The sequence below is a fragment of the Staurois parvus genome, unplaced genomic scaffold (assembly GCF_062004578.1).
Source record: "Staurois parvus isolate SC_StPar_1 unplaced genomic scaffold, SC_StPar_1.0 ptg000017l, whole genome shotgun sequence".
In the NCBI taxonomy this organism is placed as follows: Eukaryota; Metazoa; Chordata; class Amphibia; order Anura; family Ranidae; genus Staurois; species Staurois parvus.
The window spans coordinates 14,007,074-14,079,162 of NW_028317813.1; the positions used below are offsets into that span (position 1 = coordinate 14,007,074).

At 43.7% G+C, this 72,089-nt stretch overlaps 2 protein-coding genes across 2 annotated transcripts in view; one reads left to right on the forward strand and one right to left on the reverse strand.

Annotated features, from left to right (window-relative positions):
* Positions 1-328: 328 nt before the first annotated feature.
* CDK2 (cyclin dependent kinase 2) lies at positions 329-38,169 on the reverse strand. Its single transcript, XM_089680169.1, has 7 exons — positions 37,930-38,169; positions 31,222-31,299; positions 28,480-28,600; positions 17,973-18,143; positions 16,084-16,185; positions 6,402-6,605; positions 329-2,854 (listed from the first exon to the last, which is right to left on the reverse strand). Exons 1-7 carry the CDS (start codon positions 38,043-38,045, stop codon positions 2,753-2,755), a joined length of 894 nt encoding a protein of 297 aa, XP_089536295.1. The 5' UTR covers positions 38,046-38,169; the 3' UTR covers positions 329-2,752.
* A 29,202-nt stretch (positions 38,170-67,371) lies between these two features.
* The window catches only part of PMEL (premelanosome protein), an 18,043-nt gene continuing 13,325 nt past the window's right edge, over positions 67,372-72,089 (forward strand). The window contains exons 1-3 of the mRNA XM_089680178.1: positions 67,372-67,525; positions 70,907-71,038; positions 71,256-71,402. Of these exons, the coding sequence (XP_089536304.1) occupies positions 67,444-67,525; positions 70,907-71,038; positions 71,256-71,402 (361 nt within the window). The 5' untranslated portion in view covers positions 67,372-67,443. The remainder of the gene's footprint in view (positions 67,526-70,906; positions 71,039-71,255; positions 71,403-72,089) is intronic.

The following is a 72,089-nucleotide window of genomic DNA, read 5'->3' on the forward strand; positions in this document are numbered from 1 at the left end:
CCCGCGCCGCCAATGTGAATGTATAATATTAATATGTAAAACACTGTGTAAAGTTATTATGCTATATAAATAATAATAATGGACCTGTGACTTAACACAGCCTGCCAACAAAAAGATCTAAACACCATTACTGCTAAAAGTGACACCACAAGGCAAAGAATGTTCATTCAGTACCACAGAGCTGCTGCAGCACCCGGTCAGCTTTCAAAAACAGCAGGATGGGGCAGCTGGGTGAACCTCCCTGGAGAGCACAAAGATATAGGATCATTTATCAGTTCATACGAAGATGTTATATTTACAACATATTCTGTAGAAATTAGGTACTATGAATTTTTAAAAGATTTTAATAATTGACTCAACATACTTACAAATACATACTAAAACCATACACTACATAAAAAAAATCCATCACATAAAATATGTCAATTTATAAACAAGGTGCAGAATAGATTCTGTATATTTTTGTTTTTTTAGGTATGTGCAATTATTCAAAAAACATCATTCTTCCTCAAGTTGACCAGTCATTTTGTAGTATTTGTCATGTTTAAAACATTTTGATGGGGACACCAGTAACTGCCAATGCTGGTCTTAGTTGTAGTGCTGTGGTGTGTATTTTTTGGGGTGTTGAGAGTTTTTAGGACAAAGAAAGCCCAGTTTATATGGATAAGTTTTATTTTTATCAATTTAGTGTAAACCCTTCCACTATAGAGCATTCCGTTCAGCAAGTACTCACGAAGCACTTGAAGTGTTTCCAGCACACCTATTAAGATTGGAATTCAGCACTTCCATAATGAAGCTGAAGGGTGCTTTTAAAGAAAAAAAACAAAACAAAAAAGGCTGTGAACGAGGATGTCAAATCTAGAGAGCATGTCACAAAACTGTCTGCAGCTCAATCTCACTCTCCATTTACTGCTCATAATATCTGACAAAACTACAGGCCATGCAAATGAATAGTGATTGTTTAAACCTGTAAGTGTATGTACCTACTGCATAGACAAAACCTTATAATACCTGCCATGTAGTGGGTAGGCTTAGTTTTTTTCCTACTACAGGGCCACTAATAGTTTTGGACAGATTAGGTAATTGTGCAGGGTTGGGGGGAGTTTCTCCTTCACTTTCTTTTCCAGAGAAAAAGAAAAGAAACCACACACACACACACACACACACACACACACACACACACACACACACACACACACACACACTCACACACACACACACACACACACACACACACACACACACACTAAGTGTCTTGGTTGGTGAAATTTAGCCTCACTATTCCCCATTCCATCCAAAACTGAAAAACAAAAAAAGTTTCAGATATACAGTGTTTGCAAGAGTCACAAATGTTGTGTCTGCTGTTTACCCCTTCTTTGCAGAATGTACTGCAAAATGAAAGGTCAACTTCAAGAAGAAAAGCTGCACATACACAATCTCTTCTGAGTATCATTGGACTGAACAGCAGGAGGATACTAACTGCAGGAAATGAGTCACATAGAAAAGCAAACAGCCATTGTCCCAGAATCTGACGAACATGCAATAGCCTTAGACAAGTGAAACTCACTTAGACTTCAATTTAATAAAAAGGAACCCTCACTTTGTCTAACATGAAAATTCAAAATTGTAAGCAAAAATTAAAATGGAATGGTGGGTATACCTTGTGATTTATATACAATGCTGGCCCAAAAAAATACACAAATATAAAACGGGGACAGATCCCACAATGGGATGGGACCAAATCGAATGTATGTCAGGTAAATACACCCAGAAACAGTAAAAATTACTGTTGACAAAGCACCAAGTTGGAAAACTAATTCTGAGAAATATTATACAGGTGTGGATAAGAGCATTTTGCCGGATTTTCTTTTCTTTTTTTTGCAGATTTAGACCAAAGGTGACTTATCAAAAACAAGGTGCTGTATAAGGACCACAAACGGAACTTTTCCATGTGCTCAATATCTTATTCGATCCCACTTGTAAACAGATGAATAAACACGTCTACAACAGAAAGATAATGTGGGCAGATTATTACTGGTGTGTATTTATAAAACATTTGCATCGCAATTCACCCAGTGAGAGTGCTTATACATTTGTGTGCAAATGAGGCAAAAGCAGAGTGGTATTAGACTATTTCCTGTGCCCCTCGAATGTTTTCATTGATTTAAAATGGAAAATACCACATTTGGCCACTAGATGATACTTTGTGCCATCTGGTGGGCAAAAGCGGTATTTTTTGTTTTGAATCCATGAAAAACAAACATTCGACTCTCACAGGCAATAGCCTAACAATTTTTTTTTTCTTTCCCCATTCACACAGAACAATTGACTACACATGCACTGTAACTGGGCAAATTGTTATGCAAATGTTTTTTAATAAATATGCCCCAAAAGTGTATAGGCAATGAGGGTTTAGGTACATGACATTTTTACAGTGCAGCACTGTTACAAGTTAGTTTATACAAATATAATGCACAAAGTTTTATGAATAAAAAGTCTGTATTGCTCATACATTGGAAAAAATTTGAAAAACAGTTGGAAGGGGGCATACCAGCGGTGTCTAAAATACCTTGTCAGTCTTCTGTACAATAATCAGTCCTTCCAATTGCTGTTTGTATGGACACTGCGGTATAGGGTAATAAATAGAATGGCATGACACACACTGTATCATATTCAAATTAAGTCCTATTTTACATGTCGAAGCAACCATTGCCTTGCCATTACATGTTACGTTTCTTTATATGGCATTAGTCTAAATAAGATGTGGAGCAGGCCTGCTGACATCACGGAAGAAAGAATGCGTTAGGGCAACCTTAGCAGAGATCCGCTTGTTGGAATCATATTGAAGCATTTGCTAGAAGGAAAAAAAAAAAAAAAGTGCCATTTAGAAAACAGGCTTTACACTCCTTATTAGTTAAGTCTGCATAAAATATTGTGTCTCTAACCTTGACCTACAGTACCATTTAGCCTGCATGTTTTCCCAAGCAATAAATTAAGGGGTCTCCAAACTTTCTAAACAAAAAGGGCCAGTTTACTGGCTTTCAGACTTTAGGGGGGCCTGACTGTGGCCAGTAGGAGTAGATATTGTCCTGCATCATTGGGAGTAAACAATGCATCTTTGGCATTTGGGGGAGGACTAGTGCCCTATTCTTGGTGTAAGTTGGAGAAATAGTGTCCCATTGTTGGTGTCAGTGGGAAGTCTAGCGCCCCATTGTTAAGGTCAGTGGGAGGAACTGCCCAATTGTTTGTGTAAATATAAGGAATAGTGCCCCACGGTAGGTGTTAGTGGCAGCAATAGTGCCTGCTGTTGATGTCAGTAGCAGGAACTATGCCCCCTTGTTGGTGTCCATGAGAGGAATAGTGTCCTGTATCAGTGGGAGAAAAAAAGTGTCCCAAGGGCTAAGGGCAAGTAAAGGGCCGCATCCATCCCCTGGGCTGTAGTTTGGAGACCACTGCTTTAGGATAATATCAGATCGGAAAATGAAAAAGCCTTACCGCTACATAGCAGGCAGTGTAAAATGCATAAACATTGCTGCGCTGCCTCTCCCACAATTGACTTTAAATAATTACCGTATTTTTCGCTCCATAAGATGCACTTTTCCCCCCCCCCAAACAGGGGGGGAAATGTCAGTGCGTCTTATGGAGCGAATATTGAGGGGCCAGTCCGGTATTCCCACCGCCGCGTCAGAATACCAGGCCGGCCGCTTGTCTCTTCTCTGCAATAGAACCTTACCTGTTCCTCGATCCAGCGCTGTACAGTCTTCCCACAACGGTACCTTTAGTGTGGGCTCTCGGCTGTGACAGCTGGGTGCCCACTGCGCATGGGCAAGAAGCGCTGCGCTTTGTGAATGGTACAGCGTCTTCTGGGACACATGACAGGTCCTAGAAGACGCCGGACCTATCACAAAGCGCAGCACTTCTCGCGCATGCACAGTGGGCACCCGACTATCAGCCGGGTGCCCACACTAAAGGGAGGACAACTGTCAAATTCAGGTACCCGCTCCCCATCCCTCCCCAAAGGTCCGCAGTCTCTTGGTCATCCCCTGTACTGTCCCCGCAGTCTCTTGGTCATCCCCTGTACTGTCCCCGCAGTCTCTTGGTCATCCCCTGTACTGTCCCCGCAGTCTCTTGGTCATCCCCTGTACTGTCCCCGCAGTCTCTTGGTCATCCCCTGTACTGTGTCCGCAGTCTCTGGTCATCTCCTGTAATACGTCCGCAGTCTCTGGTCATCCCCTGTACTATGTCTGCAGTCCATTGGTTCAGAATGCTTTTTTTCCTGTTTTCTGCCTCTAAAACCTAGGTGCGTCTTATGGTCAGGTGCGTCTTATGGAGCGAAAAACACGGTAAATAAATGAATGAACTCCATACTACACAAAGGGTCCCCACAAATGTGCGTGTGCTATAATGCACGCTCCTGATGACATCATACGACCAAACACGTAGAGCAGGGCTTGATAGCACTACACTTGTCCTCTAAGAAGGAATAGCTTTTTGCTGGGATTTAAAGTGTCATACACATGGTTTTTATGTAAGTGCAATTTTAAATGTTTTTTACCTAATAAATACGGTGTTACGCTATGGAAGTTTCCCTTTGATATTTTTACGGTGGTGGAGTACTGTTGAAATTCTGGAGGCATTTTGTCGCAAACGATTGATCTAGAGGTGTTTCCACTCTGGAGTCGGTCATCAGCGTATAGAGGTGTCAAGATCACACAGACGGCCAACTTTCCTGCAGGAGAGCGCTGCAACATCTTATGCGATATTTGACCTACCATTCCAGGTGGTCAATTATCTGTGGTGAGTGGGGCACTGGAGGGGGAGTACTACGCACAGAGAATTGCTATGGATAAGAAGATCTACTACTGTCACTTAATATTCACACCGGATGCAGATTTCTTTGGAACTTTCAATTTTTTATTTTTTTTTTTAACTCTTAGATGTTTGCACAATTATTTCTCTCACACTCACACACACACACACACACACACACACACACACACACACACACACACACACACACACACACACACACACACACACACACACACACACACACACACACACACACACACACACACACACACACACACACACACACACACAGAGTTTTATACAATTTCACTGTAAACACAGTTTCATGACATTGTACATGCGCCATTTTTAGCACAATTGCTGTTTAAGCACCTTGTATTTACTTATTGGTTTATTTGGGATTTAGTCACTGGGGAGGCGGGATATAATTGCCAGCCGATGGGGCATTATAGCACATGCACATTTGTGGGGACCCTTTGTGAAGTATGGCGTTCATTCGTTTAATTAATTATTTAAAGTAGTTTTTGGGAGAGGCAGCGCAGCATTTTTTATGTTTGCGCTCACACATTTGTTCAACGGTACACATTTGTGATTTTGCTAGCAGCAGCCAGTCTAATTGATCAGTCCTCTGTGCAGGTTATACTCACAAACAATGTAAAATCCATGCTCTTACGTCTGCTTCACTCCATCATCTGCCCATCTCTCTGCCTCAGCCAGAGGAAGCTTTGTTTTCATTCAGAGAATACAAAGATCCCTGTGAAATGGCTGAGCAACGCTCAGCCCGACTATTTTGTTCCAGGAGTGGGACAAGAAGTCCCAGTCCCAATGTCAGAACACAGCATTGTATATGGTATGTAGCAAAGGCTACATTCACTTCATACATTGCCCAGAGGCACTAAATCTTACTGAAGTAAATAATTTGTTTGGACCACCTTATTAACTACTTGAAGACCTACTCACAGTAAATATACAACCCCCTGCTGACCTGGCTGATCAGCTGTCTCTAATCACAGCACAGAGTTCTGGGTTTACAAACACACAGAACAGCAATCTGGCTGTTTCTTCTCCCTGAAAAGCAGGGAAGGAAAAAAAAAAATAAAAAAAAAAGCCTGATCTGTGAGTAAAAGCAGCACACAATACACTTGTTAGGCACACAGCTAACACCTTGATGTTAACCCTCTCAAGCCAGTGTTATTAGTACAAAATTATATCTGATCATTGTATTAGTGTCACTAGCTATGTCACTATCAGTGTTCCTCCCAGCCAGTGTCTATTAGTGCCAGATTAGTCACAGTAAATTCCAGTATACATACACATCATAGCATGTAGATGTTCTAACTTTCACACAAACCAGTTAATATACAAACCCTTTGAGCAAACCTATTGGTGCTATATAAATACTGTATAATAATAAAATATATATATTTTTTTTTTTTTATAAAAGGAATGACATGTAGCAGAATACATTTTGGCTTGAATTTATGAAGAAATGGGATTTAATACTTTAGAAACAGACAGTAAATTGGCACTCACATTAGAAAAGTAACTATTGCATTTTGTAGAATATGATAAAGGCTTATGGCACTTACAGCTAAAAGATCTCTGCCATCTTCATCCAACGGTGGAACCACTTTGCTAAAGTCTTGCCGAGCCCACTTGGGGAAAGTGGATTTATAATCTGGCATGGAAGTAACACCTGGCCAAGAGGCCTCATCTGGAGTTCCCAGTGTGCGAAATATACGGAAAAGCTGGTCAATTTCCGAGTCCCCTGGGAACAAAGCTCTTCTGGTGATCTACAAACACAAAAGAAGATCTACTCAATCTTGAGTTGGTACCACTGTCTTCCAAACAAAGGTCAATTTACCAAAGCATTAATTTCAACTGTTAACAGTGCTGAAAAGTTAAGCCACCGTACAGATTTTTTTTTCGTCTAAGGAATTCTGGTGGTGAGATCCCCTGCATATCAGTTCTCAGGTTTGCATACTTGCTGTGACTCATGTCAGTCAAACACTGGCTGTAGAATTTTTAACTTAAAGCAGAACTCCAGACAAAAAACTAAAAGGAGAGCTACTTATGCTGTAATATTCATTTTCAATCCAGAGCTGTCTCCCACAGTACTTCTGTTATCCAAGATAGATAGCAACAGAGGCAGAACTATGATCTTAGCCCATTACAGTACACTTAGCCAATCACAGAAAAAAAAAATGAAGTGGGAGACTGACAGCTCTTGCAGCTAATTGAACCCACTCGCATGTAATTACACTCAGGCAGTTGGGAGGTTAATAATCTGCAGTTTGTCCTCATTTGGACCCCCTTTTAGCCTCTGGGTCCTTTACCCCCTGGTCTTTTTTCTTTATTTTCCCAGGTTAATAATCTCCGTCATGTTTTTTTCCTCATCTATGTCCCATTGGGGAGATTTACCTTCATTTCCTGTCCCTGAAAAAGGAAGCAGGAAAAAAATTCCATCCAATGTGAGGGAACCCCTGCTTGTCATCAAAAGGTAGTGTCCCCACTAGAAGATTTCCACACATATTACTTTTTAGGGGACAACCAAAAGTTGAGATTTTCTTTTAGCTCCACTTTTTATGAGAACAGTAAGCAGGACAAATAAATAGAGAGGGTGAATATCCATAACGGGGTCACAGACAGCAATAAGAACCTGACAGGTGTTCTAATCACTCTTCACTCTATTCACAACTAAAAAAAAAAAAAAAAAAAAAAAAAAAAGTTCTGCCGTTATATTGTGAGCTACACAATGCATTATAAAAGTTAATCCAACTAAGCTTGTGACTATGAAACAAAAAAAACCCAATTAAACTGAAGGAGGACCATGCAAGGTCAGAACGCTGTAAACTAATTTTCTTGGGAAGGGGGAAAGGGGATGTTAAGGAGTGCTTCATAATGTTAGCAACTTTCTCTGTGAGAATGTTTTGACTGCAGCAGAGCACACAAGGACACCATCATAACCCTAACCTTACCCCTTATTTACATGTAATAAAACATACCACTTGATGCCCTGAGCTCAAAGAATGTGGATTGAATGACTCCGGCTATTATTCAACCCAGAAGTAACACTTTAAGGCAATCATGCCTTCTGTGTGAAACAGCAACGAAAGCTAGTTACACATGACCCAATTTCCCAATAGGAAATGTTTTTTTGTTACAGTGAAGAATCATGATACATTCAGGCATTTATTAAGGGCAAGAACAACAGACTTCTTGTTGAAGCGGAGGATACAACTGCTAATTTATGGCCTACTTATCTACAAATTCCGGCCATCTTAACACTTTGTTAAATATTTAGTATGCTATTTCAATAGCAGCCACAAGACTGCCTATTAAAATGATTTCACAAAATCATAAGGCACTTCAGCATATCCTTAAAGGAGCATCACAACTGCTTGCTTTAGGCACATTCCTTTGTCAGCAGAGCTTAGTACGAAAGCTGGATCACAGTCGGGTGAGCCCTCCCAACCCCTAGGCAAAAAGGAAGCACTGGGTCACTGCTATCATAGAAAAGTCACATTCAAGTCATACTATGTGGAACAGACAAGGCCTTCATTCTGTACTAACATCTTTCAAACCTCAGCAGATTGCAGTCCTGCATTTTTTCCATCCATGGTGATCAACTATTTGCCTCATTTTAGATCTATCAGCTGCCCATCTATAAAGAGTTGTGATTAAAACAGAGTTTCACTCTTTCTATTTCAATGGTTTTTATTAAATTTTAAACAGTATAAACAGAGGCAATAAAACACGCCCACGCAGGGGCTATCAATTGCACAGATAAACAATATGCAAAATAAAAAAAAAAGGAAAAACAATGCTCTAATGCCAACAGGGCAAAAGGTACGCCCACGCAGGGGCTATCAATGGCACATAAGTTACAAAACAGTAATGTAACTGGTTATAACAACTAAATGCAGCTGCCCAGTCACACCAAAAACAGAGAGAGAGAGAAAAAAGAAAAGAGAGAAAGAAAAGAAAGGAAAAAAGAAAAAAAAAAAAAAAAAAAAAAAAAAAGGGGTGGGGGCAAAGAGCAGGGATTCAAGAGCGCCAACACCGAACGCCATTACATCCCCAGACTAGCCGGGGGGAGTGAGGGAAGGGCATATTGCAACCACGGCTCCCATATTTTCAAAAATTTACGTTGGGAGTCGTTGCGGATACTCGACATCTGTTCGTTGAGCATCATAGTGGTCATACGATCCCGCACCCCCTGAAGAGGGACAGACGGACTCTTCCAGGCCTGAGCAATTGTTCTAGTGGCGGATAAAAACAGATAGGAAGCCAACTTCTGCTGGTGAGCTAAGAGGCCCGGTATGGGGCAATGAAGCAAGGCATACCGAGCATCCCGGCGTATGGAGAGATGGAACAAGGTGAAAAGGAGGCCAAATACACGAGACCAAAAACGAAACAGTCTCGGGCATGACCACCAGATATGTAATACATCACCACGATGACCACAACCCCGAAAACATTGATCACTACAGGCAGGGTTAGCCCGGGCCAGCCGAGCCGGAACCCAGTACCAACGAAACAATACCTTATAGGCTGCCTCCAGTGTGGTCGTATTAAATGAGCATTTAGCTATGAGTGACCAGGCCTTATTCCAGTCCTCCGGATCCACAGCCACTCCCAGGTCACGCTCCCACTGAACAACATATGAAAGTGAAGTATGCGACGAGCGTCTGTTCAGAGCTGCATAAAGAAGGGATATAAGGCCGGAGCGCCCGGACGCAGTTGGCAGAGCTGTTCAAAGGCAGATTTCTGGTACGGGAACGCAGAAGTACCCCGCAGCGAGAGCAGCCAGTGTCGCAATTGAAGATATCGAAAAAATTCCGCCGGGGGGATATTCCGGGATTCCCGAAGAGAGTCCCAGGTGGGAAAGGACCGAAAAATCAAAAAGTGTCGCACCTGCGAAAAACCATTAGTCACCCACCAAGAAAACGCCCCTGGGTGATCCAAACCCGGCGGGAAAAGAGGGTTGTTAATAATTAGGAGCAAAGGCAGAAAAGGTGACATCAGACCACCAGAGTAACGCACCGAGTCCCAAACTTGTAGGCCATGAAGTAACATCGGACTCAGTGCCATAGGGCGCAGGGCAGGGGGAAGCCATAGAAGCGTCGATAGTGCGATAGGGGCACAATTAGGTAGTTCCAACAGGACCCAGAGGGGGACGTCGGAAGAGGCGTGCAACATAGACAGCGGGGCAATCTGGCTTGCTTGATAATACTTAGTCACATTAGGCACCCCAAGACCACCCTGAAGTCTATGGGCAAAAAGCGTACTTTTGGATACTCTGGGGTGCTTATCGGCCCAGATAAAACGCATTAACTTCGCCTGAAGCAACCGAAGAAAATGAGGGGGAACCCGCACCGGGAGTGTGCGAAAATAATACAACAATTTCGGCAAGATGGTCATTTTCACCGAATTAACCCGTCCTATCCAAGACAGGTGCGGAAATTGCCAAGAATGCATAAGAGAGGATAGAGAGCTAAGCAATGGATAGTAATTCGCAGCAAACAAGGAGTCATAAGTGGGGGTCAAGCGAATGCCTAAGTATTCAAGAGAAGAGGAAGCCCATTTGTAAGGGAAGTGGGATTGTAGGCGCGAAACCAAATCTGAAGCCAAAGTAATATTGAGGGCGACAGTCTTATCCAAGTTGATACGGAGACCCGAAATCAAGGAGAAGCGCTCAAGAACCTGTTGCAAATTAGGAAGCGTTGTCAGGGGGTTAGTAAGAGTCAGGAGGGCATCATCCGCAAAAAGGTTCAGTTTGAATTCCTGTCCCGCGTAAGGAACCCCCGATACATTGCAATCGGTCCGAAGCGCCAAAGCCAGCGGCTCAAGCGCCAGGACAAAGAGCGCTGGGGACAGGGGGCAACCCTGTCTCGTCCCTCGCCCAATAGGAAAGGGATCTGAAAAATACCCAGCGTATTTGACGGAGGCCGAAGGAGAAGAATACAAGGCCTGAATCCAAGAAAGAATAGAATCCCCAAAACCCCAACGAGACAGCACAAACCGCAGATATTCCCAGGATAGAGAATCAAAGGCTTTATATATGTCTAAAGACAGTAAGAATCCCGGGATTTTCCGCTGTTGCAGAAAATGTATAAGATGGACCACCTTACGAACGTTATCACCCGCCTGCCTCCCGGGGACGAACCCTACCTGGTCCCTGTGGACCAGGCTACGCAAATATTTATTAATGCGGAAACTAAGGATCTTGCCCAATATCTTCAGGTCTTCATTAAGAAGAGAAATAGGCCGGAAGGCTTGCGGTTCCTGTACATCATCGGTCGTCTTAGGAATCATGGCGATATGCGCTCTAAGCGCATCTGGGGAGGGCGAGGAGCCCTGTCGTAACGCATTAAAATACTCAGCCAAAAAGGGCGCCAACAAGGCTGAGAATTTCTTATAATAAAGACCGGAAAAGCCGTCGGGACCTGGGGCCGCGGTGGACCGTAAAGATTTGATAGCTTGGAGCACTTCTGGTACAGTGACACCGGCGTTGAGTGCCACCTGTGCTGCCTCGGATAACCCAGGAAGTCGGAGATCTTGAAAGAATGCCTCTGCTTGAGCCACGGGGAAGGGATCTGGTTTAGCGTAGAGGCGTGCAAGGAAGTCTGAGAAACGGGAAACAATCTGCTGGGGATTAGAAGTACAGCCACCTGTAGGAAGTCGCAGTCGAATCGGTTTATGGGGTTTCCCCACAGAATTGAGTTTCCTGGCCAGCATCGGGCCTGGCTTATTAGCACAGGAATAAAATTTGTGTTTGGTCCAACGCAGGGCCCGTTCCGCCCCTGAAGAGGCAAGTAGGTCTAACTCTGCCGCCAGAGCGTCCCGAGCGCGTTTATGGGCCGCAGATGGAGAGGACTTCCAACGCGCATCCGCAGAGGCCAGGAGAGAATGAAGCTCCAAAAGTCGGCGCTCCCGCTTCCGGACCGCCGCCAGCTGTATAACATGACCCCGCACCGTGGCCTTATGCGCCTCCCATAGGGGCACTGCCAAGGAGACCGATCCCGCGTTTTCCGTGAAGTATGTTCGTAAAAAAAATTCTATTTGTTGGCAGGTAGCCTGAGTGGTCAATAAAGAATCATTGATGCGCCAATGAAAAGGGCACCGTTCTGACCCAGAGAGGGCAAGGAGAAGTACCAAGGGATCGTGATCCGACCAAGGCGAGGAGGGAATAGTTATCCGCCTGACCAAGGGAAGCTGCTGAACCTGCATAAGTATATGATCAATTCTACAAAAACTATCATGAGGACTGGAATAGAATGTAAAGTCGCGTTCCGTTGGGTGAAGCTCCCTCCAGACGTCCGCCAGCCCTGCTGTCCGCAGGAGAGAGCGCATACGTTCCTCCAGCACCAAGTCATGAGAAGGGGCCGCCCCCCGTGCGCAGCGCCTATCCAATGCGGAATCCAAAGTAACATTTGAATCCCCCAAAACAACAAGAAGACCCTTGGAGTGTCGGGAAACAATGGTGCAAAGATGTGAAAAGAATTTATCCTGAAAACGATTAGGCGCGTAGTAAGAGACAAAAGTAACCTCCTGATCCCAGAGGGTGCCTTGCAGAAGCAGATACCTGCCCGTGGGGTCCGCTATATTCCTAGCACAGACAAAGGGGAGATTGCGTTGAAAAGCGATCAGGACACCCCGACGCTTCTCAGGGGCCGAGGCCGTGTAAAAGGTGGGATAGTGAGGTGAAAGATAACGCGGAGCGGAGGACTGAGAAAACCTGCTCTCTTGTAAACATACCACGTCAATTTGTTGTGATTTGAGGTGATGAAAAACTTTAGCCCGCTTCTGAGGCGAATTAAAGCCTTGAACATTTTGCGAATGAATTTTCAAAAGGGGCGAGGCCATGGCGGCATCAGGGCAACACGCTCAGCAGAAGAAACCATAAAGCAGCTAGCAATTTCCGCTCCCAATGGCGATCGGACCGTGGCGTCCCGGAACCCTGCAGAAAACAAAAACAAAAAAAAAACAAAGGAGAAAAAAAAAACAAAGAAAGAAAGAAGGAAAAGGACACAAAAAGAATATACAATAGTGCAATCGTGTCACGCCAATGGTGACGTGCATCCTACAAAGGAAGGATACCAGTTAGGGGTGGCTCTACCACCGGACACATGGCTGCAAATGGAAACATCAGAAACATAAGTCCCCAGGGGGCAAAAGGGCAATAAGGCACTAAACACAATAGAACGGGGTACCAAAGCAATAAAACTAAAGGAGCTAGGCCACCGTGATGACCTCCCCATAGCAACCCAGAGAACCATGGGGCTAACCCCCTCCCACCCAACCGGGCCTACCAGATCAACCTCCCACCCCGAAACCAGAGGGAACCCTCACTCCGTGCTACCAACAAAAACCGGAATACCATCACCCAGGCCCAAAATAGGCTGCGGCAGCAGAAAGTCATAATTCTCGAATCCATGAGGAGACCCCCCCAACCAGGGAAGGAACCCAAGGGGGCACACTGGAGCAGTCCCAACCCGTAATGCTGACAAACTGGGGGAGCCCTAAGGGCCAAACTCACGGTCCCGTCAAGGAAGTCCATCGGTGAGATGATACATGGGAAGTCCAAGACACATCTTCAGCCCGGAGAAGAACAGGAAGGACTTGATCGTGAAGAGGTCTGAGGGAGGGCCCTCTTCCTATTGGATGACCGCTCCCAGATGCGGCTTGGAAGAAGCGGCCTTGCCGGGGATCCAGATGAATGAGCTGGGCTCCGATCCGCAGCCGCAGGCGAAAGAAGGTGTAAAGATTCCAGAAGAGAATGGGCCTCCTCCGGCATAGCCACAGAATGACTGCGGCCCTGGTAGGTGAAGGTAAGGCGAAACGGGAAGCCCCAAGCGTATTTGATACTGTGTTTCACCAGGACCGAAGTGAAGGGCTTCAATTGGCGACGCTTCTGAAGAGTGGTCTGAGAGAGGTCCGCAAAGAGCTGGTAGCGATGCCCCTGGAAGCTGAGGTCAGGGTTGTTTCTGGCCGCCAAGAGGATAGTTTCCTTAGTGCGGTAATACGTAAACTTGATGATAATGTCCCTCGGGGGCCCATCCGGTCGTCTGGGGCCCAACGCACGATGTATGCGGTCAAATTCAAGCCGGTCAATGGGAACAGCGGGTGTCAGCTCCTGAAACAGAGCTGTAGCAGTGGAAGTAAGATCCGCGACCGTTTCCGGGATACCCCTTAACCGCAGATTGCCACGGCGGGAACGATTTTCGAAATCCTCAAGCCTTAGCAGCGCGTCCGCCAATTCTTTCTTGAGGTCGCACAAATCCTGTTCGTGATTTTCCATGACCGTGGCCGCAGCGTCCATCTTATCTTCGAGGTCGTTCGTCCGGTTGCCCAACTCGCGAATCTCCTGCGAAAGACGGTCGGCCAGCTTGGAGGTAGCGGAGGACAACTCGGACTGCAGCATACATTGGAATCGGCGCAGGAGCTCAGCATCCCGCAGAGATGGGATGGGAGACTGCAGGGATGGCTCTGGTGCCGGGTCCTCTACACTGCCAGGGTCCGACCCACCTATGGATGGTGACAGCGAGGGACCCAAAATCGCGGCTGGGGCTCCATCTGAGGTCCCGGGCGGGAGCCGCGAACCCGTGGCCGGGGTCCTGGAAGTCCGCGGCGGCCGGCCCAAAATCGAGGCCCCGGCTTCAGCCGCGATCTCCGGCGGGTAGGCCGCAAACTCCGGAGCAGCCTGCCGGGAGCTGGAGGCACGGGCGGCCGGCATTTTTTTGCCCATCAGGGCACCAGAGAGACAGGCGGCCAGGGAGGAAACAGGGGGACCCCCCCTGAGGAGAGAAAATTGGCCGATGTGTCCGGCGGCCGAGGAGTTAATTTACAAAGCAGCCATCTTGGTTGCTGCTCACGAGCGCCCCCCCGAGTTTCACTCTTTCAATCAAAATTCACTGTTAATAATCCTTATGATCTACTTTCATATCTATTTACTTATGCTAGCAGCATATTTACTTGTTTTAAACTTTTTTTATTAAACATATTTTCAGTTACTTCCTGGTTTCCAGGCCTAGGCAGATGATGCCATATATCCCAAGAGTCTTCAGTGAGAGGAAAGGAGGGATTCTCTCAGCTAAGCCTATCCTCCTGCCTGAACTAAGGGCAGATGGATTCCAGGAAGTAAATGTTACATAAATCATCTGCCCTTACTCAAAATGGCCATGGCTAGAAATGCTAGGGAGGCGTTTTACAATGTGATTTCTCAGCAAAAAAAAAACAAAACACAAAAAACCAAAAAGCCATGAGACATGGAAGGATGGGTGGGTGAGTGTGCTCTGAATATTAAAAAATGAATTAAAACAGCATTTTTGGTTTGTGGTGCTCAGATGCAGTGTAGTTCTGCTTTAAAGTGTCACTAAACCCACAACAGTAAAATCAGTCTGTATATGCAGTAAAGCATGCTTGTGGAACCTAAGGGGTTAATCCTCTGCATTGTGTAAAAAGGCTGTTTGATCCTTTCTTCTTTGCCCCTCCTCTTGTTGAAATGACCACCTGATACAGACTGAATCTGTAGTCACATACACATGCTCAGTGTGGTGTGTATTGCTAGAGAGGTTTTTTTTTCTTTAGAGGGTGCATGTGATCAGCACAGGGCCAATCAGCACTGTCTAGACAGAGGTCAGGGGTTTTACATCCTCCTAGAGCATAAAGAAAGCTCCCCTTTTAAGCTTTAACCAGTGCTCTGCTGAAGTCACAAGACTGTTTTAACTTCTGCTGAGAAAAGGCATTTAGCAGTTTATATTTACTAAAATAATTGCATTTCCATGTTGTGTGTACTGTGGGAGACCAGATATAGTGAATGCAGGGTCCTGGGTTTAGTTTGTAAAGTACAAAAGCCATCAAGCACATACTGCTATATTTTATTGCAGAAATCAATTCACCTGACTTTTGGGAGTGACAGATCACTTGCAGCCATATAACGTAAAACATGCACAAAACGTTTGCCAAATAATATAGACCACACCTTTTAAAATACAATTTGTACTTTTATATGAAGTCAGACTATATCTATCAAAGAGGAGCACAATCACATCAAAACAGTACACTGTAGTACAGCAATGAAGCTGTGGCCTAATCAACCAAACACGATGCAGCTACTACATTGCTTTAATACAGGGTTACATTCTATAAAGAGGCATTAGCACACAGAAAGTCACCTATAGAGAATGAAGAATCTAATAGGATTTAAAGCACTGAAGAAACAACTTTTCAATTGAATGGGGATGTTTTATTTGTAAATGTACATACCATTTCTGCAAATATACATCCCAGACTCCATATATCTACAGCTGTTGAGTAGTACTTGCAGCCAAGAAGAATTTCCGGAGCTCTGTACCAGAGCGTCACCACCTAATAAAAGGACAATTGACAGTCATTTCCACAATTACAATTTCACAGCATTGACAAAGTGAACAGGCAGGCTTTTTAACACAGAAGCGACACACTGGGGTTGATGTACTAAAACTGTAGAGTGAAAAATCTGGTGCGGCTGTGAATGGTATCCAATCAACCACTAACTTCAGCTTGTTCAATTAAGCTTTGACAAAAAATCCTGGAAGCGGATTGGTTTCTTTGCAGAGCTGCACCAGATATTGCACTCTCCAGTTTTAGTAAATCAACCCCACTGTGTTTCTTCTGTTTTAAAAAGTGTTCTTACCTGCCTGTTGGACTGTACACTGCCCACACTCATTGCAGTGGTAATTTTTCTCTAGTGACCAGAATTATGCTTGAAAGCCTTATCCCAGAAAAAAAAAAAGGGGGGTGGGGTGGTGGGGGGCTGTAGAAATGTTACAAACAAATTAAAGCCCATGTAAAGTTCAAAGTTCATCATCTCTCCACAGATTGACAAAACTGCTGTCCAAAAGACAAGATCATAAATTGAAAAGGACGGGGGGGGGGGTGCATTTTGAAGCCTATTAACCACTAGCCTACAGGGCACTTATACCCCCTTCCTGCCCATGCCAATTTCCAGCTTTCAGCACTGTCACACTTTGAATGACAATTGCGCGGTCATGCAACACTGTACCCATATGAAATTTTTATGATTGTTTTTGTGACAGATAGAGCTTTATTTTGGTGGCATTTAATCACCTCTGGGTTTGTTATTTTTTCTTAAACAAACTAAAAACCACTGAAAATTTTGAAAAAAACAACTGTTTTTTTCTTAGTTTTTGTTATAAAATTTTGTAAATAAGTGATTTTTCTCCTTCACTGATGTGCGCTAATGAGGCTGCAGTGATGGGCACTGATAGCCTGCACTGATGGACACTGATAACTGATGGGCATTGACAGGCATCACTGATGGGCACTGAAAGGCAGCACTCATATATGGCACTGACTGGCATTGTTAGGCGGCACTGACAGGCAGCACTGACAGGCAATGATGCACACTGATAGACGGCACTGATTGACAGCATTGATAGGTGGCACTCACTGGCATTGATAGGTGGCACTGACTGGCACTGATGGGTGACACTGAAAGGCAGCTCAGATGGGCACTGATGGACACTGGCAGGTGGCATGGATGAGCACTGAGAGCTGGCACTGATGGACACTGACAGGTGTCACTGCTGGGGCTACACAGATCATCAGGGCACACTGATCATCAGTGCTCTGATGATCTGTGTACATGTCACCTCCGAGGAATACCGGTTACCGGCATTTCCCTGTTTACATGTGATCACCTGTGATTGGACACAGCTGATCACATGTCCGAGCCGACATCTTCAGCTCTTTCCGTGGATCGGTGATCCGCTGTGTCCGAGGGACACAGCGCACCGTCGATCGCCGCGCTGCGCGCTCCGGGGGAATGAGAGAACCACCTTGCGTCCGTCATATTACTATATGGCAGGCGGGAGGTTGTTAAAAAAAAATATTAAAACAAAAAGGGAACATAATGCAACCAATACATTACATTTCTTATCTTGTTGCTACTAGGTCACAAACTACTCCATTGAGAACATGAGCAAAAACAACTAAAGCTGGTGTAACACTTCTTAGGGATAATAAAATATTTTTTTTCTCTATATGACACTGTGGTCATCTAAGTGAATAATATCTGACCATCAGAGGTGGTGTTGGATCAATTCTCAAATCTTCTGATAAGCCCTCTTAGACAAATGATAAACAGGACTTGCCTCATGTGTGTAGGTTCTCACAGGCACCCCAAAGGCCCGGGCAAGGCCAAAGTCTGCAAGCTTTACAGCTCCATCTGAATTGATGAGTAAGTTTTGCGGCTTCAAGTCTCTGTGCAGAACACGGTGTGAATGGCAGAATGCCAAGCCTTGCAATAACTGGAACAGGTAACTCTGAAAACATAAAAAAGGGTAACATTTCAGGATAGAATGCAAAAACAAACATAGGGAATCGACTGTAACCAGAATGCAAAAACAAACATAGGGAATCGATTGTAACCTGAATTAAAGAAACCTTCCGGCAGTACAATAAAAGCAGACCTAAACCTGGTCATGGCTAGCTGTTTAACCACTTGCCCTCTGGAATATTTACCCCCCCCCCATCCCCCCTGCCTTCATGACCAGGCCATTTTTGCTATATGACGCTGCGCTAATATAACTGACAATTGCGTGGTTATGAAACACTGTACACAAAATTAAATATATATATTTTTTGCCACACAAACAGAGCTTTGTTTTGGTGGTATTTGATTATCAACGAATTTTTTTTTTTGCGCTATAAAATGAAAAAAAAAATAAAAAAAAAAAAAAAAAACACCTTTTGCTATAAAACATGTCCAATAAAAAAAAATTAAAAAAAAAAAAAGGTCTTCAGAACTGTTGGCCAAACTGTATTCTGCTACATGTCTTTGGTGAACCCTTATACTGTACATTCCCTAAAAATATATACAGATTGTTGCTTTCAGTTTTCAATTAAAGTGGAATGTCACTCTCTCAATCAACATGGACTACAGTATTTTTAATCCTTATACTGCTAGCATTTGTAAATACATAGTAAAGTATATTATATTTACTGGTTTTAAACTTATTTTTACATTTCTTCAGTTACTTCCCGATTTCCATGCCTAGGCAAATTATGTCATACATCCCATCAGTCTTCAGGAGAAGAGAGGAGGAAGGGTTCTCAGCTCAGCCTATATCGGAGCTAAGGGCAGATGGATTACAGGAAGTAAATGATACATGAGCCATCTGCCCTTACTCAAGATGGCCACTGCCAGAAATGCTAGGGGGGCGTTTTTCAAAATAATTTCTCAGCAAAATAAGGCATGGAGACACAAATGGATGGGGAGTTTGCTTTTGAATATTCAAAATGAATTAAATAGCATTTTTGGTTTGTGGTGTTCAGATGCAGTGCAGTTCCACTTGAACTTTTTTTATGTTGCGCATGCACACAAAAAATACTATGGAGCTCATTTATAATGGAGAATACCACCATTTGCTGGACACTGCAGTCTTTACTGCTGTCAGGGATGTGCAAATTATATCGCCCGACGCCTGGGACATGCAGTTCAGGGTGCTGGGCAGGTGGTTTTCTTTTACCATTAGCCCTGCTGCAGGCAAGCAGCTAGGTTTCTTTTTTTTTTGCCCAGACAATTCCTGCAGATTCCTATTCTAAGCAGTAGTGATCAAGTCACTTTTGCAGGCAGCGGCCCCCAAGTCCTGCTGTGGGTCCTTCGGGAGGATGTCTGCGCCTCGCCGGCCCAGGGAGAGTTCCATAATGCAGGCTGGACTGAGGAGATCAGAGCGGCAGGGGGCCAGGCAGGAAGAGGGTCGGGGGGAGGAGGAGGGGAGAGACAGCGCCATCCACTCGACACACCTCCACCAGGACAACATGGCCTCTCCTCCACCTAAGGGACCAACACCTGGATCAGATCTCACGTCAGCCAGCGGTTGACCCTCCTCCCAACACACATCTATCTCTTACTCAATATATCACTTATGCTGCAGAGGACGATGACGTCTGCCTGATACCCCTTATAGAACTCCTGAATTTTTTTTTCTTCTTAACATTTAGCCTTTAATTCCCCCCCGATTATTCCCCTCTAAGCACTAAACAGCCAATTGATCACTTCTGCGGGGCGGCAGAAGGGGATCCCCCTTCTCCCGCCACCTCCTTACTCGGGTTCTCCCGTCCAATTGCAGAGTCTGAGAGTGCACTGCGAGCGGCGGTACTACACAAGAGACAGGTGAACCAATGTGGTTCCTCCCTCTCTGTTCGCCTGGAAATCTTTGTTTACATGGCCATTAGCAACCAGGAAAGCAGCCAATCAGACCAATCTGTGTTTGATCAGCTGCACTGAAGCCCAGAGGAGCAATCACTCTATAAAGAAGACCTGTCACGGCCCATGGTATCACAGGAGATGCTGTTCATCCCTTGCGATAGCTTACCCACCTCCTGCCCACCATACAAGGAAATGACAGATGGGCAGTGGTTCTCTCATTCTGGGAGGACGCCATATGACATCCTCCCACTCTAGGGGCGTGCGGAAATTGGTGGGGTGCTGGGTCCCTGGGACACAGCGGATCATCGATCACAGTAAAGAGCCGATGATGTAAGCTCTATCACGTGATCAGCTGTGTCCATCCAATCACAGCTGATCGCATCTAAATAGGAAATGCCAGTTATCGGCAGTCCCCTACTCACGCTGACAGTGTGTGAGGAGAGCTGGTAATCAGCATTCCTCAGGAGAGGACATGTACACTGATCATCAGTGCCCCGATCAGTGTAGACCCATCAGTGCCACCTGTCAGTGCCCATCAATGCCACATAACAGTGCCCATCAATGCTGCCTTTCAGTGCCAACTATCAGTGCGGCCCACACCCAACAGTATCTCCTCATCAGTGCCGCCTCATTAGCGCACATCAGTGAAGAAGAAAAATTACTTACCGTATTTTCCAGCGTATAAGACGACTTTTCAACCCATAAAAATCTGATGAAAAGTCGGGGGTCGTCTTATACGCCGGTATACGGTGAGCCGGTGTCAGAACGGCACTTTTTCGAGGGGTGGCGCGGCGCCGCCCCCCCTCCTCCTCCTCCAACGGACACTAAGTACAGGGGTGGGCAGAGGGGCTGCTGTACCTTACCTGGCTCCGGTCCCGGTCCCACGACGATCCGGTCCAGGAAGCGCGGCTGCTCCTTCTTTCAGTTCGGCCGCTCGATGGTCGCTCGGCTCCGCCTCCTCACAGGTGATTGGTCGCCAGCACTGGAAAGGCACACAGGCGACCAATCACTGGCGAGGAGGCAGAGCCGAGCGGCCCCACGAAAATCGAGCGGCCGAACGGAAAGAAGGAGCAGCCGCTCCTCTCCCCCACTGACACTAACGATGGGGCACTATTCCTCCCCCACTGACACCAATGATGGGGCACTATTCTCCCCACTGACACCAATGATGGGGCACTATTATCCCCACTGACACCAATGATGGGGCACTATTCTCCCCACTGACACCAATGATGGGGCACTATTCTCCCCACTGACACCAATGATGGGGCACTATTCTCCCCACTGACACCAATGATGGGGCACTATTCTCCCCACTGACACCAATGATGGGGCACTATTCTCCCCACTGACACCAACGATGGGGCACTATTCTCCCCACTGACACCAACGATGGGGCACTATTCTCCCCACTGACACCAACGATGGGGCACTTTTCTCCCCACTGACACCAACGATGGGGCACTTTTCCTCTTCCCCACTGACACCAACGATGGGGCACTTTTCCTCTTCCCCACTGACACCAATGATGGGGCACTATTCTCCCCACTGACATCAACGATGGGGCACTTTTCCTCCTCCCCACTGACACCAATGATGGGGCACTATTCTCCCCACTGACACCAATGATGGGGCACTATTCTCCCCACTGATACCAATGATGGGGCACTATTCTCCCCACTGATACCAATGATGGGGCACTATTCTCCCCACTGATACCAATGATGGGGCACTATTCCTCCCACTGACACCAATGATGGGGCGCAATTCCTCCCACTGACACTAATGATGGGGCGCAATTCCTCCCACTGACACCAATGATGGGGCGCTATTCCTCCCACTGACACCAATGATGGGGTGCAATTCCTCCCACTGACACCAATGATGGGGTGCAATTCCTCCCACTAACACTAATGATGGGGCGCTTTCCTCCCACTGACACCAATGATGGGGCGCAATTCCTGCCACTGATACCAATGATGGGGCGCAATTCCTGCCACTGATACCAATGATGGGGCGCTATTCCTCCCACTGACACTAATGATGGGACACTATTCCTCCCACTGATACCAATGATGGGGCACTATTCCTCACACACTGAAACTAATGATGGGGCACCATCATTGGTGTCAGTGGGAGGAATAGTGTCCCATCATTGGTATCAGTGGGAGGAATAGCGCCCCATCATTGGTGTCAGTGGGAGGAATAGCACCCCATCATTGGAATACCATACTGAAATAGCATACCATATTGAAATCAAATCTGATGTTTTTTCATTTTTATTTGGTGTGTGTTGGAAGAGGGGTAGTCTTATACGGCGAGTATAGCCCAAACCCTATATTTTAACAGGAAAAGTAGGGGGTCGTCTTATATGCCCAGTCGTCTTATACGCCGGAAAATACGGTATATACAAAAATTTTATAACAGAAACTAAAGAAAAAAAAAAACTTTTTTCCCCCAAAATCTTCAGTGTCTTTTAGTATGTTTAGCAAAACATAAAAAACCCAGTGGTGAATAAATACCACCAAAAGAAAGCTCTATTGGTCTAAAAACAAACTATAAAAATTTGGTTTGGGTACAGTGTTGCATGACCACGCAATTGTAATTCAAAGTGCGACAGTGCAGAAAGCTTAAAATTGGCCTAGGCAGGAAGGGGGTGAAAGTGCCCAGTGGTTAATATATATTAAAAAAAAAAAGACAGTGTTAAAAAAAAAAGTTTTTAGATAAAATATTAAAAATAATTGATTGATTGCATCACACGTGTGACGTATTGTCACAAACATAAAAGCAAGAACAATAATTCTAGTGAAAGACCTCCTGTGTAACTCTAAACTGGTAACCTGTAAAAGGCGTTTAAAGCATTGCCTGTGGAGAATTGTACGTACCGTTCCACTAGCCTACGCAAAGTGTGACATGTTGGGTATCTTATTTACTTGGTGTAACATCTTTCACACAAAAAAAATTTGGGTAGTATATTGTGTTCGTATAGAAATAATAAAATTCATTAAAGTGTATTTTGTTCCAAACAAATTTGTTTGAAAAAACGTTGTGCAAATACCGAGAGACATAAAAACTTGCTACACCCATAATATATACAGTATATAATGTTTGGGGGTTCTAAGTAATTTTCTACCAAAGAGCTGAATTTTACATGCAGGAGAGAAATGTCAGATCTGTAGTTTTAAAAGTATAAATGCTACTGCGAAGAGCCTTATATTGTGAGAATCACAAGAACCAGACCTTCATTTTGATGTATATACAGTCACAGTTTAAAAATGTCCCTTCAAATTTCAGGTGGCTGTGAGTGAAGTTTCAATGAAAGTCAATGGGAGGGGTGAGTTGCAAACAAATGGCCATATTGTGAAAACTATCAGGACTATGGCTTAGCCGTGAACATTTTTAGTGACAGCAGGGTTAGCTGAACGTTTTGATATAAGATATGTGTAGGTGGGCTTGAAAATGACAGAGTGATGGCAGTTTAGACATCATGTTCTGATTTTTCCTTCCACACTCTAGCTTTGTCAGTTCTCACTCTAGTTGCGCCATTCATTCCTATGGGACAAATTTCACCACAAAAACGGTGATATTTTGTGAACCATTCGGCAAAACGTTCCACAAAGTAATAGCACACCAATCGGGAACAATCCGCACGTTTCGGTATATTACTTGTCTATGTAGTGTAAAAACTGTGGGAGGAGTTAGGGTGGTAAAATTGGCTATAATAAGAATATATATGTGAGAAAACAATAAATGCTCTTGCCATGCAAGGACACTTAATGAGGGAAATCGGCCTATAGGAGTCACATTTGAGAGAATCTTTAGGAGGTTTCAAAAAAAGTACAATCAATGCCTCTCACATAGAGGGAGGCAAGACACCTGTCTCTAGGGCTTTATTAAATGTCCGAAGAAGGAATGGACTAATCAGCGATTTGAAACATGCATATCACTCAGCTGGAAAGCCATCAAGGATTGGGGTCTTATGAGCTGATAATTGTGAAATAGCCAGGTCTATCTCCTCAACTGAGATAGGTACCTCCAGATCCCCTCACACACTTGGGGACAAGGAGGGGAGGGTAATCCGTGCCAAATAGTCAAATAACTGATTTGTGGATTAGTGGGCCGTAGTAGCATAGAGATCAGTGTACTATGACAGAAAGGTATCCACAACTGCCAGGGGTGCAGTACCTAACTGTCCAGAAGGTAAACATATCCGAGAAATAGAAGTAGGGGCATTTTCAGACCTAGTTAAATAGGCCAGTAGGTGGCCAGCCTTGTTACCATGTTCAAAAGTTTTTTGGGCAGTATACAGCATTTGTTTTTTTTTAGTAAGGTCTAACAAGCGGAGTTCATAGTTTCTACGTTTCAACAGCCATTCCGCTCTAGTAAGGGGACCAGGGTTAGCAGTATAATTACTTTCAGCCATCATCATGACGGACTCCAGTTCCTCTGTGGCCACATGAGCATTTTTACGTAACATACCAGTAATAGACAAAGGTTCTACGGAGGGTAGTTTTAAATGCCTCCCACTCCGTGGAGGGGTCAACAGTGCCCAAATTACAACCCTCTAGTATTCCAATAATAAGCAATACCTTGAGTACACTCTCCTTGTACCATACCGTCCTTAAACCACTGCGGATTCAAATGCCACAGTGCAGAGCCAGTGCACGGAAGCAGGAGGAGGTCCACGGAGAGAGGGGCATGATCCGAAATACCCCTAGGTAAATAGTCAACTGCTGAGATCACAGGAAGCATGGTTACAGAAGCAAAAGGCCATATCAAGACGTGACATAGTATTAAAGGAATCAGAGTGGCAGGAGTATTGACGAGCATCAGGGTGTTTCCACCGCCATATTTCAGTAAGATCGTATACCTGCACCCAATCCAGGAGCGACTGATATATTTTACCACCACCCCCCAAGCGGTCAACAGCAGGATCTAAGACTGCACTGAAATCTCCAACAGAGTAAGGGACCATTAGGAAGATATAAAGTCATAAGGGACAATTTAGTTAGGAGATCCGGAGAGAACGGAGGTGGAATATAAAACATTGACTAATGTAAACATATAAGAGGCAATCTGAATGGTAAGGACAACAAATCTCCCATCTAGATCTAGTTTTACCTGTATAATATCGGATGGGAGAGATTTAGCCAGCAGCACAGAAACCCCACTGGAGTACGAGGTATAGGTAGAGTGGAAGGACCTAGCTATCCAATGATGCTTAAGAGCCAGAATTTTGGCACCAATTAAATGGGTTTCCTGGAGACATACAATATGTGGTCTATATTTGTTTTAGAAAAGAGAGCACCAGTGACCGCTTCTGGGGTGAGTTCAACCCTCTAGTATTCCATGAAAGGACCCTCAGTGCTACAGACAAAAAAAAATCAGTAGAAACATCAAACATAATCACAGGATAACCATGCAGCATACAGTACATCCATACAGCCAGACCGTAAAACTGGAGAAAAGACATGTGAGACTAACAAAAGAAAACAAGCAAAAATTGCTCGTTCCCAACTTCCAAAAACCCCTGCCTGCCCACCCTGCTCTTCCATCCCCAACTTAGAGAGCTTAAATCCCATGAACTCTTGAACATCAACTGGTCGGAAGGTATGCTGAAATATGGATGGCTCTTTACAGTAGAAGTCAAATCCTCTAAAAAAGGGTAGAGAGAATCCCTGAGGCAGGATCAAAAAGACAAAAGTGGGCAGTCTGTTAATACAAAAGGAATTCAGTGGGAGTCAGAGGCACCAGGATCCACCCTTACAACTGAGGCAGTGCAAAGATCGTTCCAAAAAAAGCTGAAGGAGTATGAGCACAGGAGAGTCTGATAGGGTCAACGTCGCCCATGCCTGGGTTCCAGCCTAAATCGGTCATCCAGCCAAGACATCACCTCCTTTTGGAGTATTATAATAATGAGCTTTCCTGTCATGAATAATGCGTAACTTGGCTAGAAAGAGCATAGCATATTGCAGGTTATGAGACCGGAGGAGTAGTTTAACAGTGGCATAAGAAGCGCGTTGACGTTGTACATCTGCAGAAAAGTCTAGATAAATAGAAATGGTAGCTCCATTATACCCAAGTGTCACCTTCTCCCTGGCACTATGGAGGATAAGAACTTTATCTTGAAAATTGAGGATTCTTGCAATCATGGAGCAAGGAGGGGAGCCAGAAGGAGGTAGGTGCGGTGGTGTACGATGGGCCCATTCAATCACAAATTGGAGGGTAACGTTTCAGCCCCAAAGGGGCTGGAAGAAAAACTGTTCAGGAGATAAGACCTGTGAGCATTTAGGAAATCCCACAAATTTTCCAAATCATCCAGTTTGATCTTGAGTGCCTCCATTTCATCAGTAGCTGAATGCACTGAGGCGGTCAAAAGGATGAAGAGTATCTTCTAGGGAACTGATGAGGTCTTCAGCCACCACTGCTCTCTCCCGAACATTTTGTACATCTTGTTTTAACAAAGTAAATCCAACATGGATGGTCTCTAGTCGTTTAGTCAAGGAGCTCTTGCAGTCATGTATGGCCTGCATAATTTGATATAATGTAGGTTCAGATGGTTGCTGAACAGTATGCCCCTCAATATGGGAAGCAGGAGGGGAGAGGGCTGCAGGCAGAGCAGAGAGTTCAGGGGAAGAAGCACTCACCGATCCAGCAGGAGCAAGCTGGGAGAGAGCAGGGCAGCGTGGAAGGGACAGCGTGCATGGAGCCGGCGCCATCTTGCCAGTGAAAGCGGGCCAGCTTTTCCGTTGTCGATGGCACCTTCGCTTACCTGGTTTTAACCATGATGGTGGTACAGTGTGGTGCCCGCCGTCAGGAGGAACAAAATCGAAGTGTTCAGAGTGAGAATGCAACACAGGATGTCTGAAGGATACAGAGAAAGACGGATCCGTCGGGTTAAGCTGCCGCTCGGTCCGGCATCAGGCCATGCCCCCCTTTAATTTTTTAAAAACCGCAGAGATTCTTAAAAGCACCTCTGCCTAATAAAAAACATCAACCCTTCTTGCCATTAATAAACACCTTATTTAAATACGGTTTGGGATAGGTTTGTTTTTTTTTTTATAATCAGGACAAGTAGATTGTCATGAGGGACAAGTACATTGGGACCCTGATTTGGTCCCTTGGACAAGAAGTTTTTTTTTTTTTTTAATTTCTACACCCCTTAACCAGGTTTTTTTTTTTTTTTTACAAAATGAAAGCCATCATCTGAAGTATGAGTTGTCCTATAGAGTGAAGCTTATAGGATTAGGCTCTTCCTTCAAAGTACAATTTTATTTTAGCAGTAGTAAAAAAAAAAAAAAAAAAAAAAAAAAAAAAAAAACACACAACACACACAAAAATTGGTCCACAAATTAGTCCACCTACTGGGTAATGTCATAATGTGCTAGTATGCACCGCTTTATGACAAACTTACCTAAAAGCTCATGGCTCCTCCCCCTTCCGAGTAACCCACCTAGCAAGCTGCTTGTGTGGCCTCACTCCTGAGCCCCATTGCCTGCATCCAATGGCACCCACTGCTATCAATCTGCCCTGCGAACAGGGAGAGAGCTGCTGCTCTTGTGCACAGTGCTGGATCAAGAACTGGCTCAAGTAAGTATAACGGGGATGAGGTGGGGATGCTGAAGCACAGAAGGTTTTTTACCTTAAATGCAGAGAATGCATTGACGTGAAGACCTTAAGGCATTAGAACCACTTTCAGCCCACTCACACAAAACTACATTTTGTCACATCTTTTGAGTATGATTTATTAACTCACGAGTGTGTAACACACACAAACACACAATAGCTGTATATGATCTTTAGAGTTCCTTTCATATAAAATTGAAGTTGACTGTTCTAAATCTACAATCCAATTTGAGCAACAGAAACAAAATTTTGAATAAGAAAATGTTGTGAAAAGAAAGAACAGTTAAAGTGGTTGTAAACCCTTACATATACCCAGTGAAGTGACCGGCCTGTGATACACAGAGATTAAATAAATCCTTCTACATATAACTGTCTTTCTGCAGTCTTCTCTACAGCCATTCATAAAGCTCGTCTGAAAGTTTAGAAAAAAAAAAAAAAAAAAAAAAGGGGGGGGGGGGGAAGGGGGCTGAAATTACACGATGCAAAGTTCAGTGAGGAGAGCTCTGAAAGCTAATTGGAGGGAAGAGACACCCCCCTCTCCTCCACACAGCATACAAGAAAGAAGCTGAGGCTGTCATTCCGCTGGAGGTCCCCGTCACCATTTTTCTTCTGGTGTCAGGAAAACTTGTCAGAAGTGATTCATGCTGATAGCAGGGGAAAAAAACAGCCGACAGAAATGACACTTTGTGCTTTTAATTAAGACAAGTACACACTATAGAGGGACATGCGTGTTCATATTTCATGTCGGAGGTTTACAACCACTTTATGAATGTGTACGACCATAAACCACATTGTCTTTAGTTTTAGTAGAAGAAACTCACTTTAACAAGAGCCAGTGGGATTCCTGTAATAGTGGAGCCGTCCATGAACTTCTTCAGATCTTGGTTGAGAAACTCAAATACGAGGTATAGTTTATTTTCTGTGTGAATTACATCCAGTAGCCTAAAAATCATATAAATAAAGTCAAACAGAGAAAGACTAACTACACTTAATGTGCCAGGTGTTCTATCTGCTATCATCTCGTACTAATGGCTTAAAGGTTCAGAAAAAAACACGTTTAGCTCACTTGTTTGGCGCTTTAAATACCAGGTTCAAGAGCAGATTAAAACGGGAAATACATAGGGGACTAGCTTACATAAAAACAAAGAAAAGAACTGTACTGTGAAATTTGTACAATGTCAGCAAGCAGCTATTACTGAATTCCAATAGAAGTTTGCTAAGCAAAATACCCCTAGAATGTTTAACACAAAGTGGTTGTAAAGGCAGAAGGTTTTTTACCTTCATGCATTCTATGCATGAAGGTAAAAAAGCCTTCTGTGTTCAGCAGCCTCAACAAATAGTTACCTGAGCCCCACTGAGATCCAGCGATGTGCATGAGTCTCAGCTCTCCATGTACTCTTTCCTCACTGGCTCCCACTACTGTCAATCACAGCCAATGAGCAAATGATGAGAGGGGGATAGGGCCGAGCCACGGCTGTGTGTGTGAATGAACACACAGAGCATTAGCTCAAGAGTGAGCCTGCTTGCGTGCCTCCATAGAAAGCTGCTTGCTGTGGGGGCAATCGGCAGGAGGGAGGGGCCAGTAGCACCAGTGGAGGAGAAGAGGAGGATCGGGGCTATTCTGTGCAAAGCCATTGCACACATCAGGTAAGTATGGCAGGTCTATTTAAAAAAAAAAAAAAACAATCTTTTTTTTAGTTTAATATCACGTTAACTTTCCAGTTATCTGGTTACAGCATTTTATCTGTTACTGGTGCAGTCAAATACCATCCCCTTACCACAAAATTCTAGAGCTGGTAAGGTATTTCATCTCTGCCAGGCATTCAGTGCTGCTTTGTAAACTGGAAAGGTTTCTCCTTCTCTCCTTACAGCCACCGGTAATGTAAGGAGCGAAGTCTGGTGGCAGCAAATGCTAAACTAAATGCTTGTTGTGTGGCCATACTGGATCAAAGCCTTACAAAAAGCAAACATGTTTGCGCTTGGTCAGTAAGGCCCTATTTACAATTGTGGTTTGGAGAGGTAAAAATGTACCCCCCAACCCCTCCCCTTTAAGCAGCAAAAGCAGCTGACGGGTTTACCACCTGCTAAATGCTTCCCAGCACCCATGTGCAATGCATGTGGCGCAGCTTTTTAGGAGTCGAAATATGTTGACTCCTCAACTCCTCCAATGCATTCTGAAGAGTGATACACCATGGATTGCTCTTCAGAGGGCACCACTTGTGTAAACAGGTTATGACTCAGACAATTAAACATTACTAACACATACACTCACCCTTACAATCAGAAATGTGTAAAATACTACAAATGATGCCTATTGTTGAAAGGACCTGTGCACTTAGAAGATATAGAATAAGATCCAACACTTGCAAGACTTTGAGTAGCATTGTGTCTAACATTCAAAAGCTGTCTAGCGAAAAGGGCCAACTGGCTAAGCAATAAAAACAGAGGCAAACAACGGCTAGATTACGTTGGTAAAATTCATACGGCTCAAAGCAAGCACTGTCCTTGAGTGTTGGTGTACAATAAGATGATCAACCCAATAAGGCTTCACACATTTGTTAATGTTAAACAGACATTGAGCAAGCATCAGGAAAGCATGCCAAGCACCCTTCTACAGATTGCAGGTAAAAAGAATTCAGTTTTTATTTTGCCCCCAAATGAAATGTACATCTTTTTTCCCACAAATAGAGCTTTCTTTTGGTGGTATTTGATTGTCTCTGCGTTTTTATTCACTATAAACAAAAAAAAAGAACAACAATTTTGAGAAAAAGAAAAATATATATTTTCGACTTTTTGCTATTAAACATAACCTGTAAAAAAGTTTTAAAAATCTAATTTTATCATAAATTTATGCCCAAATGTATTCTGGTACATGTCTTTGCTAAACAAAATCCCAATACGTGTAAATTAATTGGTTTACGTGAAAGTTATAGCGTTTACAAATATGTTTTTTTGGGGGGGATTTTTTTTTTTTTTTTTTACTAGTAATGGCGGTAATCAGAGACTTATAGCGGGACTGCGGTGGGCATTCTGACACTGGGGGGAACTGACTGTCACTGACATCCCCAGTGACACAAAAACAGTGATCGGTGCTAATAAAAAGCACTGACACTGTACTAATGGCACTAGGCAGGAAGGGGTTAACATGTGGGGCAATCAAAGGGTTAACATTGTGCTGTTCTACTAAGAGGCTGTGTTTCACTGTAAGCACACTGCTTTGTATGGCTGTGCTATGCAGAGCCATACAAAGCACTGTGCATGAGCTGACAGTGGAGAGATCTGTGTTGTTTATACACAGGTCTCTCCCCTGTCGGAGATACTCAGCGATGATCGGGTGCCGGAGAGAAATCACCAGCCAGGACCCGATGATCGACAGCCAAGGCCGCTAATGGTGACGTAGGTAGGGTGCGTGAGCCTCCTACCTGGAACTGCAAAATCACATGTATATATACGTGATTTTGTGCACCCATGCCACCCTTTAGCAGTATTTCTGCTATAGGGCAGCGTGGAAGCAGTTAAATAAAAAAACAAGAGATGTTCCTAGAATTACAAGGCTTACTTACTTGACTATGTTAGGATGATTAAGTTCTTTGAGGAGAGAAATTTCTCGAATAGCTGTGCTTGGGACTCCTTCTGTCTCCCTAGAGAAGAAAATGTGTTAAACGCTTGAAGAACTTCAATATACTGATGTGAATGTGCAATATATACATGTAAAGCGCTGCATAAATTGATGCATTTATTAAACATTTATGACATTCTAGCTCCCATGGGTTAATATGCAGATCAGCATGTCTCTACCATTCCACATTGATTTAGCACCTGTGCCACCTATACATGTGTCAGGACCAGTGCCAGCAACTCAACCAAGCATAACAGAGGAGAAGAGCCGACTTTTGTGAAATTTAGCATCCCAGAACTGCCTGCACCCAGGGCTGACCATTTGCAGGTAATCGCTGCTTAAGTGATGGATAATGAATAGCTGCAGAAGTCAGCATCCTATTGCTTTCATTGGGGATTCCTGCTCTCAGCTAGTCGAAGGGAACCCCTTCAGCTAATTGCAAGTGGCCCCATTCCCAAACGTGAAATGGGGCCTTACACAAATCACATCTACTCATTTCTGGTGCAAATCTAATGGAAAGTTCTGGAGTCTGTATTTCAAAAAGCATCAGGATATCAGTGCCACTGGGGTTAATTTACGAAAGAGTGAATGTTCAATGTGCAAAGTGAAAGCACAAGGTGGTAGTGATTCATATAAATCACAAAAAGGTCACCACTGGTTCAGGCCTATATGAATGTTACAACATTGTCATCTTGTCTGTGTATGCACCCTACCTGCAGACAAGGACTGAAACAACCGGGAAGGCATCTGCTTCGTATACGCGTTTCATTTAGTATCAGTGCCAGGAGCAGTAACCAGTTTCTTATATGTTGTACTGCATCCACATAATCAGAGGTGATCCGAAGCTGCCATGCATGGGTTTATCTGAATCCCCCCAACCCCGCCAAATCCCACAGGACTCCAGATCTGCAATTGTGAAAAGCAAACTCAGTTTTACAGAGCTCCTTATGCCAACCCAATTTCTGGTCTAGAAATACTGTATGTGCTTTCTACACTGTAGCCTTCAAGTATCTTGTGACCTCCAGTGCTTACGAGTGAGAAGTGTAGCATAACATAAACATTACACATACCTCCCGCTTCCCATTTTGAAAAGTATTCATTGAATTCTCCGTCAAAGTTGAACAGCTAAATACGTGGATGAAATACCAGATATTTCTCTGCTGCGGTTCAATAAAGGCCCATTCATAGTGTGCTTGTGCACTGGTGTGATGCAGTGCTGATCATTCTGAATGGAACCCCAACACAGCAGTTGACAGACACTGCCAAATAGAGTGCATGCCCCATTTTTCCCGGAGTTCAGCTTTAGGCCTCATGCATACTGACATTTAATTTTAACTCCCCTAGAAGCCAGCAGCATTTTCGCCAAAAAAGTGTAAAAGTGTGTACTGTGTTTACCCGCATCAAGTGTTTGGGTGTTAAAGTCATTGGCCAGAATAAATCATTTATTTTGGCCATTGAAATAAATGACAACGCTTAATTTCTAAACACGCCTGGAATTTAGGTGTGTATACCCAATTTAAGCACGTCAAGCATTTTTTCAGCCAAAACGCCACTGCTCCACAATGCCCTGTCAGTGTTTTATTTCTGCCACCAAACACTGCTAAAATCCTATGTGTGCATGAACACAGGATAACATGCAGGGGAGTTTAGGAGCAGCTGTAAAAACGTTCAGTGCGCATGAGGCCTTATTGTGCATTACTATAACAATATGGGGAACTTGTACCCCCTGACTGGAGAGGGAAAGAAGAAACCACTCATCTCTCTGCTCTCTCCTCCCATCAGCATGCCCTTGCACTGCAGCACAACAGACTGGCAAATTGTGCGGCTTCCTTCTCCTCCTCTATGAGCCCTACTGCACAATAACAGATCACTACCAAATCAAAGTCAGATGCTTGTATTTAAAGTGATAGCAAACTCATTCATTCTCCTTCATTCTTAGTTTCTGTTATAGTTTTGTAAATACAGTGAAGTAAATAAATATTTGATCCCCTGCTGATTTTGAATGTTTGCCACTCACAAAGAAGTGATCAGTCTAAAAATCGAATGGTAGGTGTATTGTAACACTGAGAGACAGAATAGCAACAACAAATTCAAAAGAAATGCATGTCTAACAAATTATGCACTGATTTGCATGTTCTTGAGGGAAATAAATATTTGATCCCCTTCACAAAACATGACTTAGTACTTGGTGGCAAATCCCTTGTTGGCAATCACAGAGGTCAGACGTTTCCTGTACTTGGCCACCAGGTTTGCACACATCTCAGGAGGAATTTTGGTTCACTCCTCTTGGCAGATCCTCTCCAAGTCATTAAGGTTTGGTGGCTGATGTTTGGCAACTCGAACTTTCAGCTCCCTCCACAGATTTTCAAACGGATTAAGGTGTGGAGATTGGCTAGACCACTCCAGGACCTTAATGTGCTTCTTCTTGAGCCACTCCTTTGTTGCCTTGGCCATGTGCTTTGGGTCATTGTCATGCTGGAACACCCATCCACGACCCATTTTCAATGCCCTGGCTGAGGAAAGAAGGTTCTCAACCAAGATTTGATGGTACATTGCCACGTCCATCGTCCTTTTGATGCGGTGCAGTTTTGTTGTCCTGTCCTCTTAGCAGAAAAACACTCACAAAGCAGAATGCTTCCACCACCATGTTTGACAGTTGGGATGGTATTCTTGGGGTAATAGGCAACATTCCTCCTCCTCCAAACACGGCGAGTTGATGCCAAAGCGCTCGATTTTGGTCTCATCTGACCACAACACTTTCAACCAGTCCTCCTCTGCATCATTCAGATGTTCAGTGGCAAACTTCAGACGGCCTGGACATGTGCTTTCTTGAGCAGAGGGACCTTGTGGGCACTGCAGGATTTCAATCCTTGTCAGTGTAGTGTGTTACCAATTGTTTTCTTGGTGACTGTGGTTCCCAGCTGCCTGGAGATCATTGACAAGATCCTCACATGTAGTTCTGGGATGATTCCTCACTGTTATGGTCATTGACACTCCACGTGGTGAGATCTTGCATGGTGTACCAGGCCTAGGGAGACTGACAGTTGTTGTTTCTTCCATTTGGGAATGATTGCACCAACTGTTGTCACCTTCTCACCAAGCTGCTTGGCAATAGTTTGGTAGCCCAGTCCAGCCTTCTGTAGGTCTACAATCTTGTCCCTGACATCCTTGGACAGCTCTTTGGTCTTTGCCATAGTGGAGAGTTTGGAATCTGATTGTTTCTGCGGACAAGGTGTCTTTTAAACAGGTAACAAAATGAGATTAGCAGCGCTCCCTTTAAGAGACTGCTTCTACTCTCAGCTTGTTACCTGTATGAAAGACACCTGGTAGCCAGAAATCCTGCTGAATGATAGGTGGTCAAATACTTATTTCCCTCATAAACATGCAAATTAGTCCATAATATGTTAGACATGCGTTTCTTTTGAATTTTTTGTTGCTATTCTGGCTCTCAGTGTTACAATACACCTACCATTCAATTTTTAGACTGATCATTTCTTTCTGAGTGGGCAATGTCGCAAAAACGCGCATTCCAGATGGACGCGGTGCAACCACTTTGGTTTCAACCTCCATCTTAACGAAGGGACTACCCATCCTGAAATATATTTTCCCTCATCCTCCCCCCTTTCCTCTCGGTTCAGCCACAGTGACATCTGGTTGTGGGTCACTGGCAGGCTAGAGCAGCAGGGGGCCCAGAGCTACAAAGCCCCCCAAGAGAGACAGAGCCGCTCTGCCCAAGAACCTGTGGAATCTCTCACCTCGTAACAGAGATAAGGCAGCTTTTCCTAGGAATTGAAAGAGGTTTAAACCTCATAAAACCTAGCAGCATAGGTGACAGAATTAAATGAACATTCCTCAAATAACTTTTTACCCTATGTCTCATATCTTGGAATATGAGAGACATACATAAAAACCAGACATATCGTCGGATGGGCCGTGAGCAGGCGAATCGTTTAGTAGGTCGCTCCGTTTCGCACGCTCAGGGAAGCAGAAACATAGATCTCGTGAACCGCGCAGCATATAATTTCATAATTCATATCTAAATAATCCTCAGACTTGTCTGTGTAATAAGATACCCGCGAGGGGACTATCGCTCGTGCAGCTGAGAAGTTATAGACCAGAATATGAATTACGAAAGATGTTGGTTCTAATTTAGGGTTCCGCCCGACGATCCCTCCCTAAACAGAGTATTGGTCAGTTACTCAGAGCCACCCCCCTGCTGGGACATTTTAAAAACAGGCTAGCAGGCCTCAGTAAGTTAAAGACATCTCCCATTTTAACATCAATACCACCTGGGGAGACCCTTTCGCTCTGCAACTTGGATCTGCTTACATCAAAGGCTTAAATGACAAGTAACTTAACCCTTTAACTTCTCCCTGTTATCTCTTTGTTGTGCTGTGGTTCGTGTGTATATATATATATATATATATATATATATATATATATATATATATATATATATATATATATCTTAGTTACATCTTTTTTCTGTAAATATTTTTATCGCACCATTTGACCTTTTAGTAATAAATCTTCCTTTCTGAAAGTGTTGAACTGTTTCTATAGCTTTTGATTGCAATTTACGAATCCCTGCCTTTTAAGAGAACGCTAATGTTTGTTTTAACCTCTGTATAACCAGCCTGCGGACCGTTTTATACAGACAATTATTTCAATCATTATAGTGTTGTAGCTGAACCCTGAGTTTCCTCTTTTCTCGGTACAAAAAGAGGTGGTGCCTGAATGGTTAATTGCGTGATTAACCTGACCCAGTAACAAGCGCATTCAGGCTGCAGGCACAGATTGTAGTCCATTAGCTGGAAAATCGTTGTGCAGGGTGCAGCTGTTTGTGGCATTGTTACGCACGTCACACAGCGGTTTTAGATCGGCCAGTCCTTCGGTCACGAGTTTGGTGAGAAAGTCTGGGGTCTGACGCCGTGACCGGCAAAAATTCAAAATCAGCAGGGGATCAAATAATTATTTCCTTCACTGTAAGTAATTTTTCTCCTTCACTGATGGGCACTGATAGGCGGCACTGATGGGCAATGTTGGGCGGCAATGATTCAACTGATGGGCACTGATTGCCAGCAGTGATGGGCACTATAGGCTGCACTGATGGGGCTACACTGATCACCAGGACACCGATGATCTGTGCAGATGTCCCCCTGCGTAATGCCGCTTACCGACTCTCCTCTCATGTGCTGTCAGCGTGAGGAGAGGACTGCGAATAACTGGCACTTCCTATTTAGTCAGAGATCAGCTGTGATTGGACACAGCTGGTCACTTGGTAAAAGCAGCTGTGATTGGCCCGTTCCATAGTCATGTGATCAGCTGTGTTCGAAGGACACAGCAATCACAGAGCGCGCGTGGGAGGTGTAGTTCTGGGAGTATGTCCATGGACACCCTCCCAGAACTAGCCGACTGCGTTGTAGCTGACTTTTGGCTATAGCATGGTCAGGAACTGGTTAAACCAATCACATTGAATGGTGATCTATTACAGAGTGGAATTCATTTGTGACTTTTATATCTGTCTGGAGCTCAGCTCTAAGGTCCTGTTCACACTACTCATACTGGGAATGATTTTCAAAGCATGATTCTCAAGCGCTTGTGTGTCAGGCATAGGGTAGTCCATTCACTCGAATAGGCTGCCCTTTGACATTTCCTGCCCATAAGAAGCTCCTTTTTGGGTGACAAGCTTCAAGCAATTTTTAAAGGCGCATTTTGCTGTGATTGCCATGGGATTCTGTCACGAGATACAAATCATATACTTAGAATGAACTGCACCCAAATGTACACTGTATGTTTTGCAGCAATTGCTGCACAATTTGGAATTGAAGGCAGAACTGTGGCAATTCCTCCTGTGATTACAAATCACGAAGTGTGAATGGGGTCTAAGGCTGCTTTCTGATCAGTTTTCTTCCGTTTTTAAGTGAAAAAAAAAAAAAGAACAAAAAAAACACGACCATTAAATCCTATGGACCCCTTTACATTGGTCAGTTGCGTGTGTGTGTTGCTTTTTTCAGTGCTAAAAAAAAAAAAGCGCCAAAAATGCAATTCACCGTTAAAACGAATGGAAAACACATCAAAAACAGACCAGCGATTGCGTTTTGGTGTGAGTCACATGTCCTTTTGCACACGTGCAAAACACTCCGGGAACCCAGCAAAAGACCCATTCACATCACAATGTGTCTTTGCATTCTGCATTGCATTTCAACATTTGCAATACTTTATCATTTTGAATTGTGTCCACGTGTGCTGCACAAACAAAAAGAAAAAGGGCCTACTGTTCTCCAGCATAGGGCAGCACACACTGATCAATGCTCTGGTGCTCCCATTAGAATACATTGGAGGGAGTGTATCAGAACTGCAGCAGCTGTGCATGGTAACCAATCAGCCTCTACCTTTTGTTTACAAAGCTTACCAGAACCAGTTGAAGAAAGAAGCTGATTGGCTGCCATACACAGCTTGTCCAGTTCCTATAAGTTCCCCTACTGGCTGTACAGTGTATGTGTATGGTGGGCCCCCAGTCCCACTGATCCGGGCCAGCCTGGGAAGTCACACATGCTGTGCATTACAATCAGAGCCTGTCCCAAGAGGACGGAAGGCTCAGCCCTGGGCCATGCTGGGTCGTGTGCTCCCCCTTCCCCCCGGGACTCACGTGTCCAGGCGGATCTTCTTCAGCGCCACCACCTCTCCAGTCTCCCGGTTCCGAGCTTTGTACACCACCCCGTACGTGCCCTCCCCGATCTTCTCCACCTTCTGGAAGTTGTCCATGACGGGCGACACGGAGCTCCGGCACTACCCGGGCCGGCTGTACTTTGACCGAGGAGCCTTCCCTACAATACAGCACCCCGAAAACTTCCCGCCACCGGCGCCCGGCCACGCCTCCCGAACTCACGATTGGTCCACAGGCACAAAAAACAAGTGACGTCATGCAGAGAATACCGAGGATGGCGCAAAGTACCTGGAGGCAATGAGAGCTGAGCCGTTAGGATGCAACGGTTCATGGCTGTGTGAGCTGCACGGGGAGCCGACACCGGTACACGGCTGTACTGGACTCTACAGGGAGACTGACCGCTCCGACTGGAACCAAGTGTACGCTGCACTACTACTCTGTACAGGAGACCTCTCTGTATAGGAACCGGCTGTACGCTGCGCTGCTACTCTGTACAGGAGACCTCTCTGTATAGGAACCGGCTGTACGCTGCGCTGCTACTCTGTACAGGAGACCTCTCTGTATAGGAACCGGCTGTACGCTGCGCTGCTACTCTGTACAGGAGACCTGACCTCTCTCTGTATAGGAACCGGCTGTACGCTGCGCTGCTACTCTGTACAGGAGACCTCTGACCCCTCTGTATAGGAACCAGCTGTACGCTGCACTACTCTGTACAGGAGACCTCTGACCCCTCTGTATAGGAACTGGCTGTACGCTGCGCTGCTACTCTGTACAGGAGACCTCTCTGTATAGGAACCAGCTGTACGCTGCGCTGCTACTCTGTACAGGAGACCTCTCTGTATAGGAACCGGCTGTACGCTGCGCTGCTACTCTGTACAGGAGACCTCTGTATAGGAACCGGCTGTACGCTGCGCTGCTACTCTGTACAGGAGACCTCTCTGTATAGGAACCGGCTGTACGCTGCGCTGCTACTCTGTACAGGAGACCTCTCTGTATAGGAACCGGCTGTACGCTGCGCTGCTACTCTGTACAGGAGACCTCTCTGTATAGGAACCGGCTGTACGCTGCGCTGCTACTCTGTACAGGAGACCTCTCTGTATAGGAACCGGCTGTACGCTGCGCTGCTACTCTGTACAGGAGACCTCTCTGTATAGGAACCGGCTGTACGCTGCGCTGCTACTCTGTACAGGAGACCTCTCTGTATAGGAACCGGCTGTACGCTGCACTACTACTCTGTACAGGAGACCTCTCTGTATAGGAACCGGCTGTACGCTGCGCTGCTACTCTGTACAGACCTCTGACCTCTCTGTATAGGAACCGGCTGTACGCTGCGCTGCTACTCTGTACAGGAGACCTCTGACCTCTCTGTGTATAGGAACCGGCTGTACGCTGCGCTGCTACTCTGTACAGGAGACCTCTGACCTCTCTCTGTATAGGAACCGGCTGTACGCTGCACTACTACTCTGTACAGACCTCTGACCTCTCTGTATAGGAACCGGCTGTACGCTGCACTGCTACTCTGTACAGGAGACCTCTGACCTCTCTGTATAGGAACCGGCTGCACTACTACTCTGTACAGGAGACCTCTGACCCCTCTGTATAGGAACCGGCTGTACGCTGCGCTGCTACTCTGTACAGGAGACCTCTGACCCCTCTGTATAGGAACTGGCTGTACGCTGCACTACTCTGTACAGGAGACCTCTGACCCCTCTGTATAGGAACCGGCTGTACGCTGCGCTGCTACTCTGTACAGGAGACCTCTGACCCCTCTGTATAGGAACCGGCTGTATGCTGCGCTGCTACTCTGTACAGGAGACCTCTGACCCCTCTGTATAGGAACTGGCTGTACGCTGCACTACTCTGTACAGGAGACCTCTGACTCCTCTGTATAGGAACCGGCTGTACGCTGCGCTGCTACTCTGTACAGGAGACCTCTGACCCCTCTGTATAGGAACCGGCTGTACGCTGCGCTGCTACTCTGTACAGGAGACCTCTGACCCCTCTGTATAGGAACCGACTGTACGCTGCACTACTCTGTACAGGAGACCTCTGACCCCTCTGTATAGGAACCGGCTGTACGCTGCGCTGCTACTCTGTACAGGAGACCTCTGACCCCTCTGTATAGGAACCGGCTGTACGCTGCACTACTCTGTACAGGAGACCTCTGACCCCTCTGTATAGGAACCGGCTGTACGCTGCGCTGCTACTCTGTACAGGAGACCTCTGACCCCTCTGTATAGGAACCGGCTGTACGCTGCGCTGCTACTCTGTACAGGAGACCTCTGACCCCTCTGTATAGGAACTGGCTGTACGCTGCACTACTCTGTACAGGAGACCTCTGACCCCTCTGTATAGGAACCGGCTGTACGCTGCGCTGCTACTCTGTACAGGAGACCTCTGACCCCTCTGTATAGGAACCGGCTGTATGCTGCGCTGCTACTCTGTACAGGAGACCTCTGACCCCTCTGTATAGGAACCGACTGTATGCTGCACTACTCTGTACAGGAGACCTCTGACCCCTCTGTATAGGAACCGGCTGTACGCTGCGCTGCTACTCTGTACAGGAGACCTCTGACCCCTCTGTATAGGAACCGGCTGTACGCTGCGCTGCTACTCTGTACAGGAGACCTCTGACCCCTCTGTATAGGAACCGGCTGTACGCTGCGCTGCTACTCTGTACAGGAGACCTCTGACCCCTCTGTATAGGAACCGGCTGTACGCTGCGCTGCTACTCTGTACAGGAGACCTCTGACCCCTCTGTATAGGAACCGGCTGTACACTGCGCTGCTACTCTGTACAGGAGACCTCTGACCCCTCTGTATAGGAACCGGCTGTACGCTGCACTACTCTGTACAGGAGACCTCTGACCCCTCTGTATAGGAACCGGCTGTACGCTGCGCTGCTACTCTGTACAGGAGACCTCTCTGTATAGGAACCTGCTGTACGCTGCGCTGCTACTCTGTACAGGAGACCTCTCTGTATAGGAACCTGCTGTACGCTGCGCTGCTACTCTGTACAGGAGACCTCTCTGTATAGGAACCTGCTGTACGCTGCGCTGCTACTCTGTACAGGAGACCTCTCTGTATAGGAACCGGCTGTACGCTGCGCTGCTACTCTGTACAGGAGACCTCTAACCTCTCTGTATAGGAACTGGCTGTACGCTGCGCTGCTACTCTGTACAGGAGACCTCTCTGTATAGGAACCGGCTGTACGCTGCGCTGCTACTCTGTACAGGAGACCTCTGACCTCTCTGTGTATAGGAACCGGATGTACGCTGCACTGCTACTCTGTACAGGAGACCTCTGACCTCTCTGTGTATAGGAACCGGCTGTACGCTGCAGTGCTACTCTGTACAGGAGACCTCTGACCTCTGTGTATAGAAACCGGCTGTACGCTGCACTGCTACTCTGTGCAGGAGACCTCTGACCTCTCTGTATAGGAACCGGCTGTATGCTGCACTGCTACTCAGTACAGGAGACCTCCGACCCCCTCTGTGTAGTATTATTATACAGGATTTATATAGCGCCAACAGTTTGCTCAGGGCTTTACAATATAACGGGAGACAATACAGCAACAATACAGTTCAATACAAGAGGGTTAGGAGGGCCCTGCTCCTTGGAGCTTACAATCTAAGAGGGAAGGGCTTGTGGTACAAAAGGTAGTAACTGTGGGAGATGGACTGGTAGGATGAGTGGAAGATACCATTATTAGCTGACCCCTCATACATGGCTGTGTTGGGGAAAGGGTCTAATGCACTCCAACAAGGATGCCGAGTCTGCCCCCTGAGCTGGATAGAGTTTTTACATCTCTATGTACAGTGGCTGGGCAGTGCATAGTACAGAAGTGGCACACTTCCACGTTCAAAAGTGTTCATTTTAAAAATTTTATACAGCACCAACAGTTTGCACAGTGCTTGAGGACAGACCCTACAGTTTCCATACAAGAGGAATCAGGAGGCCCTGATTGTTAGAGTTTACAGTCTAAAAGGGAGGGTCAGGTGATACAAAAGGTAATATCTGTGGGGCATGGGCAGATGGAGAAAATAAAAGTACATTTGTTAGGTGAAGGCAGGACAGAGAAGGGTGCAGACATGAGAGTAGAAGAGGCAGGCCCAAGCTGTTGTTAACAACTGGCCTTGTCCTGATGGCCTAGCAGTCCTCAGGAATTTGGCCTTTATCCCTGGGCAGCTGCTGCTAGTGGGAACAGGGGCCTTGGGCTCAGACAGCTTGCTAGATGCGGCAGGATATCAAAGCTGCTTGCCACTCTGCTGGGGATCTGAGGAAGAGCTGGGAGGTGTTACTGTCTAGGAGCAAGGCTGGACACTAGCACTTGTGACCATTACTATAGAGTTTAAGTGCTAATATTTTTTGTAATTTGTCTATTTTGATGCGAAAATAATGTCTCTAGTACAAAATAGGGAAAGGTTGTTTCCTGTTGGAATCCTGTTCTTTTATTCTGTACAACTACATCAGTGTTCAGTAGAGATATATTCTTCAGCCAGTAGATGGCAGTGTTTATAAGTTTGTAGCTGTATCTATGGTACTGTATACTCCTTCTTCTTTTTTATTTTCTGTGACTAAAGATTCCTTTTTCCTTGTTGCAGTGAAGCAGAAAAGCACATGTGGACTGTGTACTGTCTGTTCTGTGGGCCTATATACAGAATTTCTAACAGGTTATGGTCCGGTCCTAGGAGTCCCAGGCATAGCCTGTTACATCAAATAAGTGCAAAATACAGCAACAGAAAGAAGACTGCAACATAATAAAAAGAAAATTGCCAGTAAAACAGCTGCAACAAAGCTTCCATTTGCAAACTTGACAAACCAGAACTACCAGTCTTCGAAATTGAAGATGAAAATGTTGCTAATAGAAGAAGGTACTTGGAAATGTATAGATAAAGTCAGGCCAGAACACCCTTCAGATGAGTGGATAGAGAAAGATCAGAAAGCTCAGAGCACAATCTCTTTTAGCATAGAAGATGATCAAATCATACATATATGTAAGAGCTAATCTCAGCAATAATTTGTATTTGATTAGAAAGCTATACCAAACCAACCTGATGAAAGGCCAGGATATGTGGGATTACATAAAGCACACCCTGGAAATGGTTGAACACCTGAGAGGTATAGAAGAGATTGGGGAAAATTAATTATTTGAACCCCTGTAGATTTTGTAAGCTTTCCCTCTTGCAAAGAAATGAAGTGTCTATAATTTTTATCATGGGTGTATTTTATATGATAGAGACAGAATATCAACCAAAAATCCAGAAAAAAACGCGATACAAATGTTTTATAAATTGACTTGCAGTTCAGTGAGTAAAATTAAATATTTGATCCCCTACCAACCAACAATAATTCTGGCTCCCACAGACTGGCTTTGTGCTTGTGTGGTACACATTTGTGATTTTGCAGTTCTGGGTAGGGGGGCATGTGCAAGTCCTACCTGTGCTGCCATTTGCGTCCACGGCTGTCAATCACCGAGCTCCAGCCAGTAATTACTTGCCGACACCCGGTGATTGCTGTGCATCTCTGAAGGGGGCAGAACTGTTTGTAAACATTACAGTTCTCTCCCCTCTCAGCTCTTGCACACTGCTTTGCATGGCTGCCATGCAGAGCAGTGTGCTTACAGTGAAGCACTAACATAGCATACTATGTAAAACGGCACATAGCACACAGTTAACCATTTGATTGCCCCACATGTTAACCCTTCCTGTCCAGTGCAATTAGTACAGTGTCAGTGCTTTTTATTGGCACTGATCACTGTATTGGTGTCATTGGGGATGTAAGTGACACCAAGTCAGTTCCCGCAAGTGTCAGAATGCCCGCCGATGATCACCGCCATTACTAGTAAAAATAAAATTTAAAAAAATCCCAGTATCTATAACGCCATTTGTAAATGCTATAACTTTCACGTAAACCAATTAATTTACATGTATTGGGATTTTTTGTTAGCAAAGACGTAGCAGAATACATTTTGGCCTAAATTTAGGAAGAAATTTGATTTTTTTTTTTTTTTTTCACTGGACATGTTTAATAGCAAAAAGTCACAAATATTGTTTTTTTTCCCTCAAAATTGTTGGTCTTTTATTTTTTTATAGCGCAAAAATAAAAAACACACATGATCAAATACCGCCAAAAGAAAGCTCTATTCGTGGAAAAAAAGGATTTCAATTCGGTGTAGCGTTGCATGACCGTGCAATTGTTGGCTAAAGTAACGCAGCGCTGTAACACAAAAAATGGTCAGGAAGTGGGGGGGGAGGGGGTAAATCCTCTGGAGGGCAAGTGGTTAAAGACGAAAAATAGGAATAAAAACAGTAACATGAAGCAAGAAACACCTGAATGCATTGTGTGCAAGAAACAAGGCCATTTAAAAGCATATTGCAAAATCTGGAAAGCTAGAATGCAAAAAGTAAACCACAACAGGCCAAAAATATGAAGGAAAAAACAGGCTGCATATTGGTGTACCCAAATGTAAACAAATCTATACTAAGAGTGCGTGCCCTATGCGCTCCCGGTACAGTTACTGGTGCCACACGGAAAGCCCCTGATCGCTACTTGCGATCAGGAGCTTTCTGATCATGTGTCAGCCAATCACAGCAGTCACATGATCACAAACTGTGGCCCAGCATAAGAAACTTCTTAAAGGGCCAGGAGGCATGGCGTTAAGGGGCTAATATGTTTTTCAAGTCAAAAGTTGCACCTAATTTTTCCAGGCAAGGTGTGTTGATTCGGGAGCTACGAGCTAATCACATGAAAAATTTTCTTTATTCCCCTTGACCAGAGTAAAACAGAAAAAATCACCACAGCTAATAAGCAAATAATAGAATAAGAATAGGATATGGTTTTCTTTACTGTTCTGTTTCCCTGAGTGTCACTAGAAAGATACCTGTGAAAAATGTCCTGTATGTCCCTGCGCTTGAAAGTAATCTTTTGTCAGTAAAGAAGCTCTCAAAAGAAGGCAGTGTGATAACCTTCCAAGGTGACAGTTGTGCCATCACAACAGGGCATATTTTATTTGCAAAAGCTAAAATGACAGATGAACTGTATCAGCTGAACTGCAATGAGGTGGTTAATACTTGCAAGGAGGAAGAACATTCAAACTATTCACACATGGCACAGACTCCTTGGGCACAGAAGTTCGACAAAATAAAAAAAAATAACAATAACTATATATGTGAAATAAAAATTAGTCCAGATATACTGCACTATATCTGTTGCACAACAAAAGTGAAGTACCGGAGAAACTTGGACAGTTTTTGGCTCAAGTAAGCAACAAATTTGGCAAAATGCTGAGGATATTGCGCAGAGACAATGGAAATGAATGTACAGATGAGAACACACAGGCGTTTCTCAGAAAGCATGGCATAATATTTCAAACTACTGTACCATACAGCCCAGAACAAAACGGGGTTGCAGAAAGAATGAAACATACTCTGTGAGAGTGGAAGAACCAATCTGCTTGATGTAATTTATTCCAACCACATACTGGGGGGAGACAATGATGACTGTATGCTATCTCCAGAATTGACTACCAGGAAAATCAACTTGTGAAAATTCGGTATGAAATGTGAAATGAATAAATACCAAATTTAAACCATCTAAAAAAATTTTGGAAGTAAAGCAAATCCCCCCCCCCCCCCAAAAAAAATGTACAAAATGCTATGCTTTCACAAAGGAAGGTGTATTTGGGTACAGTGAATCTCAAAAGGGATACAGAATTCTACACCCAGACACAAACAAGGTAACCATCAGTAGAAGTGTAATTGTCAATAAAACGTCACCGTGTTAATTTCATGAACTAACACAAACACTTCAAACTGAGGGAAATTTTCACATCAGTGTCAAATGAAGATAAGTGACATAGAAATGAACACAGACAATCCAAATAGTGTAAAAGAAGAAACTAGGCTGGAAGTTTCAGGAAATCGACCAGAATTAATAAAGTCATCCCAGCCAAATATCTGTCCTATGTTGCTCTCATGTTAGTACTAATCGAAGGAGTAGGTATTGAGCAAGGGCATTGAAATACAGTGTTCATGTATTTTGTGCAACACCTATATCAAGATTCAGTAGAGATGTGTTCTTCAACCAATAGATGGCAGTGTTTTTAAGTTTGTATCTACATCTATGGTACTGTATACTCTGTATTTTCTCTGAATAAAGTTTCCTTTTTCTTGGTGCAGTGAAGTCGAAAAGCACATGTGAACTATGCACTGTCTGCTCTGCAGGGCTATAGACAGAATTTCTAATAGATTATGGGCCCAGAATTATGGAATCCCAGGCAAAATGTAAAACAATTTTGAAGAAACAGAAACAAATTTGGCAAAAATAGAGCTAACTTGAGAAGAGAGGCCCATCTAGATTGTAAGCTCCAAGGAGCAGGGCCCTCCTATCCCTCTTGTATTGAACTGTATTGTTGCTGTATTGTCTCCCGTTATATTGTAAAGCCCTGAGCAAACTGGTGGCGCCATATAAATCCTGTATAATAATAATAAACAAGATACTGAAAGCTTGATCAACAGTCATTAAATGGTCCCAAACCCCTAATTCTTGGTCCCCCAATGAAATAACTTCACCCACCATATGATTCTGGATACCATTGTTTGGATTAGAGCAGGTATTCCTATACTTGACCAACTCTTCCAAGTTGGCAAACTTCATGATAATGACTCCTTGAAGGATGAATTTGAACTCTTCAAATCAAAGATTTTTCCCCAACGACATCCTCTTGAAACTTTATTAAGGATACACAACCGCCTAAAACCTCTCCCCTCTGTCTTTGCCCTACTAATGACACTACTTAGCTCTAAGACTACTTCTTTATTCCAAAAGTGGAAAGGTGATATTCCTACACTATCTGAGCAGGACTGGGAAGATAGGGTGGCACAGTACACAGAATTGATTATTTCTGCCAGAGACCAATTTGTTCAGTTGAAATTTCCCCATGGAATATATCACATTTCCCAAATATTACATTATTACCCAACAATCTCCCCAATTTGTAACAAATGTCAGCCTGAAGTCAGTACCGTTTATTATATGGTATGGAGTTGCCCCAATGGCCTCAACTATTGGAGACGTGATGACGAAATTGGCAGTGGTGTTGGACCTATCCCTTACATTGGAAGCACTTGTACTTTTATTGGGCATCCAAGATATTCTTACCACCCAAAAACATTTTAAATGTTTCCTCTTTTAAGTATTCTACTATGATAGACAAGGAGATACCTCTCAAATGGAAACCCCTTCCCCTTGTCCTATGGTGACTGGTGTTCACCTATTCAAAGTGTGCTCCCAATGTACTAACTGACATATACACCAATCAGCCATACTTTTATGACTATCGACAGGTTATGTAAATAGCAATGATTAGCTTGTTCAATGGCATCTGAAAGTCAGTGGAATATATGAGCCAGCAAATTAACATTTTGTCCCTGACGTTGATGTGTTGAAACAGAAAAAATGGGCTTTACAGTTTGTTATGTATGGGGGCAGCAGGGATGCAGACCGGTTAGGGTGTCCTCTGTCCACAGCCAAAAGCACCTACAATGGGCACATAAGCATCACAACTGGACCACAGCGCAATAGAAGAAGATGGCTTGGTCTAATGAATCATGGTTTCTTTTAAATAATGTGGATGGCAGGGTGCATGTGTGTTGCTTACCTGGGAAATACATGGCACTAATATGCACTATGGGAAGAAGGCAATCCGGTAGAGGCAGTGTGATGCTTTGGACAATGTTTTGTGAGAAACCTTGCCATTTATGTGGTTGTTAATTGACAAGAACCATCTTCCTTAATATTGTTGCTGACCAAGTACACCTCTTCATGGAAGCAGTGTTCCCTGATGGCAGTGGCCTCTTTCAGCAGGATAATGCACCCTGCCACAACGCAGAAATGGTTCAAGAATCATTTGAGAAACACAACAACAAGGTAAAGGTTTTGACTTCCAAATTCTCCAGATCACAATCCAATCGAACATCTATGCGATGTGCTGGAAAAACAGGTCTGGTCCATGGAGGCCCAGCCTTGCAACTTACAGAATCTAAGGATCTGCTACTGCTTGGTGCCAGATACCACAGCATACTTTCAGAGGTCTAGTAGTGCCCATGCTTCAAAGGGCCATGGTTTTGGTGGAGAAAGGGGGGCCTACTCAGTATTAGGTGGGTGTTCATAAAGTTGTGGCTCATGTAAGAGTACAGGTTGTCCTGCTAAGTATGACAAAATATGGTCCACACTCCACCTGAACCCAAGCCCTCCCTCCTGCCTTGATCTTTTCTTTTCTGTTCCCCCATTCTCTCGCATATCCTTTTTCCTTTCTATTTCTTCCCTCCAAGTGATACAGTACATTTACATATATTGCTACTAAGGAACTATCCTTTCCCTCTTTTGTGTTCTATGTTAAATAAGACTACTGTCATTAATCTGTATTTGGCAATGCCTACATTTTTCCAAACCACCGCTGTATGACACCCTCTGTGGACACCGTGTGCTGCTTTCTTAACTATGTTTATTTGTGATGTATCTAAGATGTGACATTAATGTAAATTTTATCATTAACTACTTGCTACTGGCCATGCACATATATGTGGCCTCTTGGCGTGTGGGCTTTAACACTGAGCAGCTGTATATATGCTTCCCTATGTAAACACTTTACTGTGCTGACAACGCGCTCCCAGCACAGTAACCATCGGGTACTGTAAAGCTTGGGATGCATACTTGCATTCGGGAGCTTTCCGTTCATGTGACTGCCAATCACAGTGGTCACATGTTCGGAATGCCTGCATCCTGGCATTTAGAACCTGTTAAATGACTGGGAGGCGGCAACAAAAAGGGGTTAAAGTTTTATTGTTAATGCTAAAAAAAGAGAATAAAATGAATTGGGCCTAATTAAAGTATACACATCCCAAACTTTTCTTTTTCTAATTTTAGACCTAGTGGAGAAAGGTCTGGGCTTCAATGCCATCTGAGCAGATTCACCCTGTTTGTCCTGATGTACATCTACCTTTCACCACACCCTGCCTGCCCACCTACAAGAGGGCATATCAGCTGGAGGGGCTTGAACCCAAATTTAACTTGGCGTGTTTGACAAGTGCCATGACCACCTACATCTTTGATACGTTGGTGCTGGACTTCTTTTTTTTTTTTTTTAAAGCTAAGTACACTTTAAAGTAGAACTATAGGCAAAAGTTTTTTTCTACATTTTGGATAGAGTAAAGAAAGGTTATAATCCCTGCAAGGTTTATTTTTGCCATCTTTGTCTTATTGGAGAGATTTGCTTTGACTTCCTGCCCCATAGCCAAGCAGGAAGTGAGAGGAAATCCCTGCAAACTAAAGGAATCTCTTGGGGACCCCCAGGTCATCAGTACTAGTGTGTCAGGGCAGGGCTGTAGAACGGACAGGTAGGCCTAGTGGCAGGGTAACGCACTGACTGACGACAAACACCACCAACAGACCGAAGTCCCTCAGGGCGCAGAGTCTAAGTCCCAGGCTGTCCTTCACCAGGGCCCCTGATTATGGGGATGGACTTGACGCAGCCAGGAACCAGGTCGCGGCCCCCGAGACACCCCGGCTGCGGTAATGATGCCGCCAATGGCGTGTAGCTGGTAGGAATGACAATAGCGTAGTTAGGCAGGCCGGGTCGACAACAACGGGACAAAATGGTACAGAACAGTAGACAAGAATCACAGGTCACGGGCTGGGTTCAGCAACGGAAGGTCAGATCAAAGGAAAACACAGAGAATGGTCTAGTCACAAGCCGAGTCAGATACCAGAAGAGTCACGAGAGTATACACAGAGCTGTAGCAACACAAGACACAAGTGCAAAGAGCATGTGCGAATCACAGGCTTATATGTACTCAGCCACACCCCTCTGGGGGATGGACCTCAGAAACCTGAAGGCATAAAAGGCTCCCACCATGCTCTGCAGAAACTCAAGATGGACACCAGTACATGAAGCCGCACATTCTGTGGGAAAAGGTAGGACCTTGACATAGTGTCCCCAATGGAAGATTTTCCCTCTATTACTTTTCTGGGGACAACCCAAAATTTGGCATTTTCTTTTACTTTTGCTTTCCACGTTTCCACAAAGCACAATAAAAAAAAAAGATACCTGTGTGGTGCAATTTGAGCCCATGCAAAACGCATGGGCTCAAATCACACTGCAAAGAATCGCATGCAATTTTAACAGGAATGCGGTGCAATTCTTGTACGAATCACGTGGTTTTCCTATCGCTCCTGTGTGAACCCTGTCATGGACGCACGATCGCCGCCACCAACATGCGACAATCTCACAACCACCAATACGTCACGATCGCGGCGTCAGACCCCAGACCTTCTCACCAAACTCGTGAGCAAAGGACTGGCCGATCCAGACCGCGATGTGACGTGCGCAACAACGCCATACTCAGCTGCGCCCTGCACAACAATTGTCCAGCTAATGGAACGCAATCAACACACCGGCAGCCTGAATGCGCTTGTTACTGGGTCGGGTTAATTACGCAACTAACCCTTCACACTGCCACCACCCCTTTTTTTTGTACAGAGAAAGAGGAAACTCTCTTTATCAAATATACACTGTAATGGTTGAAAAGTCACCTGTCCAATACGGTCACCGCAGGCCGATTGGACAGAGGATTAAACAAACACAGTAGTGTCTCTTCAAAAGGCAGGAATTCGTAAATTGCAGATAAGCACTTTAGAAACAGTTTAACACTTTCAGAAAGAAAGATTTATTACTAAAAGGGTCAAACAGGTGCAATAAAATATTTACAGAAAAAAGATGTAACTAAGATATATATACACACAGAGGACCATAGCACAGCAAGGAGATAACAGGGAGAAGTTAAAGGGTTAAGTTACTTGCCATTTAAGCCTTGAGGTAAGCAGATCCAAGTTGCAGAGCGAAAGGGTCTTTGATCTCCCACTGTTACGATGGAAAGATAGGAGATGTCTTCAACTTAACTTTAGGCCTGCTAGCCTGTGTTTTAAAGTTCCCCACCAGGGGGGTGGCTCTGAGTAACTGACCAATACACTGTTTAGGGAGGGATCGTCGGGTGGACTCTGAATTAAAACCAACATCTTCATAATCCATGATATGAAACATAGGGGACAAACTGACTTGAGGAACGTTCATTTAATTCTGTCACCCATGCTGTTAAGTTTTATGAGGTTACAATCTCTTTCAACTCCTGGGAGAAGCTGCCTTATCTCTGTTACGAGGTGGGAAATTACATATGCTCTCTGGCCTATGGACTCTGTCTCTCTTGGGGGGCTTTGTAGTTCTGGGCCCCCTGCTGCTCTACCTGCCAGTGACTTTTAACACACACACATCTGGCTCTCAGGAAGGGAGGGGGAAGGAGAATAAAGGATAAAGGAATACTTTTAATAAAAAGGGGGACTCTGCGTCCATCTCTGATGAGCAAGTTTGCTACAAACCCAGTATAGAAAGACAGGGAAGTGCCAAAGTGTTTATTAACCGCTTTCCCACAGTTTATAAACAGTTTATTAACTGCTTTCCCACTGCCCTATAGCAGAAATACTGCTACAGGGCGGCAGGGGTGCACAAAATCATTTATATATACTTAATTTTGCATTTCCAGATAGGGTGCGCACGTCCTACCCACGCTGCCATTGGTGGCCTCACCTGTTGATCACCGGGTCCTGGCCGGTGATTCCCCACCAATACCTGGCGATCGCTGTGTATCGCCGATGGGGGAGAGACCTTTATGTAAACAATACAGATCTCTCCCCTGTCAGCTCCTGCACATTGCTTTGTATTGCTCTGCATAGCACAATTGTCAGTTAAAGTAACGAAGCGCCGTATCACAAAAAATGGCCTGGTCAGGAAGGGGGGTAAATCCTCAGGAGGGCAAGTGGTTAAAAAATGTTATAACAACTCACATGTTAAAAGTATATATGTCAAATCCATATCTGCGTGGTCATAATGTCCCCGTCCTTTGAGACCCATCGATGATGGAAAACCATAGCTGCTTGCAGTGTTCACAGGACTGGAGGAGATGTAGGATTTTCTGGGACCCCTGTGAACCAGCTTGGAGTGCACACATGGGTATAGGGTGGAAGTAATGCCAGCTTGGGGGCAGACTACCTTTATATGCCTATATCTCCTCCAGCCCTGTGATCATTGCAAGCACAGGGTGCTTTAAAGATCCAGAGCCATTGTCTGCCTGGTGCACATCCAACTCTCTGAATATCCCTGCAGTATACTTACCACTGAGGGCAAATCTAGGAAGTCATTTAACACCTTACCACTTGGCTTATAGTAAAATGGGACATTCGCCATTCTGGGTGGATGTCATATAACATTTTCCCTCGAAGTGCCACTGGACATGGCGAATGACAGATCCCTGTACCGACTCGCTGCTGGTACCATGTGATCACTGTTACAAATCACAGCAGCTCACATGACCATTGTACACAATGGATGGCATCCATTCATGCCATTCATTGTGTACTATTGTGTTGATCTCTGTAATTGGTCACAGTGATCACATGATACAGACAGGACCAATTGCAGCTCATCTGTACCATGAGATCATCTGTGGCTAATCACAGCTAACCACAATAGTAATCACTGAATTAAATTGATTTTATTCAGTAAAAATGATTGTTTATAACAGTGATGTTAACTGTGATAAACAATCAGTGTGAAAAAAATCCTGATTACCCCCACAGAGTAGTACAGTCTTACTATGGTAACACTGTATTGCTCCGGTTAAAAAAAAAGAAGGTGATAAAAAAGAAAAAAAAAACTTTTTTAAATTGAAGAAATTATTACGTTTTTTTTTTTTCACATACTGTCACCAGTCAGTGTCCCTGGTCGCCACAGCAGTTATATGATAATGCTGCACTACACTGGTGACAGTATGTTAACAAAAAAAAATGTGAAATAAACCGTTTTTTTAAATCTCTTAAACATTTCAAAATATTGTAACCTCAAAAAACTTACCATGCCTCTTACTAAATACCTTGGACTGTCTACATTCCAAAAGGGCTCATGTGAGGAAAATTTGTACTGTTCTGGCATTTTTGGGCCTCAAGAAATGAGATAGGCAGTCAGTACATCAGGACTGATCAGTTTTCAGATATATAGAGTATACCATAGTTTGTATAACTTTACTATAGACTAAATAATATACTTGTTTGGGTTATTATTTGAAAAGCGTATTATTTGAAAAACAGAAATGAAGAAAAGCATCAAAATATTCAGTCCTTTTTTGTTTATTTAGCAAAAATAAACTACTGCACCATGTCTTTGTTTTTGCACACCCCTCTTTGGATTCAGTACATTGGCTGACCAACATCTCCTTGTTATCCTACCACACTGATAGCAGTTTCTACTCGCTGATCCTGGATTTCAGTGGTCAATTTCAGAGGTCGATACAAGCTGATCTCAATGCACTGTTTATTTGTCAGTGTGTCAAAAATGAGCTTTAATGTTGATAAATGTAAAGTTATGCACTTGGGGGCTAAGAATATGCATGCATCATACATACTAGGGGGGGGGGGGTACAACTGGGGGAATCAATGGTGGAGGAGGATCTGGGTGTCCTGATAGATCATAAGCTTGATAATGGCTTGCAATGCCAAGCTGCGGTTTCCAAGGTGAGCAACTCCAGAGAGATAGAGAGTATAATTTTCTCCCTGTACAAATCATTAGTAAGATCTCATGGAAAATGCAGTTTAGTTTTGGCCACCAATTCACAAAAAGAACATTGGGGAACTGGAGAAAGTGCAGAGAAGAACAACCAAACTGATAAGAGGCATGGAGGAATTCAGCTAGAAGAAAGATTAAATTAACTGAATTTATTCTTCCTTGAGAAGAGGAGATTATGGGGGGATATGATCAACATGTATAAATACATAGGTGGTTCATATAGTGAACTTGGTGTAGTTGTTCACTTTCAGGCTCTGTTCACACCTATGCAGTTTGCTTTTTGTCCGTTTTGCAGTGCTTTTTGCAATTTGTTTTGCGTTTTTCTACACATGAAAAGATATAATAAAATATTTACAAAAATGTGAGGGGTGTACTCACTCCTGTGAGATAGTGTGTGTGTATATATATATATATATATATATATATATATATATATATATTTATATATATCTCCCTAGTGAACAACCAAATACATCCCTTACACTAAAAGTACATTCAAAATTATCCTAATAACATAGTGTCAATGAAAACATAAATAAAGATAAAATTACAATGGTTTCCTGTGCTACATACACAAATGGGTCCAATAGTGATACAAAGTGTTCAGTAAACAGATGTGAACAGAAACCGCTGTCCATTTCAATCTTTCATTGCTCTCTTTTGTGAAAAAATAACATGCATCTTGATCATATTCACACTCAACAGACTAAAATGCCTTTCTTTCTCAAGAGGTCTTTTATAGACTCTTAGTGGTCTTTAGGCTACTTTCACACTGCTTTGTTACAAAAATGTGGAAAAACGCATATGCATTTTTACTGCATTTCCAGTGCATTTCTCACATGACATGTGACTCAAAACACGCACCTAAAAGGCAACTGCATTTTTTATGCGTTTTCCATTCATTTCAATGGGGAGGTGCATTTTTTGTGTGTTTTTTTACTGTACCAAACATGCACCAAAAATGCAGTAACCAGGATTCATAACTGAAGACAGGATTCATTATAAAGACTCATAACTGACCAGTGCCACGAGCTCTATAGGATTTAATGGTCTTGCGTTTTTCTTCCATTTTTTTTAAAGGCAAAAACAGAAGAAAAATTGATCAGTGTGAAAGCAGCCTTAACTTCTTACATTTAATAATGATTATAAGCTGATTGACAGTTTATTAGATGTTGAATACTATCGACTTTTATGTTGTTAAAGAGGTAGTAAAATCTACTTTTAAAAGTTGTACCTACAGGTAAGCCTATAATAAGGCTTACCTGTAGTTACAGTGAATATCTTGTAAAGTGTTTAGGAGATATTCACACTAGATGCAGTAGGTGCCACCACCGGCGCATGTGATCTGAAGGGACAGCATACCTGTGACATCCCTTCAGAGCTTTGTGCTGTAAACACAGACTCCTGTACACATGCGCAGGGGTGACATCATCACGGCTCGGTCATGCAAAGGAAGACCAGGTGAAGATGGAAGCTGTGTCAGCGGTGAAAGCACACTGCTGGAGGGCTTCATTCAAAGGTAAGTACAGTCATGGCCAAAAATATTGGCACCCCTGCATTTGTCAGATAATGCACCACTTCACCCAGAAAATTGTTGCAATTACAGATGTTTAGGCATTCTCATGTTTCTTTTGTTTGTATTGGTATGACACAAAAAAGTGGAGAAACAAAAAGCCAAATCTGACACATTCCATGCAAAACCCCAAAAATGGACTGGACAAAACTATTGGCACCCTCTCAAAATTGTAAGGCTTCATGAACATGAGCCTACCCTGACCTCCAGAAAACGCAAATCATGGCAAAATGTGCCATCTGCGGTACCGTGCTTTTGCTGCTGTTTTGCTGCGTTTTGCGTTTTCCGGCGATCAAAACGTTCCTATCCCCAACACAATTCTTCCGCATTCAGGAAAGGGAGGTTTAACCTCACCTAAACGCAGCAGCTCCTAAACTCTGCTAAAAGCCTGTGTGTACATAGACACATAGGCTTTTATGGAGTTGAGTTTAGGAGCTTTGGCAAAAAAATGTCAAAAGCTCCTAAACTCGAGTTTAGGAGCTGCTCGTGTACATGAAGCCTAAGAAATGATTGCATTCCAAATTTGTGATGCTCCTGTAATTTGTGATTAAACTCGCCTGTGTCAATTAACAGGTGCTGAGAATATAGAAATCATACCGGCAACCAGTTAAAATGGTGAAAAATTGACTCAACCCTTCTGTTGTGTGTCTCTCTTTGCCACATGGAGAAGAAAAAGAAGCAAATGATTGTCTGAGGATTTGACAACAAAAGTAGTAGAACAGCATGGACAATCTCAAAGTTACAAGTCCATCTCTAGTGATCTTAATGTTCCTGTGTCCACTGTGCGTAACATTGTCAAGACGTTTACAGCCCTTGGCACTGTATCTAATCTAAAAGTGGTGCATTATCTGAGAGAAATGCAGGGGTGCCAATGTTTTTGGCCATGAGTGTATTTCCTAAGGTGCAAGTATGCAACACATACTAGCTCATTATTCCTTTGCCTTGCAAGAGGCTTCTTTTTTCAAAGGCTGCTGTTTACTATGGCTTTAATAGTGGTGCATTTGTGCACTGTTCTTGTTTTTTGTCTTGTAATCTTTCTAAAATACTCAATACAACATAATTTATAAATAATATTTCTCATCCCATCTTAGATTTAGATCAGAGGCTGCGATTTTGCTGATCTCGTGGTGAGTATGCATGAACAGTTTTTAGCCTGTAATTTACTGATCATTCTAAATTCCTATCCTCATTTATGCTCATGGTAGTAACCCACAGTTTTGTGTGGGCTTACTCTGTATTATATGATGAATAGAGTGACATTCCCAGAGATCATTGGAATAGAACTACTGCTCCTAAGACCTGACTAATGATGGTTGAACACCTTGTCTGTACAAAGCACATCCAAGGACAGATGCAATACAGGCTGGTGGAATTATATCTCCCATCTTCTCTGAGAATGTCTTGGAATCCCCTCGAAAAAAGGTGGAGTTTGTAGTGGGACAAAAGGTAATCTAAACCTACCTGCTCAGTCTGCATCACCTGTGACCCTAATAGAATGAAGTAGTATAAATATGCATGTCTGTAGGATGTGTCTCTTGATCTGCTGGCTCCTCTATTAGCTGAAATCCACATCCATGGATCCACCCTCTACCCCCAGTGCTGTAATTCTCTGTTGCAGTGGGGGTTAGTAAGACCGACAGAGTCATGAGTAATGCTGACTATGCATGCCCTTTCTGTTCAGCTTTTCCATTCATTGAAGTTGTACTATTGCTCCATTCATAGGTCGTGTTTCAAGATTTTTCTTTTTTATTTATGACTAAACATAGGTTTTCAGTTATTACTGTATCTTTGACTGTGTGCTAGATGTCATTGTCCTGCTGAAAAGTAAATAAGGTTTTTTTTTTAACTGCCCTGTATTTGACTCCATCCATCTTACGCTAGATTTCATTCATATGGGCATACTTATATATACATCCGTGCGAAGGGCCATTTTTGTCCATAAGGGATACACAGATGTTCCCTGCATCCACGTGCAGGCAGTCCCATTCACGTCTATTTGGATGCAGAAGCTGCTGGTCCCAATTTGACAGCCATACACCTGTGGGTGAGTGTCCCCGAATGCAGACAATGTGCACTCAAGGACATGCATATGTGTGGCTGTCAAATTGGGACCAGTGGCTGTGTCTGTGAAGCTGCTGCATCCCAAACAGACGTGAATAGGACTGCCTGCATGTGTGTTGTGTTATCCTCCGCTGGAGCCACTTGGTAGATTGGGTTCTCTGTTCTTCTGTCTTGAATCTGAGAACAACCTCAGCCCCACTGGCACACCAGGTTAAGCAAAGGGATACTCCACTGCTACTTGGAGCAGAAATATAGATGGTGTTTTTAACTCTTGTGGTGCCCTAGGTAACACTAAAATTGGGCGTCCCCCCACTGCCACTAAAATTGTGCACCACCACCAGCACTCCTCGCAGCTCCCACCATGCCACTAAATTGGGTGCCCCCACCAGCACCCCCCACCCTACCCCCTGGCCCCCGCCATTCTCTGCCAAACAAACCCCCCCGCCACCCGCAAAGAGAAAGAGAGTTAGTCAAGCACTAAACTGACTAAGCCCATTGTCTTCCTTCCTTGTGTGAGAAGCATACACCCTCCAGCAGCGTGCAGCCTCCTTAGACTCTATGGCGGAGCCTCCCCAGGTCCTCAGTTGCCCCCTCTCCCCGAAAATTGCCGCCCTGGGTAAATGCCTTGTTTTCCTTGTAGTAAATATGTCGCTGCCCTGCACACAAGTAAAATTCAATATCAAAAATCAAACATCAGACTGGTTAGTGTTAAATGAATACAATATATTGTTACAGGCAGAAAATAGCAGTATGCACATAAATGAAAACGAAAAGGATTAGATCAATCACAGTTCACTAGACACGATGTTCACTAGGCTATAGCAGCAAAGAATGGAGTTCTATGCAGCTAAATTATAGTAAACCCAGTGATCTGCAAAATCAGCAATGGCAAGTAATGGCATTAGCAAACATTAAAAGCAATGATAATCAATACTGTGGTAACTTCTCTGTAAACAGTAGGCTATAACCACTTTACATTGCAGTCTTTAGCCTTAGTTCTTTAGCTGGCTAGTGTTGGGGCCCAGTCTGTATGGTGATGCATAGGAGTACAGTCCCAGTAAAGTATACATGCAGTAAATAATATAGCTAGTTAGATGGCCAGTCCCTATTTGCTCAGTCTCTGCTAGCAGCAACAGGTTGATGGCACCAGTGTCCTCTCACCAGTCCCACCGATACAGCAACAGGTTTCCTGCTTTTCAGATGTCAGCTCACTTCTGGGTCAGCCTGGAGTGACTCGGGTCCTTAGCACATGGCCATGGCCACATGGCCATAGGCTTGTAGCAGGATGCTGTGCACAGAAGGGCAATGTGCACACCTCAGTCTCCTTGCAGCAAAAAGAAAATTCCTTGGTATCCAGCTAGAGAAAATACAACTCGTCTCCACTTATACCTGACTTACATTGGGTAGTGTAGTATAGTAGTGCATAGACTTCCATTGTAAAGTTACTTTCCCTCCTAACTCCATCTCCCATGATCCAATGCTGCCAACTATCAAGTCTCTTGAGCTCCTTCTACTTGTCAACTCCCCCTGGTGGATGGAGGTGCGGTAGTGTTAACCCATTCAGTCTGAAGTCCAGTGGAGACACAGGAAGCACTGCAGCACAGTGTCCTAGGTATTTCTCTGTCTCTGGCCATGCATCTAGTGACACATAGATGTACACAACCCTGTGATTCTAATGTGGGCAAAGACAGCCCTTAGCACAGATGTATGCATAAGTAGGCTCATGCGAATGAGGATTTAGGGTGTACTTACATTTGGCATGGTTAATTGGAACTCTTCCCAAGTACGATTGTTTCCCTTCCCCACTCCCCCCACTGGACTGACTCCCCCCCACACTAGATTGAGCTTGAATAAAGCATTATTGGGTGTGCTTTTGTCATCACCTCTGAGATCCAGACCACAGTGATTCCTGTTTCAGTGCTCGTTGATCTATGGAGAGTTCTGTGCTAAGGCACAGTGTGAGCTCACAATTAAACAAACAATACTGGACTCCAAATGAAAGATGCTGCAGACCAACTCTTCCAAACAGTATACTTAACCATGCCTGGGTACAGTTTGGTACTTACACTATGCAAATGAACTGGATTAGGGGGTGAACTGTGCCCATGCATGCTTTCAAACACCTTGTGTAAGTACAGCCTTAATAGCTGATTCACACATGTGTGTTGCGGATTGAAGCTCAGGTTTCACAGCTAACTGATACAGTATTTGTTCAGCGGTTCATGTCAGGTTTACATCAGGTTCAGGACAGGATTATCCTGTTCACACATATGCAGTTTAGAAACCGTTCCCATAGAAGTCAATAGCCTGTAATCCACGTCTGAACCTGAAGGCACTGTTCAGAAATTGTACATGACTCTTTTTCAAACTGCACTGAATCCGCACTGATTCCGCATCGCCAGTGTACTGGACATATGTAAACAGGCACCATAGGAAGCAATGTTATTTCACATGTCGTATCCAATCCGCATATATGTGAACCGGCACTAAAACACAACTAATCAATTTAACTGTTTCCCAAAACAGTTACATTCAAGGCATGCCGTGAATGAGAACAGTCAAAGATGATTGTTTTTTTCAGCTAAACTGTCAAGCCATCGAATAGTTTGTGTCATAGGTGATCCCACGTGCAACACCATGGCAAATGCAGATCAAACAGAGACCAAGATGGCAGTTTCCTTGACTGTAAAGGACTGGGGGGGGGTGTTAGTTATGCTTTAATGCATAACTAACACTAACAGAGTTTCCCAATTCCTGATAATGAAAGGCATTACCACAGTATGAAGCCAACATCACCATACTTTGCAGTGCATATGGCTGTTCTTAGGATGATGAGTAGTATTTGCTTAATGCCAAATGTAGTGACATTTTTTCATATCAGAACAAATAACCTTTTTCCAAATGTTTGCTGTGTTTCCTACATGCTTTCAGGCTGACTTAAAACATAGTTTGATTTTTGTTATTTTTTGTTCACTCTTCCATAGCATCCAGCTTTGTTGACAATCTGTTACACTGACACCTCAGCTTTGGATCTTTGATGCTGCTTCACAATAAGGCCCCTTTCACACTGGTGCGCTTTTGCAATGCTTTTCCAGGAAGACAAAAGTGCATCAAAGCTATTCCCCATTAGATCCTACCGTATGTAACTGTTCACCCTACAGGTGTGCTGCACTTTGAAAAGTCCTGCATGCTGCATCTTTGATGCAGTTTTTCAAAAGCGCACCAAAAAGGTGCCTTCCATTGTAAGTCAATGGGGACGAATCAAAGAGCCTCAAACATGCATCAGTGTGAAAGGGCCCTTACTACTGGCTTCCTTGTTTCTTCTGTAATTAAGGCCCTATTTACCTGATCAGTCAGTTTTGTTGAGTGGACTTCTCCAGGACTTCCAGAAATGGGTATATTTATGCTGAGATCACAAGACATGTCTCTAAAAGAGATTGGTGCTTCCTCGTGTAGAACAAGGGTCCTACTCTGCATTTGCTGGCAGGGGACAGGATTTTTTACTCAGGCTGAGGCTGTTTTTAAAGTTGCAGTCTAGTGATTTTTTTTTTTTTAAACAGCACCAGGGACTTTATTTACATGAATGACGAGTGTCCTGTGTGCTGGTAGCTTTTCTCTTACTTGAAATATTCTGTCCTCTGCCTGCCAGATAACCCCACAGCTGTGCTCTGCCGGTGATATATCACCTCTTTGCAGGCTGTCAAATACCTCTGAAAAGCGATCCAGTGTGGATCAGCAGATGTCAACAAACACTAGTCCCATACACCTGCATGCAGCTTCTGATCAGGTTTGCCTGAAAACTAACAAGCTGACCTGATTGCAAGGCCTGTGTGAAAGGGACCTAAGGCTGGCCTTACACTATACTATACAATTTACTGTCCAATTTCAGCCCAATTTCCTTTAGATTTACCTTCCACTATGTAGTGCAAGGGCCTGCCTAATTTAATACATTTGAAAGTGTTGTTTAGGTTTGACCTCCTATTATATGGTTTTTGGTAAATCTAAAGCAAAATTCTCAAGAAAATTGTATAATGTATGGTCAGCCTCAGATTGTAAGTTCTCAAAAGCAGAGCATCCCTAAGGCTGGGCATACATTATACAATTTTCTTGAGAATATTGCTTTAGATTTTCCAAAAACCATATAATAGGAGGTCAAACTTAAACAACACTTTCAACTGTATCCAATTAGGCAGGCCCTTGCTCTACATAGTTGAAGGTAAATCTAAAGGAAATTGGGAAGAAATTGGACAGAAAATTGTATAGTGTATGGCCAGCCTTACCCTTGTGTCTTGAATTGTACTGTAACTACACTCCTTTTATTTCGTAAAGTGCTGTACAAAATGTTGTCCCTATTTAAATCCTGTATAGTTGTGAATCCTGTATAATAATTATAAAGCCATGTTATTTTGTAGATTACTTTGTCACCATAAATAACACCAAACTCCAGGGAAATATATAAGATAGAGATTAATACAGTTCCAAGTAAAAATCATGAAATGCAAGCACTATCCTTAGATACCAGGAGCAGTTGAAAGCTATGCATGCAGTGTTATAATGGCATTTACAGTGATTTTACACACACACACTTCAGTAATGCAACTTAAAAGGTGAAACTAATATATGAGATAGACTCATTACATGCAAAGCAAGATAGTTCAAGCTGTGATTTGTCATAATTGTGACAATTATGGCTTACAGCTCATGAAAACCCCAAATCCACAATCTCAGAAAATTAGAATATTACATGCAATCAATAAAACAAGGATTTTACATAGAACAGTATCGGACCTCTGAAAAGTATAAGCATGCATATGTACTCAGTACTTGGTTTGGGCCCCTTTTGCAGCAATTATTGCCTCAATGCGGTGTGGCATGGAAGCTATCAGCCTGTGGCACTGCTGAGGTGTTATGGAAGACCAGGATGCTTCAATAGCGGCCTTTAGCTCTTCTGCATTGTTTGGTCTCATGTCTCTCATCTTTCTCTTGGCAATGCCCCATAGATGGGGTTCAGGTCAGGCGAGTTTGCTGGCCAATCAAGCACAGTAATCCCACAATCATTGAACCAGGTTTTGGTGTTTTTGGCAGTGTGGGCAGGTGCCAGGTCCTGCTGGAAAATGAAGTCAGCATCCCCATATAGCTCGTCTGCGGAAGGAAGCATGAACTGCTCCAAAATCTCCTGGTAGACAGCTGCATTGACCCTGGACTTAATGAAGCACAGTGGACCAACACCAGCAGATGACATGGCTCCCCAAATCAACACAGACTGTGCAAACTTCACACTGGGCTTCAAGCATCTTGCAGTGTGTGCCTCTCCATTCTTCCTCCATACTCTGGGTCCTTGGTTTCCAAATGAGATGCAAAAGTTGCTCTCATCAGAAAAGAGGACTTTGGACCACTAAGCAACAGACCAGGTCTGTTTTTCTTTAGCCCAGGTAAGACGCTTCTGACGTTGTTTGTTGTTCAGGAGCGGCTTGACAAGAGGAATACGACATTTGAAGCCCATGTCCATTATCCGCCTGTGTGTGGTGGCTCTTGATGCACTGACTCCAACCTCAGTCCACTCCTTGTGAAAGTCCCCAACACTTTTGAATGGCCTTTTCCTGACAATCCTCTCCAGGCTGCGGTCATCCCTGCTGCTTGTGCACCTTTTTCTTCCACACTTTTCCCTTCCACATAACTTTCTATTAATGTGCTTTGATACAGCACTTTGGGAACATCCAACTTCTTTTGCAATTACCTTTTGAGGCTTTCCCTCCTTATGGAGGGTGTCATTGATGGTTTTCTGCACAACTGTCAGGTCAGCATGATCTTTCCCATGATTGTGATTCCTACTGAACCAGACTGAGAGACCATTTAAAGGCTCAGGAACCCTTTGCAGGTGTTATGGCTTATTTAGCTGATTAGAGTGGGACACTTTGAGCCTAGAATATTGCACCTTTTCACAATATTAAAATTTTCTGAGATTGTGGATTTGGGGTTTTCATGAGCTGTAAGCCATAATCTTCACAATTATGACAAATCACGGCTTGAACTATCTTGCTTTGCATGTAATGAGTCTATCTCATATATTAGTTTCACCATTTAAGTTGCATTACTGAAATAAATGAACTTTTGCACGATATTCTAAATTTTTGAGTTTCACCTGTATATATATATAAATTTTATCACCAGATTTATATAAACATCAAAGCTTGGCTGTAAGTCATGTTTGAATTATGCAATCACATTAGGTGCTCAAAGTGGTCACCATTAGCATCCAGACACGTTTGATATCGGTGAATTACTGCATGAAGAACATTGACCAGTGTGTCCACAGGAATTGCTCTGCATAAGGTTTCATTTTCCTCCCGTCGTGCAGTTAGTGTAGGTGGTTTTCTATGGTACATCACATCCTTTAGTGTTCCCTACAGATATAAATCAAGGGGTATTATGTCTGGGGGCCAGCACCTCTTTGTCCTATCCAACATCCTGGCAGAATGTCATCAAGATAGGCTCTCATGTCTCGGTGCAACACCATATCTGAGGAAGAAGAACTTCCCAGATCTTTGCTTGTGCTCATCACACACAGTGTCATCGGTAGGGTTGCCACCTCATTCCTTTAAAACCAAACACATATTAATTACACAGGTTCTGGGGCTGATTAAGGTGGTAATTAAACTCACCTAGTGCCTTATCTGCACTAAATTGGCCTCTAAACCTGTGTAATAAATATGTGTTCAGTTTTAAAGGGATAAGGTGGTAAACCTAGCCATCATTTTTGAACTTATTACAAATGTGTCTGATTGTTAGTTGTGCTGGGGGTTCTGTTCCAAACTCGCCATTGTCATTGAACTTCATTCATATTTTCAAATTTACAACACCACTTCAAAATGGTCTTGTGTTGCTCAAAAGTCAAGCGTACCGCCACCATTTTTCCTTGACTCTCACCTGACAGTCACATGATGACATCAACAATGGTGCGACTTCTGATATTTTCAGGGTAAACATAATACTACACATTGATGCCAAATTTCAATTTGGGTTTTAAAAAGGGGCGTAGATAACAGTTGAAGCGTGTATTAATTTTTTTTGGGCCTCTCTGTATATTTTTCCCCCTGAATTTCTGTTCATGTGATTCTAAAGATAAAATAATGAAGTGCAGAGATTATGTCACAGTTCAGGGACATCAAAGGATCATGTGACCCCTAAGCAGGACCATAGCCTTTCATTAGCTGTCTCGTCTAATGAAGTGTAAAAGAGCAGGTGAGGCAGAGCTGGGATTTAAGGCCTGGCTGAGTCAGGTGCTCCATGACAGTGGCTGTAGATCAGCAGCAGGGTAAATGGTTTAAACATGGTGTTTATGTAATATAGCCATACAATTTGTTTTTTTCAAACCTGTATAACTTTCTTTGTAATTGTTAATGTAGAAGTTGCATGTGATAGTCCCTTCTCTGCCTTTGATCTGGCTTTCAGACCTTTAACGTATGTTTTTTTTCTTACTTTTTGGTGTCTAAGGTTTAGATGTGTACAGGCATTGGCTCTTGCATGGGAAATGCAGTTGGCTGATGTTGGCTCTATGCTGATTCAACCAGTCTTGTGCTATGTAATGTTTTAGTTAGTGTTACCAACATCCGATATGCAAAAGTTTAGAAATAGTATATTTTGTATGTAGATAGACTTGAGGTGGTATGTGGGGGTTTTTTTTGTTTTCTCTACACACCGTTCATTACCAATGAATGCATAGCCTTCGTATAACTCCGCACACACAAATTACATGTGTTAGCCTTTATTGTACAGTGTGTTCACAAGGAATGGCACCCAAGGCTCTGCATATAGAGGTGTGTTGCAGCAATGCGTATTCTTTATCACGTGTGCTAAAGCTGATCTAGAATGCAGCAACACTAAGGGCCCTTTCACACTGCTCCATTGGGAAAACAAAAATGCACATACGTCTCCCCCCCCCAAAAAAAAAAAAAGCATTGGTGTGAAAGGGCCTTTAAAGTCTTAACTTCACAATTTGCACAGCTCTGTGGTACAAGAAAGGGTAGCCAAACTGACATTCCATTAGACCATAAATATACAGTAAGTATTTGAAAGCGTGTTTAAAAGACTTTCTTGGAGTTCCTCTTTAATCTTGGTAAACTTTACATATATAAATTGGAAGTGCAACGTATATCAGACACCGGTACCAACCTGTACTTATGAACGGGCAGGCAGCTTAAAAAAGCTAAGCAAAGCCAGAAATGATCTGTCTGCTTGTTCTGAGTCTGACTTGATTGGATTAGCATGGCATCAGGCAATTTGAAATTTCAGTATAGGGCAATGGCAGCCTACATACATCTCCCAGAATGGGTTTTCTTTAAAGGATAAGATCACCTTTTAAACCAAAATAATGCACATTTTTTTGCAGGTAAAAAAAAATGGGCATTTTATAATTTTTGGTTGCAGGAGCCTGTAAACCATTACATCAGTGAGCAGATCACTGGTGCCATACAGGTCATCTGCAGATCTGTCAGTGTATCTGCTTGCCTGTAAAGCTGTCAGGACTTGTATTTCATTTGTTCACAGAACTCTATTAATGAATGATGCGGCCATGTGAGCGAAGTCCTGCACAACCGCACTCTAGTCCAAAACTTACAGCTTGTACGGGGAACTTCTCCCCATACTGCTGTCACGTTGGGGGGATCGGATCAGGCAGTGGGTGCAGCACTGGGAACATTTTACATGTTCCAACCTAAAAACAGGTTGAACATGTAACAAGTTCCCAAAGGTGAACTTATCCTTCAAAGAAACCTTTTGAAAGATATGTAGATCAACGATGCTCCCCTAATTATGTGGCTGGCAATTGTATGGATGAGACAAAGGCCATAAGAAGCCTACAGTCATTTGAAACCTTAAATGATGATTTGATCCTTCTTTCCTTCTTCCCTTTTTTTTTTTTTTTTTTTTTTTTTTAGCATCTTTTTTCAGGTAAAGAAATAATTGTTTAATTTTTTTTCAGTAGGAGCTTGTGAAGCATTGCACCCACAATCAGCAGATTCTGGGAGCAATCTCTGGCTCCTGCAGACTGTCAGTGACTGATTAAGGGTCCTTTCACATGGGGCGGATCCGCTTGCTCAGTGGGGGATCTTTCTGCTGATCCCCGTTGAGCAAGCAGATGACAGCTCTGAGTCTGCTCCGCTGCTGCAGAGCAGACAAAGAGCAATTCGCTCTCCTCAATGGGCGGTTGGATGAAAATGGATCAGACGGATGGAAGGGGAATTGGATCCCCATCCGTCCCTTCTTGGAAGATCAGATGTCAGGTGTAAACAGACACGTGTTCGTTTACACCCGCCACTCCATAGAAGAGAATGGAGGTTCCAATCGGGTCTGCCTGAAAAATGGGCAGGCGGACCTGATCGGAACATCCGTGAGAATCAATTAACTACCTACAGCGCTCATCAGCAACCTGATAGTACCTGCATTGGCTAATGGTATTTGTAGTTCTACCATCCACAAAAATATGTGAATGATGTGGGCAGAGCCCTGCACTGCCACGCTTTTTTAAACTGTGAAAACAGGTGTGAGGAGAAGAGCCCTGGCCCAATATCACAATGGGGGTTCAGGGGGTGTAGGGGCTGCATGTTACAACCTATATATCAGTATAACATGTTACTAAAGGTGAACTCATGGACTGCATACTTGTTCTGGGGCAGTGACTTAATATAGTAAAGCCAGGAAAGTGGCATGATGGCCAGGCAAGTATCATTCTTGGATGGAGAGGTCAGCAATGGAAGCCTGTGAATATCTCCCAGCAATGACTTACTGTAAAGGTAGGCAGTGCCTCTTGCAGCAAGTGCCTGCAGAGTTCAGTTCACAGGTAGGCAGATACAATCTACCACAATCTATGGCTGGTCTAAGACCTTTTCCCTGAATACATGCATTAAACATTTTACGGTTTTCTAAAACTACAGAAAAATGATCTGTACAGATTGGCTTCTTGGTTTACATAAGTATTACACATGATGATTATGGAGAAAATCACATGGAATATCTTGCCTGGGGGGTCAACTGTGCATAGTGTGGCTTATGAAATTAACAGGAATGTATGAATTCTGGTAATGTCATGCTGGAGAGGTGTGACTATGCTAATAAGTGCCTGTTGGATGTTTTTAATAGGGACCTTCATTGTTTCTTTCACTGTGCTTTAGTCCTGGTTGGGAGGTAAACGGATGACTGAACAAGGCATGATGAGAGGGGTCTGGATTTTGGCTGTTCTCTGGATGCTGTGTGCTGGAATAGAGGCTCAGAACAGTAAGTATGGCACACGCGATAACTTGATATCTCCAGCTGCAAGCACTCTAGGGTTTCCTTCAGGAGTTGTATGTTCATGAAGATGGAAGAGTCTTTGCTTTTGGAATACTACAGGGTGGATATTGTTTTCACCTCCAATTTTAAACATTTGTTATATGGGTCACTTTGTGCAGGTTTGCTGCATTTGAAAACACTAGTAAAAATTATGTCGATGGAGGCAGATTGCATTGCTGTGTGCCCCAAAACTATGGGACTTCAAAAATGCTATAAAGGTGCGGTGCAAGGAGAAGACGCACCTTTTTATAACTGCATATGTTTAGGTTTCCCTTTTGTAAGAGCACTCACAGGAATTAAACAGAATAAGGCATTTGGTGGGCATAAAGAGTTCAGGTGGGCATATGTAACTTTTTTACATTTTTCAGTCTGTATGAACATTTTTCTAAATGTTAAGAGCCTTTTCTGTTAAGCTGGTATGTAATCCAGCCAGTAGTTCTTTTTCAAAGAACAAGGTGTCTTCCAGATGTATCAGTTTACAGGGATGGGGGTAACAATTAAACACTGGCAGGGGTGCTTACAAGATCGGCATTATTTACATAAAACCTTTGACTGCTGTAACTGATTATAAATTGTAAGCTGGAGTTTGGCTTCAGTTTTTTAGTGTATTTATATTTACCAGTACATCTAACACTACTACCACCACCACCCCCGATTAACATTGCTGCTGTGTCCCCTGTGCTCATCCATCCAGAGTGGGGGCACTCTAATACCGGAGGTGTTGCTGGCTAGATCACCAGGGGGACTGATGCACCCACCACATCTAATGACTGGTAAGATTCAAACTATTATTTTTTTGGTTTAATACTGCGTTAAATATATCATGATCTGGTAGCTGCAAGCAGACTTTTGTATGGTTGTACTAGAGGAAAATGGGTGGGGGTTATAATATGTTGCTGTTCTCCTCCTTGTATACCTAGCCTGCCTACCTAATTGGGCCACAATTGTATAGAAGTCCTCTTCTGATGGGAAGGAATTGCTGATCCACCCTAACTTTTTGGTGGTGCAGTGCCTGAGGGGGGCTGGGGTTTCATTTCCAAGTCTCTAAACATGGATGAGCCATTGCTATAAGTCCTTGGCCGCCTTAGAGATCAAAAGACCTGAATGAAACCTAAATGATCAATAAAACTGGGAAATGTTTATCACCAGTGTGTTTGCCAACTTAGCAATTTGCTTCACACCACATGGTAATGTGATGCATTGTACATGAAGCTCTTCAAGATTTGAACTACAGTTTGAGGCTTTTCACTAAATTATGAGCAGAAAGGTAGGGTTTACTAACTTTTCCAGTCATCTGTCCCTTGTATCCAAAGGTTAACATACTACATAAGTTATGTTAAAGTAATAGTGCAGCGCTACATAAGTTGTTTCTGTCACCGCCAGCCTGCAGTATTCATACACTTACCGGCCACTTTATTAGGTACACCTTGCTAGTGCCAAGAAACTATCCCCCACACCATTACACCACCACCACCAGCCTGAACTGTTACTATAAGGCAGGATCAGGGGTGGACTGACCATTTGGAAACTTGGGCACTGCCCTTGGGCCCGGGGTCAGTAGGGGGCCCCATGAGATGCCCCTGGTACCTTTTTTCATAGGCTTTTTTGAGTTTGGGCAAGGACACAGGAGCCCCATGATTCCCTATTGCCCGGGGGCCCCATGAGTTGTCAGTCCGCCCCTGGGCAGGATGGATCCATGCGTTCATGTTTACGCCAAATTCTGACCCTACCATCTGTCTCAGCAAACAGTCTGCTCATTCTCCTCTAACAAGACCTTTTTGTCCACACAACTGTCACTCACTGGATATTTTCTCTTTTTCGGACCATTCTCTGTAAATCCTAGAGATGATTGTGTCAAAATTCCAGTAGATCAGCAGTTTTTGAAATACTTGGACCAGACTGTCTGGCACCAACAACCATGCCATGTACAAAGTTACTTAAATCTCCTTTCTTCATCATTCTGATGCTCAGTTTGAACTTCAAGTTGTCATCACAATGTCTAGATGCCTAAATGCTTTGAATTGCTGCCATGTGATTTAGCTGATTAGCAATTTGTGTTACCAAGAAATTGAGCAGATGTACCGAATAAAGTGGCCGGTGAGTGTAGTATACAAGTACAAGGCTGCTTGGTTTTAAAGTGGCCTATTGAAGACCTATTGATTATACAAAACTCATATGAATGAGAAGCTGCTAATGCTGATCTTCTGAAAGTTGTAGTTGCTGGCTCTCTAGTCTCAATATTTTAAATCACCTACTGTGAATAAAGGATAAGATTTCAAGGTCAAAACTTCTGATATACACAGCTGTTGCAATTCAGTGGATCATTGTAGTGATTGGATCCAAATGACAGCCAGACAACTAGCATTTTCAGAGGGGGAAGTGATTTGTAGTGGCAGCCTAATTCAGTACCACTTCTTACATATGGTACTGTGCCACTTGCACTGCATCAACAATGGTCACAGTGGACATTGATTGCTATGGATGCAGTCCCAGAGGGGGACCAGTACTATGTAGATATGTTTATAGGCAGAAAAGGATCTGCAAACACTGATGATATGATCTGGTACAGTAACTTTTATAAAATGGTTTCTATTGATCGAGTCGATGGTTTGCTATGTATTGAAGCATTGCCTGGATGACTGACCTTCAGTTTAATTGCATGCAAAAGAAAACTAGTGTGATAGGAGGGGGGTTGTAAACTGTTATAATACGAGTAACACTCAGCTATTGAACATCTGTAAACCAAATCTGGCACTCTTGGTGAACATTACCCATTTTCAGACTTTTGGAATGGAAATCAAATGATTGCAGGAAGGGGGGGGGGGGGAGTGGGTTAATGGCAGAAAGAGTTGATGGAATGCAATTCTCCCAATTTAGAGGTCACATGGATTTTATCGTTATTAGATCGGTCACATTTAGTAAATATGCAGTATCTTTTGCATTTAAGATAACATATTTCTGGCTAGCCAATGGTAAGCTTGGGGGGCAGCAGTGCTATCATCTCTACTCTTGTTCCCAGACAGCATCAGGTCAGATGCCTCAGCTGAGTGTCACATGTAGAATTCCAAGAGGGATTGAATGGCCGTGTGACCCATCTCTGCCTAGAGCCCCTCAGCACGACTCCAGTATGCACATCACATGCTGATTCCAGGGGCTCTGCTAAGCCAAGAAGTCTGATGGAAAGGGTGGGGTCAGACGGTATTCTGCATCAATGGAATTTGTGTGTTAGCATGTGACTCCGAACTGGAAATGTATTGAAGGGCTTCAGAATTTACACCTGCTTTAAATGTATAATCTAGAGCTAAAATTATTATATTATCCTTACAGGGTCTCGGAGTAGGGTTCAGCAAAGCAAATCAGAGGTGCAGAGTAACAAGCGCCCTCCCTTCAGGTCATGGAACAGTCAGATGTACCCCATCTGGAAAGGCAGCGAGTCACAGAAAAGAGACTGCTGGAAAGGTGAGACAGCCAGGCTGTTGGGTTTTATATCTATAAAAATATCATTGTAAGATTTATACCACCATTAACTATTGGCATCATTAACATTACATGGTGGGGGGGATCGATTTGTTGTGACAGTTTCTCTAAACTGACCAGTTGGTGTGACAGCCTAATTTTGTAGCAGAGATTGCCTTTGTGTACCTGCCTAATGAAGATAAAAATTGCTTCTTTTTAGGAGGTCAAGTGACCTTTAGTGTCCAAAATGATGCTCCAACATTGACTGGTGCCAAAGCCACTTTCTTCATCCAGATAAACTTCCCACAGAATCAGACGGTGCTGCCTGATGGACAAGTTGTCTGGAACCAAAACCGCACTGACAATGGCAAGTATGAACTGACAAAATAACCTGTCAGAACTGAAAACTTCCTAAAGTAAATTTAGGAAAACCCACATTGAAAATGGCTGTCTTCAAAGATGTGGGTCACAGGGCTATCATCCAGGTGTGGCCTGAACATATTGGTGAGCTTCTGACCCAGAACAAGTCTACTGGACACTAAGTTAAGGGAATTGGTTATGAGTGAAACTGAACAGCCATTGCTAGTCTTTCTGGAAAATGAGTTGTCGCACTGTCATGCTGACCTTGGTTTCACGATTTGTGCTGTCCCGGAACACATATGTGCAGAAGGATCTGATATTCCTGTTCTGCATGCCCTCTTGGGTCTATGACTTGGAGTTTTAAGGTTGGAGACTAAAGGTTAGAGGGTCAGACTAACTGGCAGATGGCTGGCATGGTCAGCCCCTTACTTTCAGGTGTCTGCCTCTGTATTTAAAGGATAAGTTCACCTTTTGGACAAAAATAATAAATTCACATTTTAAATATATATATATATTTTTTTGCAGGTAAGGAGCCTGTAAAGCATTGCACCAGTAATCAGTAGATCGCTGATACAATGCAGATATTCTGACAGTAAGCTTGAATGTACTACCACGGCTCTCCACAGTGCCATGGTAGTTCATTGAAAACTACAAACCCACAGCTGCTAAGGCTGCCAGGAATTGTAGGCACTCA

Excerpts from the sequence above, each read along its gene's own strand:
- CDK2 (XM_089680169.1), bottom strand. The coding sequence starts at position 38,045 with ATGGACAACTTCCAGAAGGTGGAGAAGATCGGGGAGGGCACGTACGGG. Across the intron at positions 18,144-28,479 it reads TCCCACTGGCTCTTGTTAAA|AGTTACCTGTTCCAGTTATT; the intron begins GTGAGTTTCTTC and ends TTATGTTTTCAG. Across the intron at positions 16,186-17,972 it reads TGAGAACCTACACACATGAG|GTGGTGACGCTCTGGTACAG; the intron begins GCAAGTCCTGTT and ends TCCTTTTATTAG.